The sequence below is a fragment of the Amia ocellicauda genome, chromosome 5 (assembly GCF_036373705.1).
Source record: "Amia ocellicauda isolate fAmiCal2 chromosome 5, fAmiCal2.hap1, whole genome shotgun sequence".
NCBI classification, from domain to species: Eukaryota; Metazoa; Chordata; class Actinopteri; order Amiiformes; family Amiidae; genus Amia; species Amia ocellicauda.
Window position 1 is genome coordinate 23,003,607 of NC_089854.1, and position 60,994 is coordinate 23,064,600.

Consider the following 60,994-nt stretch of genomic DNA (forward strand, 5'->3'; position numbering starts at 1 on the left):
AAGGGATATCAATCTACACCCGACACTCAATGCAAGGGTTATGCAATTTATTGAGGGTGAGAGAGTGACACAATGCAATTAATGCTTATTTTAGTCTGTGCAGTAAAGTAATTTCCTAACCAACTTGTTTTAATACCACTGACTTATTCGGGCTTATTCAGGCTTATTCAGGCTAATGACAGCTCACGGTTAAATACTTTTATACTAATTCTTTTATTCTGTAGTTTTAACGCTAATTCCTACAATCATCTTTTCCTAACCCAACGTGGCTTACCTGAATGAGCGACTGTCTATGCCGTTTGCTTTTAGGATTAATTAGGGGGAAGCATCCTTCAAGATGAACAAACGGTCTCCTTTCAGAAGCCATTCATAATAATTCTCCATATGTCTGTTTGTAAAGGAAGAATCAACTAATCTTCGCTGAAAAATGTTAGCACTGCATTTTTTCACTCGGGCACTCACTAAAGTAATTGTGCAATTAAGGTGATTGATTTATGCTAGGAGTCACATATCTGTCTTGGGAATTGGGGATCCGTACTGTAGCATCGAATTAGTAAGAAAAATGTCCGATTAGCATACGAATACCTTCCAGTGTGAAAGAAGACCTCGGCTACGAAGTTACCGAGCACTTTGCAGTGATAATAAAAGTAATAAGGCCGTGCATTAATAACTTAAGTACACTTGTTGGTAACTGTCAAGAGAAGTAATGTAGAGAGGTGGATAAAATGTAATTAGTTTCCTTATTATAATAAAATGTAATCCAACACGCTTAATATATTCTGCGGGAAAAAAATTGAAAGCATGTTTCAGTCCATCCCCTGGATTAAACATTGCAACCGTGTCAATGCTAGAATCCCTGAAGTAATTAAAAAGTGTCCCTCGATTTCACATTTCATTTATATTAAATTAAAAATGAAGCATAGCACTACTGGTTTCGCATTCAATTTGTGGAATTGAGTCTGTTTACTTATTTATTCAGTCATTTCAACCTTATATTGTTTTATATTTATAACATGCTGCATGTTTCAGGTTTAATATGTCATTTATCTATTTTCTGTCCAGTGTATTTGTTTTATTAATTTTGCTTGGCATCACATATATCCATAATTTTTAAAGATACCAAAAAAAACACGCCAAATTAAATCACATGATAATACAAATAGTAATGGTATCAGTGGTCCTTCAAAGACAAATATATATAGGCCCTAAAAATATTCTACTACAGTAGATCAATTTATATGGTCTGTCACTGTACCGAAATCAATAATAAATGCCCCCCTTTGTTTGCCGTTTTGTCTGCATTACCCCAAATTATCCAACAGGATGTCTTACATTTTCCAAAGGCCAAAGGTCAGTTGGTAATAAATAATCTTGTTGACCTTAAGCTGCTCACAATGGGCCCCCATTTGGGACGACCCTCCATCGCGACTCATTTATTGTCCTCAGCCCCATAGCAGTGCAATTGACCAGTGGAAGACGAGCCCTTAAATGGAAACAATGATTGTCTCCGAGGTTCGGCTGCCCAACCTGCCCATATGGCGCTGGTTCTTTATTGATATATGAATGAGATTAAACATGACACCTGTGTCAAGTGAATCCCCATGATACCGTTTAACCAGCGCTCTCAGCAGCTGCTGTACAGAGATTACCTTGAGGCGAGGGCCACCCAGGCAGAACAATATCTTTACATTACGCGTGTCTTTGGTTGGCCCAAATGAGATTTCTGCATTCACAACGAACGGATAATTAAATAGTGGTTCCACGGGAGGGAGGGCTGAAGATTGCAGCACCCCCAAAGTAAATAAAATGTATTTCGCTCTTTTACTGTCCAAGGTGTGGGATTTTATATCAAGGAAAATATATAAAATGATGGGAACTCCAGGGAGAGCGAGTGAGGGAGAGGGGGATATTGTCTCACTTAATGTTTCTCATTTAATATTTAACTGAGATTATTTAAGCTTTGTGTGACATGGTTTCAGCTCTTCATCAGTAAAATAAAAACCCTGTAGGTGTAGTGTAAGCTATACAACAGAGTACTGGAAGATATACAGCACCGATATGCCCTTTATGCCTCAGGATTTCAGAATACTGTGCCACTGATGCATTTTTATTTCATTCAATCATGTTTTTTCAAGCCAAAATGGTTATCACATGAAGTCAAGAATGTTATGCACAATAAAACACAACCATTGATGACACTGTTAGAGGAATGATCTTGGAACATCATTTAAAAGAGAAAGAAATGACAGATATGAAATTAAATTCTGTGAAAATCAATACATTAAAAACAAACAAAAAACTGCAAAATTATGATACTGACAGATGTTAGGTTTGTGTTTCACCCTTTACAACAAATATGTCAAATTCATAGACATGAGTATAGGGCGGGGGATTGGTGCGTTTACTCTATGACCAAATTGGGCCATTTCTTTCGGGGCAAACTCTCATATTATGAACATTTGGAATGAGCGCCTTAAACAATAACATCCAGCCTTCAAACAAGTGATGACTGACCGACCAGAGGAAGACTGACTCACACTCCAAGATATTGCACAACTACATCACTGACAACAACACCCGCAAGCACATCACTGTTTGGCATCTGCCAAATTAAAGGTTTATTCACGTTTTTTTTCAAAGAAGGGAACGGAAGTTTACCGCAGGTGTGTGATATGGAAACAAAACCAAAATGTTAATAAAAAGGTGTCTGTGATGTGGACAGGACAGCCTGCTCTTTACGAGCTGTCATCAACTCGTATTTAATTTCCTCACTGCCGCGTACAGTATACAGGTCTGACCGGTCTTTGGATCTGATTCAGTAATCAACAAGGGGTGTACAGAACCACCAGAAATGTGTTTGACATGTCAATGTAACCGTCCACAGGTAAGTTATTCATTTGGCAATTAGAAAAATAAACAAAAGAGATCACATGCAAACCGACTGAACGCGAAGCATCGGATCTGTGCAAAAAGCTTGACTTGAATCACAGGGCGCAGTACATGGCTATGCAAATTGTGCATAAACAGAGTGAAATCACCCAAATAGGTTTACATTTAAAAAAGATAACAGTGGAATCAGGTATACATCAGTCCATACAAACCATCACTCTCAGAAACAACCAAAACTTGGTTTACGCAATACATATATAATACAGCAACACCTGCACTCATAGTATACTCAGGTGGCTGGTATGGGTCTAGGCGAGATGTACATGAGACTAACGTGGGACAACGTCAATGACAAATTCCATATTGTAAATAAAGATGGTTGTCGTCCAACTACCACCGAGTTACATATCTTGTGCTCCCACCATTGTTTTCCGGCGGACATAATGTTAAAGGAAAGATAGAGGAGTTTGCAAAGCAGACTGCACTTCAAAAGCACAGGATATTAAACCCAAAAGAGATTCCTCTGCTCTCTTGCCAAAGCTTTTCTTTTCTGTAATAAGCGGTACAACATGACATTAAAAACAAGAGTGATTGCACAGCCTCTCAGAGCCTATATTGGAGATGCTTAGCCATGATCTGCCGCAGACAAACGTGATTTCTTCGGCTGTGAAAGCGGAAGCCGACCATGAAAAGCAATAGCAGATTACTGCTCGGGAATTATTGCATTCGCCGTATGAAAAATGAGGGAGACGCACATCCTGGAACTATATCAGAGAGAGGGGAATATTCTGTCAAACTTTTGTCCCCAGTTTATAAAGGCAGGCTTTCAATATGTCACTTCCAATACTGATGTATTCATGAGCATTAAAACATAAATAATTAACACTCACAGAATCTGTAGAAATTCTCCAGTTTGAATCAGTTGAAGCTTGAATTAAAACCTGTTCCAGAGAAAAATGAAAAGGGTGATTGTTTAGTTGCCAGTTATCTGAAACAACATCCTAAGTATATGCTGTAAAATGATCAATCTGCAACTGCGGTGGAGTTAATGGTTTGGGGTTGGGGATTAGCTTCAGCAATTAAAAAAGGAGTACCTGGCAGATACATGAATAATAACATAAGTAAGTTCATGTTGATGTCATTGGAAAGGTGATGAGAGATTTGACAGTAACTTCTACTGCGTGGGGCACATGACCCCACAGTGCAAAACTCCTCGATAAACCGCAGGGGGGGGGAAGGGGTGGTTTGCAGATATCATGTGGCCCCCGAGCATCCCGAACATGAGTGTTAATTGAGGTTGTTTCAGATGCACTTTCCATGCCTGCTCCTTACCCCCTGCAGTTTATTTCTGATGCCATCGGAAAGCAGACTCTGTAAAGGAATGCTAAGCGGCTGATTACTTATAATGAGAGATATTGCCGAAACATGTTGTGTTTCTATCTTTCCTGGCAGGCAATGGGACAGAACAATTCCACATGCCCGTTGTGACGTTGTGCAGCCTCCCTGCTTGAACCCCATCCAAGCCACTCTTATTAACTTTCGTAATGCTCTTTAATGATGGGAGTTCGTTGGAACGTATTCAAATGCCTGCGGTAATTGTGTTTAATGGGCACCAGCTATATTTGCTAATTAAAATGGTAAAGGGGTTTAAAAGAACAGAAATTCCTCTGTGGGGGGTTCCCCTCTGCTCCCAGTTTTCATCACATCCTTTGCGTCTGCTACTGAAAACCTAAACAGGCTTTTAATCAGCTGGATATAACCGATTTATTTGTATCAAACGCCTTGAGCTTCGTCCGAAGCCCCAGCAGGCATCTGAATGGTCTCCTTACCTGACTGTCAAACACAATTGCAATCATATCACGCAAAGTGGAGAACCAAGGAAAAAAATGTATTATATCAAAATTGGGGAAACTGAGGCATTTTGCATCAAGTCAACATTTCTGTTTGGTTTTAAATGGTCAGACCAGCCAGAAACATTGTTAACGATCGTCACTGAGCCAGAGACAAAGCTGAACCCCTCAAGGAGTGGCAGATCTTTCAAAACCGTACAAGATTGTTAGCTCTATGCAAGAAAATGTTTGACGAAATCCAAAGGTAAAAAGGAGAGCAAGCCCCATCTCGTTCATCCCCCAGAAGAAGAAAAGCTAACGTCTGCAACCTCTAATTCCTGTTGGTTTTGGAGAATGCGTTTCTTTCACTTCACTATTGTTCAATGTGGTGCATTAATGGAATTGCAACTTCTTTCCCAGGGCTAAAGAAAAGAAAAAAACATACTTATACATGTATAAAACCACATTCTCTCAGACAGATAAATCAAACAGAGAGACAGGTAGATGAAAGATTGCTCTCTACTGCTCAGCAAGAGGTTGAGGCCCTGCTTGAAATTATTAACAATTACTTCTGATTTTTTTTTTTTCTCACCTCGCAAATGGCCCTATGGAGCAGATTTTGCTGTAGAATAAAAATTTCATATTTTGCTTACACTGCTCTGCCTTCAGACCACACAAGCAGTGACCACCCCCACCACCGTTATAATCAAACCCCTCTCTCTGTACCTACCTGGTTCAAACCCAGATGTCTGGCTCTAAACACATTAGTAAGCGAAATAATGCTGCTACTATTCCCCTGGTGCATCGGGTTAGTAACAGTGCTCTTAGTGAACTGAGTAGGAGTCGGAGGCAGGTGGTAGTCTAGGTTTGGGTTCTGCTGAGTTGGTGATTTGGTCTTCCAGGATACGAGACCCAGTCTTCCTGTAAATGTTATTCTGTCATTCTTTGCAGCTGCACACAAAAAGTTGAAAGCATGTAATTCCTCTCTAACGTACAGCAAACACTTCTGTAGGAATTATTTTACTTCATTGTGTTGTATCTGATAATGGGCCTGTTTGTATGGATTGGCATTAATTGGTAATGTTTGCCGCTCTGCCCTTAAAAAAACTTTGGTTGCAAATAGGTAAATAACCCAATCTCAATATTAAAAAACGCCCTGAAGAAATAACTTAAGACCTCAACATTACAAACCATAAATAATAATATTTAAAAAAATAGCAGAGGTTGGGAGACAGGTGGTTCAAACCTGCTATCAATTTGTCAGATCCAGAAGAGTTTTTATTTTTTCTTGTGAGTTCAACAGCAAGTGTAACTAAAGCTTGGGACTTTCAAAGATGCATTTTTCCAGCTAAAAGCAAAACAGCTGGGGCAATGGACATTGAAGAGAAGAATGCGGCAAACCTGCCTGCCAGATTGTGAGGCAAACAGCAGTTTGTAATTTATAGGTTACAACATGTTTCCATTTCAATTTAAATCAAATTAACCCCAGGCTATTTATAGGCTCTCTTTGCACCCACATATGAGCCTAAACACCTTCACGTCACCTCATTCTGTCTCAGACATTACTTTGATATGATTTGTGTGGTGCACGGACTCTCCCGAGACAGGCATTCCCACCTGTTCACATGTTTGCAGCCATCGATGCAACACTCTGCGAGTACAGCGCCGGAGCGCAGGCTGAGGAAACGTGAACTACATGGCAAAAAGTTAGAGGTTTTGAAAAGTGAGGTAAACCCCCCAAACTCGCCACCCCTCGTTGACACAGGGGTGGTTGGGAGGAATTCTGACCCAGACAGGTCACAGTCATTACTGATCTATAGCATAAAAAGTGAAGTGCAGTAAAACGTTGCCTGGAACGAGAAATCATAGAAAAAGTACATCACCTTCAAACATGTAGTGGAAAGTCAGCAGGCTCATATTAAGGACTGAAATAGGGACAGGGAAAGCTATGAACTGGAAGGCTGTAAAAGTTGAACACTAAGGTTTTGTCTCTCTTTTGTCTTTGGGTTTTTTTATTTTCCAAAATAGCTATGACTGACTGTAGGTGTCAATTTTACTTTTTTTAAATATAGTATTATTTCAATGACCAAGGAATTAGACTAATGTGGATAAACATAGAAAAAGTGCATACCACAGTGAAACTATTTTCCACTTAAGCCAAAGGCATTTGAGTGACACCTTTATATATATATATCATCATCAACGTGTTGAATTGATACACTGTTACTGAATTATTTGTTTTATACTCTTAAGTGTGGAGAGAGCAGATGGCATAAGGAAGCGGTTCATAATGCTGCAAAAGTCAAACATGATACTGGATGGACAGAAGAAGTGAAAGAGCCCCTTTATGAAAATCCAACCCATGTTGGGATCGCGTTACAAACACCCACTTCCCTTCGGATAAATAACATGAAAGTTAAAGGCTGGACACATGGAGAAGCTGCGAGGCTAACTCCTTATAATCAGGAGAGGAGGAATGTGGGGAAATAAGGTGTAAAAAATGTAGAAGCAGGAAACAGTGGACCACTTTTAGTGCTTTCTCATTAACATCTTCAACACACAATCAAAGGAGTGGCACAGATTGACATTGGAGAGAAAAAATAAAGACAAATAAATATGTATTTAATTCAAGATTGACATTTTCCTCTTAGGTGTTTACAAAGAAACATCAGTATGGAAGTCCCCATCGAAGAGGAATATCGCCCACGTTCAAATAAATACCTAAGTCACCATCATTTGGTCACCAGATGTATTCATTTCTAACAAAACAAACACAGTCTAATTGCTGTTGCTGAAACCGTCACATGCAAAGCAAAGCTCAACTGAAAGAAAACCAGTAACAAGTGATAACAGAAGGTACCTGAACACACCCCAAAACTTTTCACACAAAATGAAGAGCAAAACAACAAAACATCCAGCCCCACTGCGTGCCACACATGATAATTAAAAGGTATTTCTAAAGTGGCTTTGGTAAAAGCCAAAAAACCTATAATTACATGTCCAAAGAGCATTTGTGCCACCAGTATTTATGTAATACAGGTTTAACTATCGTTTGTTTTGTTGTTTTTTTAGGGGGGTGTTCATGGAGGCACCTGCAAGAACGTGGGTCCTTGTGTGTACTTGCACATCTCCTTTGTGTGTGCACTCCAAAATGTAGACCTTTAACCTCATAAAAGATAGCTTCATAATATGAAGTTAATTAACATTGTATGTATGTGTTCCCTTTGATTTTCAAGTTGCAAAGATTACAAAAAATAATAATGTAGTGATAAAATAGTTTCAGAGAATAATTTGGCACCAATAAGGCTCTCCAGTCTCTGTTGAACACTTTATGAAGGTCACTGTGTTAACTATCTGAAAAGAACCTGTTCTATAATGCTTTAAAGTCACAGAAAAACGGTGATATTTTCCCGAACTGAAAAATAAATAAAAAAGATCCCAAAAGCAATTTTTCTGTTGAAGGAAAGATTTAGCTGACTTGTACTTTAACTAAATGATATATGTAATATTATAGAAAGTGTAAGAGTACATTATGAATTATGGAATAACGCGCATATCCACCTTTTCCTCATTACGCGGAACCGTTGGCTGTTAATTAAATTTATGCACTGATAGGATTTGCTAGTTTTCTGCCACCGTGCCTTTTGCGCTCTGTCATCTTGGCACTTTTAAAGGCGGATGAAAAATTGCCGGTGCAGGCGAGCCGGTGCACAGAGGGATAAATAACGCAGGGGAGCCGATTGCACACGTCTGTCAGGGAATTTCATTAAATGCTGATGCCCCTAAATGAGATGAGCAGCGAGGAGGCTGCTTGTTGTTTCTAGCGCACTCCCCTAAGCCATGACCGTTAATTTAGCGCACATGCAACAGCGGATAACGCAGGGTCTCCTCAGCACAGTGCAGCTCCGTGCGACAACTTTTATAAAGCTCTGTAACTCATAGGCAATTTGATTTGGGACACATAACCTGTGAAAGATCCATATAAGACCAAAATGAGCACACTAAAAATGTATTTGAACTCTAATTATTAAAGATGCATTGTGAACATCTTATAAAGGACATTCCAGAGCTCAGAAAATTACTAAAAATAACCAGAATACTAATATATCACGAATGCATCATGTCATTGGCCTATAAACCTATTTAGAAGTAATATGGGTACTGGCAGAAACTACTGCTTTTCCAGTTAATAAGCACAGAGTTTAAAAAGAGGTTCATCATCTCTGGATACTACCAACATATATCAATTAATATTCTGCACTTACATTTAAATTAATCAAATAACTATGTATTTGTATTAAGTGTTTAAAAAGTGTTCTGACCATAAACACATTGGCACAGTAATAAATATGAATTCCCTCCTGGAACTTATGTGCTCATTTTAAAACACCCTATTGCTGAGAAATATATATCCTTTGTGGGTTAAATATTTTATTAAGATTGTGTCACTTCACGTCCGGAATCTTTACAATCTGAAATATTTTACAGCCGTTAATAATTGAAAGATTTTTTTTATTATTATTATTCCGGTAGAAGAAGTTAGGAGAATTACGGAGCTACATTAACCTTTAACAAGAACCCCCAGGTCGCATTAACCTTTCTGCACAAGGTTAAACACTTGGACGTGTCTAACCCTGCTCTTGGAGCTACCTGCTTTGAAGGAACTGTTTTACATTCACTGATTAGAGCCGTTTACAGCATCAATCAAACTGGGACTCAAACACCTTCTTCAGGGGGAAACCTTTCATAGTCTTGGACTGTACCAGATACTGGCGCAAATAAAACCCTTGGTTCAAAGAGTTTACCATTGTGATCGGAGTTAAGATGCTAAATACTGTGCCCCCCCCCCCCCCCCTCCTCTGGGTTCAAGGCTTGTGCTTTAAAAGTCACATTCAACAGAGATTTATGAGCTTTGCTAAGAGGGGGGGGGGGAATGGATCATGCTCTTTAAAATGCTGTTGGCTTCACTTGGAGTTTCATGAGTATCTGAACAGACACTTGTCCAGAACATTTAGCGCTGAACACATGATATGAGTGTGTTGTTTTCAATCCCACCACACCTATCTCTCCCATGATATGGCAATGGAAATACTCTATGCAAAGCAAGTTTAAATCAAGAATTAAACATAAGCGTATGTTTCTAAAATATGAAAAAAATACAACATCATATTAAGTTAAAAGGTTTTTAGTGACACTTTAACAGATAGGAAACTATTATCACTATCTTGCGCCAATAAATGTCAGAAGAACTGGCAAGTGCTCTACAATAAAATCTGCGTTTATGACAGGATCTGTGTTTGTGTGCGTATTTTATGTTTCCCTCTGCCGAGAGGATTTTTAAAATTGCAAATCAGTCTATTTACCCGTTTAATTTTCTCTGGCTGTCTAGACTTAACTATGTGACCAACACGTTTGATACCTTAACAGATTATTTTAAATGGCCCCAGGTGTGAATAGATTACACCTATAGAATGACACCTATAAGGAAATTCAACTTTAAAACCCTGGGTTGGAATAGTTCCTAGCTTGCACACAGGAGACACTTGGCCGACTTTTTGTTCTCAAGTTTCGAGGGAGTGTGCGATTGGCGTGCTGACTGCAGGAATGTGAGATATCAACGGCACGTTTCAGAGTGGCTTTTTATTGTCCCCAGCACAAGGTGCACCTGGGTAATGATCGTGGGATGGATTTTCTTGGAAAGGACAACTGCTCACTAACAGGGATGTAAACAAATTTGTGCACTAAATTTGAGAGAAATAAGCTCTTTGTGCGTATGGAGAATGTTTGGGATCTTTCATTTCAGCTCATGAAACCCTGGACCAACAATTTACATGTGGCATTTATTTTTTTGTTCAGTTTAAGACCATGCTCAGGTTCTATAAATCACTAATCCATCTAGTCCATCAACTAGCTTTTCACACGGCACCTTTCTGTATTGTACTGTAAACCTCCAGGCAGAGGGTGAGTATTCAGGCCTATCTGACAGACCTTTTAGAAATGAACTAATTGCTCTCCCTCAAAGAAAAATAATAATAATAATATTAAAACAAAAATAAATATTGACTCTGGCTAATGATGCAATGCTTAAATGTTGCCATGTTATTCATGTTATTCAAGTGAGTTAGTCCAGATAGGTTTTCCTGGGGGCAGACATGAGGCTTGTCAAAAGGCCGTTCAAATTGTGGACTGGAGTGCCTTCTTCAAGCTGAAGAGCAGAGACGGTTCCCAAACAAAGGGCTGCGCTGTATACCTCGCATCTAAACAAGCTAATGAGTGCACAGAGATCTCTCTATGAAACCATGTCTTTCCACAGCGACAGAATTGGGGTGCAGGATTCAGAGATGCCAAGCGGTTAGGGAAGTTGTGGAAAGTAGCTAACTTCATTTGTGACATTCGTCTGTGTGCAGATGGGACCTGGTTTATAAAATGCTGATTCATAAAACATTACGGTTTTTAAAAAGTTATAAAAAAATTGATATAACTTAAGAAGGTAAATAGAAACAAACACAGATTTGTTTCCTCCGTCACTATTATTGTGATATTCCATCTCCACTTATTCTGCAATTTAAGGAAATATGGCTTATTTAGACTTCCAGTATAAATAAGACAACCAAGACCTGCTTTTGTTTTTTGTCTCTTTTACGAAAGCAAAAACACTTTTCCTAGTTGTTTCAAAATACGTTTTATTTCCAAGAGGAATACAGACATACACCCTCTTCCAAATCAACTCCTTCCAGACCTCATCCTGTGGTCTTCCTATAGGCCTGGTATCCATGTATAAAAATGCAGCACAAACAGATTCTGTTAGATACTCGCAGATTTATGACATGGGAGGCAGCCCGAGTGAAGGGCCGATTCCCATCTGGGCATTGAGCCACCCCCGGCCCGGAGATTTATGACTCAGATGACACTTCTGATTACTTTCGGACACTGAGGAGAATTGGCCACGGCAAGTTTCTACAGAAGGAGCAAACCTCAAGCGTACAGAAATGTCTAGCCCTTCCCCCATGGGATCCCCGGTTCCAAAAACACAGTCCCCCTAATGCTCGAGCCCCTCCCATAGAAGCATCCAGGCCCCAGCTATAGACAAGTGTGGGCCAACTTGACTTCCAAAGGTCAATATATAACAGATGCAGACTGATGGGAAAACCACAAGGAGGAACAAGGTTGGGAATATCTCTGGAAGAGAAGGACATCGCCGCAATCCCCCAAACCACATAAACTACACATTTGCCATCATTTTTATTCCTCTTTAGCTTCACGTTTGTGATATAGACCAATCATGGACGCCTAGAGTTCAGCCAAACCAAACTGACCCAAAACAGTGGTTCCTGAATTATATCAAGCTCAGTTTGGACAGGGTTCGAGATTACTGTGGATTGTGGGATATGTTCAATACAAGACTGAACCTCTGACGTCATTCTGAGCTCCACCACCCTGCAACTCGCTCAATTATCTAAAGAAAATAATGCGTCCATTGGTAATTCAAATATGGAAAGCACGAAGAATATCACTGATCTCTAACAGATCATTTCCATACTGTTAAACATTTATGGTCGAGAAAAATCCAGCTTGGCCTTTGTCCTTTGGATGTGCGCTTTCCCGGCACCATCTCTTTCCTTTCGGATTTCGTGTTTATTTTTCCAGTCTGCGAGGCAGCCTCCAATCCCTCTTACCCTCTCTCTCAGTTTGCAATAGCGCGAGCTGCAGAAGGCCCACGGTTCGGTGGCTTTATAACATCAACTATCTCCGTTGCCTAGAAGTAGAGAAGATCTGGCATTAAGGAGGGATGAAAGAGTGCCACTTATTACATCTTCTGGTTCACATAAAAAGCAAACAAACTAAGAACAGCAGAAAAGAAAAGGTAAGATAAATACCCAAAAGCATAAGATTCTAAACAAATACGATCTCTGGAGACCCAGTCTGGGATGAAGTTCTTTCCCAGTGATAAAGTATCTGTCCAACACCCTTCTGGTTTTGGACAGGGGTGATTTTTTGGTGTGTCTGGAAATGATCTATAGCACCAATAAAAGAGCTCAGATAAACAGCACAGTTGACATCAGCGACACATCCGTGTGGTTTCCCTCTAACCACAATCCAGCTGCTCACTCCACCCATGTCCCGGTCTTACTCACTCAGTAGACGGCGTCCATACAGAGGGTCCCATAACTCCTCTCAGGACTTGGATGAGATTGTAAGTGAAAGGGGTCAGTTAGCAGGATTAATGTTCCATGAGCAGTTATTGGCTAAACGGGAGAAATACAGCTTAAGGAACAAGACGATGCGGGAAATAAAGGGGCAGACAGGCCATACGATTATGAAGTATATGTTTATTCTTCTTTATCATGATTGGAAACACAGTAAAGTGCAGGGTCATCATGCACATATTTGCTACCAGATTTTAAAATTCTTGGCTCTAACCGAAGACCTTCTCAATTTTTTCTCCTTTCTTTTTCCTATAGATGAGGAAAACAAAACCACTTATTCTAAAGAACAAAACTCCCAAACCTAATCCTTTTATTCCATGGTGGTGCCACTGAGGAGCATAGCCATTGCATTTCCCATCCCTGGGTTGACAAGTTCTGAGGCGCCAGGCCACTGGTTGTTAGACAACTTTGACTAAAAAGCTGTTGCTTTTGAAATCAATTATAAACAGCAGAGCATCCCTACAGCTGTTTCTACTTGGTTTTGTGGCAATTTTTTCTTTCCACAGTGCTCCGAACGGCGCAGTACAGCAGACTTAATGATGGCATGTTAGCTTCTTCGACACTGCTCGTAAATCTTGGTGATGCACTAAAGTGATGACAGGTTGTGGGCCCCCTCGTTATTGTGGCAGACACTTTATTAGAGTCAAGGGGCCCTCTTCCATTGTCAGAGCTTTCTCAGTGCTAGGGCTGTGGAAAAAAAATGACTGAAACAAGCAAAAAGGCCATTTCTGGGGTGGTGGGGTGCAATAGGCCCCCTTAATTATGTCTATGAATGGCCCTACAGCATTTTGCTTATATAACCTAAGGCCAAGGTTAGCAGCAATTGATTCAGTGTGTCACCTTTCTCTGGTGGGCAGCATAATATTTGTTTTAAATGCTAGGAAAGCTGGGTAAATTCTCCTGCTTTTAGAGGTGCTATAAAACAAACTTCAGCCGACTTCGATTTACTTTAATTTCGAAGCAGGACAAACAAATGTAGAAAACTGAATACTGTTCTTGTGCATTCATCTTTGTAATTTGTAAATTAAAGTGTTTACTCCTTTGCTAATCTTAACTGCACAGTACATTATACAAAAAAGTTAACAACTGTAATGAAAATGTCTCTGAATGCCAAAATGTTGATTAAATATGCAAGAAAAACATAAATAGTGCACATTTTGGCAGAATAGTACTTACTATTTGTGTATGTATGTGGTAGATGTTTTTAATGATGAAAATAGACACAACTGACCTTCTTTTGAACTAATTTGTTTTGCTATTTAATAGAATATGTGGTTAAAGTAACTGACTCTGCTTGCAGTTATGTTTTAGACATAAAATAAATATTGCTCTTCCTCGAGTGAGGAGGTGGGACTTGGAAAAGGCCTCTCCTGAATCTAGCTATTCAGTCCCTGAACCGTGTTTGTCAATGTCTTCCCAGAAAGGATGAGAGCTCTTCTGTTAGGTGATCATAAACATGATTAATCCAATGCGTTTATCCTTGAAGCAGGTTCATATAAAAACCACACAAGTGCGATTATTTAAAGATCCTATTGAGTTCTTAATTTGTATGAATAATACAAACAGAATAACGGGTGATGTCACCATGCGGACTCGGTCAATATTATTTTCTAAACATGCCACGGACACTTTTGAAAGCTACACTGTTCTGATTTTGTTTGCGCTGCGAATTCCAAGTCACCCCAATTCCCCTCTTGACGTAAACACCTCTGTAACTAAGAGCCCTTCTATCCTTTTAAATGCTGCATGTGTTCGTCATAGTTGATATTTTCCAGCCTACTTATGCTGTGCTACCAACCTCTGACACCAGTAGGTGATCTGGATTCCCTTTCACCCCCCAAAATGATTACTGCTTATTTAAATTATAGCATATGTCAATGAACTGCTGTGATATTTGATTTTTAAAAGCACACTGCTTAGGCCCTGCTTTAACAACCAACTGATGCACTGCCCAGGTCATCTGGGAAAAGACAATCAAGTTGGTCTTCCATTATTGTCTGTGTGGTCTCCATCTGTTGCACATGTTGCACAGACTCTTAACAATGGAGGAGGCAGGAATGCTTCATGTTTATAACCCCTTAGTGTCCAGCCACTTTAGTCTTGGTTTTCTGAAGCCTCTAACTCAGTTTTCTGGCCATTACCACAAATGGCTGTTTGTTACCAGAAAGACTTCCCATCCATCTTCGGTTTCACAAAGTGTACATCTGTAGCTCTTAGTGACCAGTGACACAGACAAAAGCTCTCAGCACTGCAGCACTCAGAGGTGACATTTTGCAGTGTTATTGATTAGGTGAAAATTGAAATCAACAATGTTTCAACATGGGTGTATTCAAGAACTACTGAATTTATATATTATAAGAAAAATAATCTGTGGCATCCGTCCAATTGCATTGTTTTCTGCAAACCTGAATAATTGTTAGAATGGAAGATGCTTTCTCTGAAGAAACTATAAAAGAAAAATCACAAAGATGACACTCAAAGGGGGAAAAGCACTAAGACTTGCACTGAAAATACAGTTCTGTTGATTTAGTTAGAAGTTACCTAATGAACTGCACTGCAGGCCATGGCAGTAAATTAACAGGCCGATAAAAGAAAGTAAAATAACACGGGCACTGAATCCCAGCATTCAACCCAGTCAGAGAACTGTCCATGCTTTTCCATCGGAGTCGGCCAAGGAAAGCCATGTAAACGAGAGTGCGCCGCGGCCAGCGTGCTGAAATATTACATGAAACCTTACTCCAAAACGATATAAATAAATATTGTTCTCTGCTTCAGTTGTGGCTGGAGTCCAGTTTCTGAAAGTTATGAATGAGTTAGTGTTAACAAGCAAGGCCTGACATACTACTGAAGTTGTCAGTGACCTGTAATGCCAGTGCAGATCCCACACACATCAACATCTAGCCCTGAGAGTTATAACATGCTACGCCCTTCGTAACAGAGGCAATTTGTAAATATCATCGAGTACCGCCAGAACTGAAAAGCCTCAAGTAAACACTACTGTACAGAAACCTATGTTTAGTAATAACAATGAGCGATTTCTCGTTCCAAGTAGAATAAAACTCATAGATCAATTAAGGTTTGTTTTTGGAACATAATGGTTGGAATATGAACCACATGATTCAATTGTTTTAGTTCATAAACAGATATTTGTAACGCCATGTTTTTCCTGGCTTCATTTGCATTGTTACAGCTGTTTAAAACCATCATATCCTTGAGAAACTGGAAAAATACAATCAACTTAGTTTAAGAAATAACAAACCTAAATGCATTAGACTAAAATCATTGTATGCGGCTCATAATTGAAAACCTCTTCAATATTCAGCATACACACTAGCTACTTTAATTTAATATGGGGCACTTCCAACTACACTAATATAGTGTGTGATACTAGGCTTTAATAGACACGGAAGTAACATTTATTGTTGTGTCAGTCCTTGGTTATTTAATTATATCACAGAACATTAATCAGAAAAAGGTAAGTCTATTGATGTAGCTATATTTCTTGGGATCAGAGGTGCTCCCCATCATACCTTTGAAAAGTGTTTTTTGATGTAAATAGGGGCATGTTTAATTCCCTCTCCTCACAACAACAGGCCTTTAAAACTGATTAATTTGAGTGGAATCTAAAGGCTTTTTGATTGAGAAATCAAACTGTAATGATTGTCTAGATCTTTTATGAGACGTACTTAAAGTTTACTAGATTAGAGGTAATACAATGTAGGCATAAAACCCACAATGCAATTATCATCTGTTGTAATAAACCCCCACTGATCTTAGGTTTTGATCTTATCGAGTGTCTGACATTCATCTGTCCCATCTCTTGATGGGGTTTGTGATGAGGTGACAAGATGTGGAACAAGGACTGGAGGAAACAATAAATGAACATGAGACGAAGTGAAGTGGAGGACCAGATTTAACTGGCATTGGGCCTGATTAGCCCATTAGAAACTCTGCTGAAGAGACTTGTGAGGCTACATAGTCCTGGTGTGTAACAGGAGTACCAGTAAGCCTGTTGTGTCATTTCAGTCCCTTAAATTATTATAATACAGATCTAAAAACCTTCACCTGGAAACTTGTACATGTGCCATAAAATGTACATGTCGATACCTGTATTAAAGTTCTATCAAATTAAATTAAGGGATGGAAATGTCTTACAGAGGAAACCTACAATGGAGATGTTTGCTGCAAGAATATGCTTTCAAAAGGAAATATTTTAAACTCGTAATAATGGGAATTTCCTTTCATAAGCTGATATTCCTACGTCGTCTTCAAATGCTGAGATTAGTATTAGTATTAGTAGTATTGTTGCTCTTTTATACACAACTGACAAAAGTGATATTCTATTTCCGAGAGCCAGAAAAATCACCAGCCTTGACCTCTGTACTTCTAAGTTTGTTTATCAACACCATATTATTATTATTACTCGATTTCTTAGCAGATACCCTTATCCAGGGTGACTTACAATTGTTACAAGATATCACATTATTTTTTACGTTTACCCATTTATACAGCTGAGCATTTACTGGAGCAATCTAGGTAAAGGACCTTGCTCAAGGGTACAACAGCAGTGCCCCCACTGGAGATTGAACCCAAAACCTTATGCTCCAGAGTCCAGAGCCCTAATTCCACACTGCTCAGAAGACATCTCCATGATGTGCATGCAGAACATATCCCTGTCTGTTTATTTGTTTTTCTTGTTCGGTCTGTGCCAGTGTCTCGACACGACAGTGAGGCCGCAAAGTCAAGGCAGTAGCAAGATTAATCAGCCCAGCCTGCATCGGCAGCTCGGGCCATCAGGATGAGCACAAACATAAATAATGGGCCATGTACCAGGGGTATAGAAAGGACACGCAAGGGCACCAAGGCAAAAGGCCAGACATTGAATTAGAAGGCAATTTAGAGTTAAACGAATCCCAGTCGCATATTTGATTTATTAGCGAGCGACAGGAAAAGTCTGGCAGGCAGCTCCCAAAAGATGAGCCACATAACAATGACATTCTCTGCAAACAACACATAATAATTACAAGCTTGGGAGCACAGTTGCAATTGATTCATGGGGCTTGAAGACAAATATTAGTACTATACTAATAATAATGATGATGATGATGATAATAATAATAATAATAATAATAATAATAATAATGTTTAAGTTGAACAACCAATGCAAATGAGACAAGACCTGAAAATGCATTCTTACATTTTACATCTACATCTAGACACACAATATCCAAGGGTCAAATTAATGTGTGGTATGTTTACAGGTAAACAATATTCCAGTGGGTATAAATAAACAAAAAAAAATTATTTAACCCAAGCTGGTTCAGCAAATGCATAACATTTATTTAAGATCTGCAATATAGAAGCATATGCATAATTATGTCATTGCCATCCCAGGCATCACAGCTTTCATAGGAACAGATCAAATAAATTCAAATTCACCTAAATTAGTGTAACTTATAAATAACACATATAACTGTTTGTATCATTTATATTATAATTGCCAAATTATGCAAACCACAGAAGGGAATGCATCCTTGTTGCGGGTGTGTTTGTTTGGCACTGCACACCACCTGTACAACCACTCCCCCTCCGCTCCGGCTCGCTACTCCGGAAGTGCTGACCCGGAAGTAGTCCTGGTCGGCGCCGGTGAACATGGCGGCGTGCAGCATGTGAAGAGGACAGAGCCGGAGCGGCGCTTTATGCTACGAGAACATGTATAAAACGTCATGTAGCCGGCTGACAGGTACCGAGTTCATTCCGGATAACAGCCAGAGCCTGGGTGTAAACAGCAGAGGCTTTGCCGGCTCGCTGAGGCTATGTAAATTACACATTTCCTGTAGAAAACGATGCCAGTATCGCATCTCTGACCTTCCCAACCTTGACAAGCAGTTCTGTCACATTGCTTTGTTTTTGTATTTAAAGCGGAATGATTAATGAATAATCAATTCATGTGATTATTAAAATTGCAATTCAGTTATCGTTATGTGTGTGCCTAATGTATGTATTGCTTCCTATCGTTAGACTGAGCCTTTCTGATTACATACGGTTTAGGGAATATAAACAACGAATTTAAATGTATTTTAGTTTGATTTTAATTGATCTTATTTAATTTATTTATAATTTGTATAGCGCCAGGCGTTGTTACATTATTGACTTTTATTGACCCACATAGCAACATGCAGTTGATTACACAAGACGTTATATTATTATGGCCATTTCTGTTATTACTGTGTTTGTATATATGTAATTCTTAGCGGAGCCTGTAAAGAATACTAAAAAAACATTCCTAGTCGGGGGTAATTATACTAAAAGAAACACCTGCTTTTTATACTGTGTCATGTGACCTTGGTGTAATTAAATCTTCCCGGAAGTGTACTTAACATTAGCTACAGTATTGACAGTGATAGAATTCCATTGTAATCGATTTGTACACATATACACCTTGAAAATACGATTTTGCTGCAGTCAGGTCTCAATCCCACTGATAATCCAGCTGTCACCCAATCTAGAAAGCTAGATTGTGTTAATGTTTCTTGATACATACAGCTTTTACCAGTAATATAATAATAATAATGCTGCTCTTGTTTGTCTTCCAGGTATAGTACATGTGAGCCTTTTCCACAGAAGCAGCCAGTGCTGTTACAGCATTGTCCAGATGTGCAGGTCCCGAATTTTGGGGAGGATTAACTTAAATCACTTTAGCATCCTAAAGCGTCAGGTAAAGTGCCGCCTCCTTATTTTAACATCAATTATTCGGCTGACTTATTTTTTTGTTTACTCTTCAGCTTTGCAGAAGATTTTATTTGTATTATTTATCTTTGCTTTCCTGCTGGGGAAGGTGTGGTCTAGCAACTAGATCGTCTGTGGTTTGCTTTTGGTATTCTGATGAATGGTGTTCTGAATGTCATATTTATATATGTGCTTTCAGTTTGTATATTACTGTTTCCAAGGCTAGGTTTGTGTGTCGATCGGCAGCGAAGATGGTTTGAATCAGTCCTGCACTTCCATTTCAGATTTCCTTAATGGTATTGTTTTGTTTTGCTTCACCCAGTATGTCACAAAAAACACCAGGGAGCTGCGCCAGCGTGCAAAGCCCAAGCAGGAGCCTCTTGAAGACCTGAAGCCCTTCATGCCAGAAGAAACGGTTATTCGGCAGGTGCAACGGATCCCAACCATAAAGCCACCTCCTTCCATCTTGACGGTTCCCACAGAGATCGGCACACAGAGCGACAAGGAGCCGGGCCCCCCCCAGGACTCCCCAGGACCAACCACTCAGGACAAACACGAGGAGAGACAATGGAAGGAGATCAAAGTGAAACTGGACGACCTTCCCGGGATATACTCGAGGCTTTCGAAGATCAGACTCACAGGTATGGCAGCACCGTTCTCGCCGTTTGTTTCCTGAGGTGATTCAGTTTTGCACCTCTGTAATTGTGTGTCAGTAAGATGTTTTGAGAGTCTGCTGTTAGGTGATCCGTTTTCTGGTCAAATTGATGGTTTTGTGAGGTGAACATGAATGGGTTTCAAATACATAGCTCAATCAGTGCCTGTTTATATCTTCCCTGACATGGTTCCTGTATTTTAAGTCTTATTTAAGCCTCCTAAAGTGCCGCATAGTTGTGCAGGCTGTGATGAATGCCGGATGGCTGGCATATGTTGCTGTTCACCCCCGCGGTAGTGTACAGATATCTCTCTGTGCCTGATGTAATCCATAAGGCTGCTTTTATCTGTCAAATGCATTATTACTTTCCTCACACTCCGTATGAAAACCTATTCATCAGAATTATTATTCTTGTAAGATTTATTGTAGGTTAAGTGTCTGAAGAAACAATGTTATTTTAGCTAAAAACATGTTGATAACTGGAATGAAAAGAGAGCAAAGCAAGTGAACACTAATCAAACACATTACACTCAAATATTTATCTTCCATGGAGAACCAGCAAAAGACAGGCAAGCACTTGTTTCAAGGCTGTGATGATATCTCACTTTCATTTTATCTGTATATTGAGATTAGGGAGATCAATATTTCTTACAACTAACAGTTATTTAGCGTTTACTAGTTTAAGACATAGGCTATACCCCCTGGGTAATGCTGTCTCAGTGTGATCTCTTTTGACTAAATCCGGGACTAGAGAGAGATGGTCTGGGTGTTTATCTGAATCCTCAACCCCTAGTCCTAAACCATGTACAAAGACCATTGAATTATTCAACATGCAAATGGGAGGGTTTTTTGTATAATCTGTGGGAACAGTGTCTTGAGACCAGGGGCCACAGCACTGCTATAAAAAAGTAATTCCCAAGTTGTAGTGAAATGGTGTCTTGCCAATTTGAGTGGATCTACTTGGATTTGTATCCCCAGATGGGATTTGGCAAAACATTTGATGTCTTGCCAGATAAAACAGATTTGTACTTAATCTGTTAGAATCTGTCTGAAAACAGGTTTGTTTATTTATGTATCTATCTGTCTGTCTATCTATCTATCTACTGTGGTACAATTTTGTTATAAAATAAGTAGAAAGACTGACAAAATATAGCATCCAGAGAAAAATGTATTTATTCATTGAGTAAAATTGGCTTGTTTTGTTCCTCTGTTTTCTAGCCCTGGTTGTCACCACGGCATCAGCTGGGTTTGCTTTGGCTCCGGTGCCCTTTGACCTTGGCTGTTTCCTCCTGGCCTCCCTGGGAACCGGCCTTGCTTCCTGTGCTGCCAACTCCATCAACCAGGTCAGTTAGTCAATTTTGCACGCGTGGTGGCAGGCTGGGCGACAGCTGGCATCTGCCATGTTTAAAAGGGGCAGTTAATCATGTTCTCCCGTTCACAAGGGTAGCTTGGTGCACCCATGGCTGGTCTGATCTCCCATCCCTGCCCGGTGATGGGGGGGCTCTTCTGGAGTTTCCAAAGCCAGGTCTAAGTGACACTCCTCAGCCATCCAGATTTGCTGCTACAGCAACACAGTCTGAGTCAAACAACAGGTGATGCCTAACCATAGAAGGGTTTGGAGTTTGCTAGTGAGTAAAACAAATCTTTCCAAGCAATTTAAGCTCATAGTTAGAGGCTGACGGCTAAGCGGAGAGAATTTATTTAGGCCGCAGCCTAAACCCCTGGTGCTTTATTATAATATTTTTTAAGATCAGGTTTTTATTGCCTGTGCAGATGAAGATGAATAGGACTATGTTGAAGTCTTGTGTAGAAGAGAGTTGATTGGTCATGCCGAGTGCTTTTTTACAGCAAACATGGTCGTAACTATTATAAGGAGTTTGTGGACCGATCGTTCTAAAACGAGCGAGAGGAACTGGTTGCGCTGTGCGTCTACGATGCTGCACATCTCCTCCACCGGGTAACGCTGAAAGCAGTAAATCACAGCACACACAACTGTTATTTTCACTCAAAGCTTTTAAAACGCACAATAATAGGACAGCCGCTTGCAAGTTTTAAATATGTAGAATCCCCCCCCCCGTGTTGACATTATACGTAGGAATGCACTCCGTGACTTAACAATATTAGTTTAATGGATGACCTTTCCTGCAGCCCTTCGCTGAACTCCATTTAAAGCGAGTGCAGTCTGTAATTTGGAGAAGGCGCTGATTATACAGCCGGCTCCAGCCCGGGGGCTCACTCTACTGCCCATAGCCTCCATTTACAATCATTTGCGGAGCCTCTCGCCTAATTGGATGTTGAAATGGATGTGAACGACGGCTGCTTGGAAACATCAATTCCTTTTCTGCTCTTCCCTCGTACCTCTGGGTTGAAGATATTTGATTTGTCCGACTGACCCCGAGCTGGCTTCTGTAAGTAGCAGGTATTTAGGCCTTAAGGAAGAACTGGGAGACAGGAATCAGTATTAATACAGTCAGTAATTCTCTTTATCAAGTTAAGTAAACAGATTGAAGCAAATCCCAGAGGATGATGTGGTGCATTTCGGTTTGGTTTTTTCTGTGGTGCCCTTTAGTTTTTCCAGGCAGAGGGAGACCCATCTATTTCTATACATACGCCATGTTACAATAACTAATAGGACAGACCCACACAATTAATGGATGATAAAAAGGGCACCAGTGTGTTTTGTGATCTTTTGTACGACACTGAACTGCCTGCATGGAGGTGCATGTACCTCTATCAATGCCCTACACCTGGCCAGGACAGTAACACAGCAGCTCAATCGAGGAGGGCGTGTTATCATATTTAACAGTCCACACTTCAATGCCACAGATCACACTCTGACACCTCGCACTGCGTTAGAAATCGTCAGAGGAACGGCACAGTATCGTTCTAGCAAATGCATTTAATTTACACCTCTACCCTGATATAACGTGGTCCTCGGGAGCCAAAACTCTTACTGCAGTACATTTGAAACCAGGTTTTATCAAACTTGCTTTGGCCTCAAGCATTTCCGGTATTAATAGTCAGCAAATCACTTCTGTTAGAGCTGACACAGTGTGTGCCGTAAATAAATCTGCTCTATGATGGTTAAATTGTATCTATCTATAATTACATCACTTATTTTATAAGCTTACTTAAAAGATAGTGTTTTAACAACACAGGTACTAAACACTATAAAAGCAACCATGTGAGCTTGGTTTCATCAGACATCAATCGTTTGGTTTGCATGTAATGCTGAGGAAAATGCAAAACTCACTTAAAATATCAGGAAACTCTTTTAATTGCACATCCTTACACATTGTGGTAAAAGGATTTGGGTATTTTAAATAGGAGCAGGGGGCACTTTGTCACTTAGCCAACTATCATATACATGGATTGTGAAGTAATATGAAATGTTAACTATTACATAGTTTGAAAACTTTTTGTGTGAAAGTTAAAAAATGCTGTAAATGTGCTCGTCTCTGTGTTACGACTTTTCGGGATAAAGGTGTAAATACATATTTATAACTACCCTCCTGCACCCACTCTCTGTGGCTGACTGTGACAGGTGTGTCATAGACCGTTAAGGTTGGCCGTTTATGAACTATCCCGGCGAGTGCAGTGTTGACAGTTCAAGAATGAGGAGTGACAGTGAAAATCCTAGGTGTCCCTCTGGGTGCCGATCGTTCTGCTGAAAGGAACATCGCCCCCCCCTTTCTGCGTAAATGCCTTGTTTTGACTGCGGTGGTGGCCTGGGGCAAACACACAGCCCTGCCTTTCATCTGCTCTCTGATCAAACGTTCGCCCACGGTGTGATTAGAGGCTTGGGTGAAGGTTAAGGTGAACTGAGACGAGGTTGGAGTGGCAGTTGGAATTGGGGAGGTGGGACTGGGGGGTAGGGGGCTTATTTACAGGACATGATAGATAGAGGAAAGCCGCAGCCACGGAGAGGCCCATTACTGTACAGGTTCTGTTGATCTTTCCTGTGTTTGATGTACCTTCCCTTTGAAGTGAAGGAAGTGCTTCCTCTGAGGGGTTAATTTGTGAATTTGCCAAGGAGAAGAAAAGGAAAAAGAGCAATATGCCAAATATCTCAGTCTTAGTTTGAATCGGTGCATACAGTACAGTGATATGGGTTCTTGGGATGTAAGCCTGTTATTAAAGCTGGCTGATTCCTTGTGGATGTCCTTTCTAGAAGTTTTTCTTGGCTGCACCCTGCTCAGTGGACATTTAAGAGGATTTAACTTGAGTTCAAGCACAACTTCAATGTTTTTCAATGCCAGCGCAATCGGAAGAGGAATTCGCTCTCCTCTAGCCCAGCTCTGGAGCCGGCACTTTGCCGCCAAAGGAAAAAAAAGCGACCCCATGGTTTCAGTAACTTCACCAGATTCCTTCTGAGTTATGTAATTATTTCGGTAACAAAACTGGGTACATAACGATTCCATATCAAACAAAATGGGGGACTGTTTGTTCTGCACTTTTTAGAAATCCAAGCTCACTCCCTCCTAATTGATTTGTGTGTTTGCTTAGCAATCGCCAAAAATAACTGTTCTGTCTGGTTATAACTTTAAAATGGTTTAAGTTAAAGGTTTAGAATAATATTTCTAAGCAGCCTGGCACACATTTCAGATGAATGAGACACAGCCCCCTAATTTTCATAGCAAAAGCACCACTAACTCTTCATTCTTCTTATATCGTTGTACGTACACTGACATTGCCAAGTAACTATGTGCGAGAAACGTCACACAAAAATGTTTCAGATACCTAGTCTACAGCAGAGTTTTTATGTAGGGGTCTGAAGACCCGGAGACTCCCTCTTTGGTTGCAGATAGATGCTTTTGATGATAATCCGAATCCAGCTCTCTTTGGTAAATATTAAACATTTTTGTTTAAATAATTAAAAGGGATGAAAAGCTTAAGAGAAGGGCTAATTAAACGTTTGTGTCACTTTATTTCAGCGTGCCCCTTCTGCTTTTTTTTTTTTTTTTAATGAAGAATGTAATTTTCCTCTGGGTAATTATACACATAGCAGCTGAAGGATGTTGAGTAACACATAATAATACAGTATATCAGTTCTGCGGCAGTCCTCAGATCAGAGCAACGTCCTGACACTTTCAGCACTTCCTATCATGTTTCTGTCTCTTGTAAAAGGCAGCGTAGGACGTGACACGCCCTTACCTGTGTAATTGATCTGAACACTTTGGTCTTTTTTTAGTTTCTTTCCATACAACAACAAAAAGAAAGCTTCAGATCTTCTGCCAAGTTTTTTTCTTCTTCTGTCTTTCTTTCTTAAATAAATAATGCCACAATGAAAGCATCCATAAAAGGGTACGGGCTGATCAAACGCTTTGTGTAGATTAAGAATGAAACAAAGGCAATAACAATGTGTCGTGCTATCATAGTATATCTGCCATTGTTATCTGTAATGTGAGGCCGGTCTTAGTGTTGTAGCTTCACAGATTCGACTGAATGTGACCATGTTTCCCTACCTGGGAACCTCTGGTGGGATTAACTTGGGTCAGATACTCAGAGCAAGAGGGAAATGTGGTTAATAACTTGTCTTTTGCAGGAGTGGGAAAGCTTTTCAAATATTTCCATCAGTACCTGAATGAGCCGTATACAAAGTACAGTGTTAAAAGAAGATGATACATCTTTAAGATACCACTTTTTTTGGAAGAGTCTTATTCTAAGACTGAAGGAAAACAAGTCCTTAATACAAGACCTGTTTAGAATTTCTGTCGTACTTCCACAGACTGCGTGTTGTGGTGTCTGGAGAAGTTGGTCTGATAAAGTACCAAGAGGTATCTGTTTGACCCTTTTATACATCACCAGTTTTGTCAATGTCAGAACATAATAGTCATTAGTTAAAGGGTGATCAGTTACCTTTACAAATGTGCTTGGATTTAGAGACCTGCACTTTCAATTCCTCAAAATCATGAGGGAGCTGCAGAGTTCGTGACCTCTCTGCACTGAGGGAAGCCATCCTGACATCTACGACCAGGTCAGCTTATGGAGATTAAATGACAGTGGGACAAAGCGGGGGAATGAACTATACAGCTCTGAAAAGGTGCATCAAAATGTGACAATCTGGCAGATGCTTACAATTAATTTAGTGTACTGGAGATTTTATTACTAACCGTGTGTTTCAGTTTAAACACCTTTGGGACATTTGAACATGTCTGTGCTGATTACAGGCACAGCCACCATGCAATTACATTGATGCCTTACTGAATGAAAGAATTGCATCTTCCTGGCCAGAGCTCTCCTTTCCAACTTTTTTGGTCTTGTTTTACCCTCAAACCTCACCAAATTCCTACAGTGGCAGCCCTTAAAAATGACAGGAGATATTGGACAAAGGCTAGACCTTGTGCAGGATACAACGTATATACCAGGAGTTATTTTCTTGAGTGTGTTGAGTTGGAATAAAGCCTATAATTGCCAGCAAGACGGCATAGGGGTTTGTATCTCGATGGTGGTCCGTGCCTTCTCCGGGGTCAGCCGAGGAATGGGTTTCCGGGTGTTCCAGGGCTCAGCTCTTGGCATTAGCTATCAGTCCACACTTCTCTGTAATTCACCTTAATTAGATAATTGGGTTAGAAGACTGTTCCAAGCTGTGGTAAAAATCCTAGGGGCAGTGGAGGTCAACAGCAACTCAAATGGAAGCGGTGGATTTTTCTTCATTGAAGTGAGAGGTTATAATATTTATTTTAATTATCGGTTCCCTCCCATGTCTAAAGCCCCTCCCGCCTCACCTTGACAAATGATCTGATGGTCACTGGACCTCATTCCAGGGGAATACATATTAGACAGTCATTTTATTGCTGAATTTCTAACTCTGAGCCTTTTGTTTCAGAGATGGACTTCCACACGCTTCACTAAGCATCTGTTTTGTGTCTGTCTCTCTTGCAGTTACACAGGTCTGCAGGAGCAGTGAAGGGGATATGTATAGTCCCCTGTTTTTGTCAGCTGCATCTTTCCAGAAGCAAATGTTTCTGTTTTGCTCCTTCATGCACATTGAGCTCTGTGTGGCAGCATGTATTATTTACCACGGAAAGGAGGCTCCTCTCTGTCACTTCCTTATGGACTACCTCGGAGAGGCTACATGTTTTTGTTTTTCTTGCTCACATTATTAAAAAAAAAACATCTTGTTCATCCAAGCAGTGAAAATATAAGCGAACTGAAGGAGGCTATATCTGTCAATAATAGATTAAGAACTCTACACTTGGCAAGGAAGAGAGACACAGCCAAATTGCATTGTCTGCTTTTTTCGACCGAGAGCTCCCTGCTGGCCACAGCAAGGAAACACATTGGGTTTAGCTGTGGTCAGTGGTAGGTTCTTATAATTGTACATCTTCGGGGCAACATATTTGTCACTAACCGAAGTGTTTAGAAAATGTCGCTCCCCTGTGTTGTTTTTAACTTTGTGGTTCTTTTAGAGGTAACAACATTGTTTTCACTTCTCTTTCACGAAAGCTGACTCACGGAAGCCATTTCAATAATTCAGGGTCAATCTGCACATTGAGTCCAGAATCATTGCCTCTTGTCTCCAGCTTGTGCTCAGTCACGACTACAGAGTGGTTTGATGTTTTATGATCATCTCAAGATGACGTGCAAGCTCAAGTGCCAAGCCACTCGATTTCAAATATGAGGTTTATATTTAATGCATTGAAAAAATGTATACGGTATGTCAACTTCGTGTACCAGCTAGGCCCTAGATTTTTCTTGACCCGATTTGACCCATCGTTTCAACAGTTTCTGTGATTATTAATTTGTTAATAATATTCCTACCTGTCAGGTTGATAGTAATGCTGGTTGAAGCTAAGGCTGTGGCTAACCCTAAATTGGACTCAGGTTTCCCATGAGAAGGAGAAATCTTGACATACCTGAAGTCTTGCACAAGCCACCCCACTGTTCGAGACGGCCAATAGCAGAGCACTTCTAAACAAAGAACATTACTGCAATTTGGCATACAGAAAAAACATGAAAAAGTATATCTTGCTAATTACTATAATTAGAAGCACTTATATTTTTATTATTTCTTGGGGCTGTTCCTGTAGGCTTGTTTTTGTTTTCTTCCCCCCTCCAATTTTTTTTTTTTTTCACCACGCAGTCTGTTTTAATTTTACTCTGGCAATGCAGCGTATAATCGGGCTACTGAACCAAATATCAAGACACATAAAGATGTAAGGTATAAAATTTTAATAGGCCTTTTCAAGATGTTACTTGATCTTCCCCGCATAACACAGCAGGCTCTCGCTGCGATGGAAGCTTTTATTAGTCTAGCAAGGGCTGCTGCTCTCCGATTGGCTGCTGTTGAGACCAGGTGACAGTAGCACGCCTGCCTGGCTGGCACTGCATGCAGTTGGAGACATCAGAGAAATATTTATTTTTCTTAATTGACTAAGAATGCAACAAAATAATTAATGCGGTTGGGGCGGGGGAGGTTTGGAACATGACTAACTTTATTTTATCTTGCTTTACATTTTGGCTTACAGGTCTAATTGCTTGCTCTCACTCTGAAACAAGTGGTAGCATAGATATCAGTGTATAGAGTGTCACCTTGTGTTTTGTATTGTTTCTGTTTGGCCAAGGATGTGAAATAAAGGAAGTTTTAACTGGACGCTTATGTTCACAAATAACAGCAATGAAAGGCACTTTTATTTCAGAGCAAGAGCGAGTAATTAGAACTTTCAGCCAAACTTTAAAGGGTTAAAGTTTTGTTTAAAGTACAAAAATGAACACCCCCTAAAGTACTTATTTTTATAGGTGACTTTTTAAAAATTATTGAATTATAGAATAACCCAGTAGCAGGAAATACACCAACACAATGTGTCCCTTCGCTGTCAGAGGTAGTCTTCAGCTGTTTGTATACTTTTCTGCGTATTAACCTTGCACTGAAGAGAAAATTGCGGTTACTGAACACAGGAGTTACAAAGAAAAAAATGTCTTAGGTTGGGCACCAAGTTTTATTGTTTGTCTGTGATACAGCTGTGAAGTACAGGATGTTGCATCTCAAGTGTCACGTGAAGGACACAACCACGGTGGTCACTGACTGGAACTTCATAATAGGCCCTTTCTAACTCTCCTCGATGTGGATTTCCATTAAAGAGAGAGAATCTGCCCTGGCAGGTGGAGAAACGATGGCTTTTTTGTATTGTAACGGCAGTAGAAGGTCTATATTCATCCTGAGATTTAAGGTCCTCTTTTGAATGATTGATTTATCCCCGAAAGTCTATTGAGGAAATTAAGTATGGAAAAAAACCCTCTTAAATAGCATTATACAGCTTGAAAGGAAAGGGGATCTACCAAATAAAAAAACTAGTGCTGTGATTATTGCTCTCTGTTATAATAGTCATCAAAGTGTTCTGTCTGATTGCAGTTCACTCTTCTGTTTTCCGTGGTCTCTGATGCCAAATTTAAAATGCTCGCTTCCAAAGCTTATTTTACTGTAACTCCCTAATTTCTGTAGCTGTATTTATTCCTTAAAATGGATGGAGAGGAAATAGCTCTCAAGCCATGTTTTTTGTTTTGTTTTACAAGCGTTGCAGCTTTGTAGATGCAGTGTTCTCCCTCAGATGAGTAATACAAAATCGAATCTTTGTGTTAATGCGTCATTCACATCATATCATATCATATCATAACTTGGCTGGCGATAAATTGCCCCTTCTCTTTTGTGCAAAGTACAAGGTGTCTTCTCTCTGTCAAACCCATGCCAGGGAGAGGAAGGACTGTGCCTTCCCTTGATTGCTACCAACTCGGATTAGATTTAGATTACTCCCCCCCATCCCGTGCGTCTCTCCCTTCACTGTACCTCTGGAAGTGCCATTAGCTGAAACAGTATCTCACATAACACCAGCACTCTTAAACCATCTTCAAAGACAATCAAAATGTTCAGTCTGCGTTTATCTGCTCCCCAGTGAGAGGTATCGGCAGGGTATACGGTTTCAAACAGTATAAAAATTCTTGCTCTATGACATCACCTCACTTGTCTCTCTCTGTCTCAGTTTCTGAGAGCCATCAGTGGTAAACCATGTTTGGGAATTATATGTTTGCTGCCACTAGTGTATTTTAGTTTTAGACGTTTCCACTGAAGTAGACTGTTTTTTGGGTTTTGTTTTCGGAGGAAGGGTGGAAATCCAGGAGTGTTTTATCGTAGTTGGAGAGATCCTTGTGCCCTGACGTGTTGGCTGTGTCGTCAAGAAGTACGGACGTAATATTTCATGGTTGACCACGTTTGAGTTTGGCCTTTAAATTTAGATCCTCCATGGGATATGGAAATAATAGTCTCCTAGGATGAATCTCAGGTCTCTGTGTTGCCCCCCATCCCTCTTTCATCAGATCTGCTGATATGAAAGCTGATTCATATGTCCACCACGTTTGCAGGCCTAAATCTTGGGTGTACTTGGGTTGAAGATCCTCTTTTGGCAGGAGTGATTGTTCCTTTACATTATTTTCCTTAATGTCTCTCACCGTGATAAATATAAGGAGAAATATAGGCTCTCCTCAATCACGTTGCCTTCATCGCCTGCCTACCATGGTCAAGATGAGATCAACAAATAAAAAGTATATTCAAAGCAACCCCCCCCTCCAACACATGATACATATCATCCCAACAACACTTTGATTATTATAGGTTAATGTTTTCTGCTTTGTGCTCTAATTGTCTGCTTTGGATAGTCGTCTCTCTTCCTTTCTTCCAAAACACACCGTTCAGATTAAAGACGGGCTAATTACATTGAAACGGCCCGCTTTTCATGTCCTATTCGAACTGAAGGCTGGGCTCCTCCAAGTACTTTGAAGGCCAAGATGCATTGATTAACATGCCAGCCAGGGCCTCAGGGAGGTATTAAACACCGATGAACCCTTATCTCTGCCGAAGCCTTTAAAATACTATCTGAGATCTTATTTTCCTACACCTATAAAAACTAAAGAACAATGTGACCTTCACTGCTGCCTGCTGAGATTTATATTTTGACATGGAGCTTGAAATGCACCTTAACAATCTGTCACATGCTGGAATTAAGTATTATTTCACAGTAGAGTAAAAGATAAGTTTAATACTTTAATACTGGTGACTACACTGCAACATACCAGAGAGAGATGCTATTCAGTTTGATCCTCGAATATAAACGCCCAAACAATCTGAGAAGCTTGTATCGGAGTCTTTTCTTGTGTGACAAAACTACAATTTTATAGAAACTCTATTTCTTAAACAGAAATACAGGAATTAATGTCAGACATGAAAACAACAGAACTGGACTTGGCAACCAAACCAAAAACAACAGATTTGTCAAAGTATGTACTATAAATATATATTCCTAATGTGCACAGAAATACCTATAACTGCTTAGCTTTCCATCTGCACATTGAAATTGATTCCGGCATAATTATAATTATAACAAAGTCTGGGCTGTTTCACTGGGAACGCAAAGTCGTGTGTCATGTGTCCTGTACATTGAAAGCTTTTTGATTAAATCATTATATATTCATTAGAGACTTGGTTGGTCAGTAATATATAGAAAATGCAAAGTCGCAGCAGCCAGTTTCTTGTTTTTCTTTTGTTGAGGAAAAAATGCACAGCAATTATGTTGTGTGATTCATGTTTTTCCCACTATCAACGTTAAGCATAAAATGTTATGGTTGTTGCTGTAGATTTAAAAAAGATTGTGTTGTGTTTTTTCTAAATAAAGCACATGCCTGTCTGTAATTCTCATTGTGTTGCACTTGTACTTAACTTAGTGGGATCTTGCAGTCATGAGATAGAAATACTGAGAGGAAAAAAGGAAAAAAAATAACTTGATCTTGTCTTTAAACCTCTCTGGGTGGAATTCAACACATTACTTATAAAATAAATTGCTTATCGAGGCAGGATTTGGACATCTTTCTGAGATACAGGGTCCTCTTTTGTTTAAATCATGCTGATGCATCTACACACAGTTGTTAAAAACACACAACCTCCGAATCGTACTAAATGCCCAAGTTTGACAAACCACTACAGAAGGAGATACAATTATAGGCTTCGGTGATCAACAAGCCATGCAGGCTCTGGAAATTACTTGGTAGGCATCTTTGGCTTACTAAATTACTGCCACCAGATAGGTAGTCAATGCGCTTAGTCTTCTTCGGTGGAAATTATAACACTGGAGGTGGTATTTACATGTTAATTTGAACTTGTATGAGTTATAGTTGTTTGCCACATTGCCAATTATTTTTACGTTTTTTTTTACGAAAGAGATCGTCACCGTTTTCTGAAGAGCAATAATGAAGTGTACATGGAAAACCAACTGTGGTAATATAGTTTTATTATTATAATTCAGAGTACGTATTGCCGCAATTTCAAGCAGTGTGACATTTTACTTCCTCATACTTTCAGGAGCAAGACTGGCGATTGATGTTCACCACAAAAAGGAAGTCTTTTTTGCTAAATTTTCCTAGAGTATCTTTTCTTGTATCAGGGTTGCCAACATGAAATATTTGTCAAACCATCTCTAGTATTTCAGTTCTGATGAATCACCATGCACAGAAACGGACATTCATTTTATTAAAAATAGGCCTGTGAGGAATGAAAGGTTGCTCTTAGTGTAAACACCAGCCCTGCCCAACATGGCTGAGCTGGGAGTCAATCCCAGTAATTCCCCTGTCTGGTCTGAGACGATAATTTGGCTCCCTGAGAGTTTTCAAAAGCAGACAGGGTCTCCTTTCTCCATCTCACGTGCGGTAAGTCTCTCCTGTCGGCAGGTCAGCTCCACACGACCCCCCGGGAGGATGAAGCATGTCACACACCTATAACCAACCTTCTCCTCACACCTATAGCTCGGGTTGAAAATAAAAGCCACGGGACTCATAGAGTGGAAGCAGGGCACCGTTGTGTTGACGGTTGGAGCTCACTGGAATGTAACCTGTCAGCTCCAGGCATGCTTTTCCACATCTGTAAAGTGCCAGCTGGGGATGCACCAGATCTCTGCTTTTAACACAAGTGAGCTCTGGATTTGCTGCCATTGTTCCTAATGTGAAACTTAAGATCGCAGTGGCGCATAATGACAAGTCTTAAGACGCGCTGGAGGTAATGGCATCACTTACAGCCCATTCTGCCGCATTAGCACCCCAAAGCCATAGGTTCAGATGCTTGGTGTGTGTGTAATGGAAAGGCTTTTAGCAGGCCTTTGTACTTTCAAACTGAGACCTTTCTGAAACTCATTTTTGTATGTGTTTGTCATTAACAAAGGATTGTATGGTTTCTAAAGGAGTCAGACCTAAGCTTTTGTTTGTCAGGAGTGTATTTCTTAGTTTTATGCTACTCAAATACTTCGAACAACTAATTAGCCACTCAGTGTAAAATACACACTTCACACATTGGAACTAAAAGTATTGTTTTACGTAAAGCATACATCTTTTTATAAGGAGAATTTAAACCGTATCTACCTATGGGAAATCCTTTATAAGGAGAATTTAATCCGTATCTACCTATGGGAAATCCTTAAAAAAAGCACATTGCTGCTTAAGCAGGTACGGTTCGTATCTGTACCTCCCAAAATGCGTTAGCTGAGTGTTGACTTTGATGACTGAGGACAGGCTGGTGAAGGGCAGGCTTGATTAAAGTGTGTGTGGGGGGGGGGCAAGGCCAGCGCGCCGTGTGGTCCTTCAGATCAGTAGCCAAGTCTTTGTTCTGTGGCTTGTACCGCCTCTGAGTACAGCAGGCTTTCGCGGGAGGTTTCTGGGGAAGTCGCTTTTGCCATAAATAGGTGCTAATGAGATGGAAATCAGCCAAAACGCTGCATTGTAATTGCCTGTGATAGTTAATAAACCCACTGATCACTATGTAATAAATCAGGCCTAGTCAAGCAGTATTGGCATAACAAGTCATTGCAAATGTTTGTTTTTAGTCAAATAGACATAAATTGTCCAACGCTAAAATGACTGTGAGAAAAAACTGAGTAACATATCATTTTGGACTCATTTAAATCAGTGAGATTAAATTTGTTCATGAGATGCAAGGTATCATTAGCAAACTGATGCATTTCACTCAGGCAAACCTTAATAACTGTGACTGGAGACAAATTGTTTTCTGCCTGGCTCTTGTGGCCGAGCTGTGCCACACTAGTATGTGGGCAAATTCAAGGCAGGTGGTGCTGTTTGAGCATGACTTGCAAATCTCATTTCTCCTAATTGTTTCCTGGGCTTTCTGACCGTAGTTGGTTGGGAGACAGGCTGAAATAATCTCTATGAACATGCGTCCTGCGGCACAAATGACGTATCTGTAAACCGTGTGAATTCTTTCAGGGCTTCTTCTTTCCTCTGTTTCCTGCCCCCGATGAAAAACCTTAAAAGTAATTGTTTACAGGCTTGTGTGGAAATGATTTGCCTTTCTTTATCTCTGTGCTCTGTGGATCTATTTAAATCCATTGTGAAAAGATGGAAGTGGCGCAGGTGTACCTCTTGTCAGGGGAGACTTTCTTTCTCCTCAACTCTTCACTGAAACTCGGAGCTGTCACCAATCATATTAATCCATAAAATATTCACTTGTGTAAAAGCATTAATCTACTTAATGAAACCTAACTTAACAATTAGCCTGTAAACCTCCCTATGATTTAAACTTGCCTATTTAACCCAGCCAGACTGTAGCTCTTTTAAGGACCAGGGTTGGCCACTCAACTTGTTCCAGGAACCAAGTATGCAGAACGCGAGAGTAATATTTCAGAGCATCCAGATGACTTTCAAAATTCAGTGGCAAGGCTTGGCAACAGGGTCCAATACAATCCTCAAGCCCCTCTGTGTGTATTTGCAGTGCGATTTTTGTCTCGTGTTTAGAGTATAGGAGTGTGGCGGTCTCTATTTGTGCATTTCGAGTGGATGTTCAGAGAAGCTGATTCATTATCAAAAGATTTGTTTGTGTCGACGGAAAACATCAGAACCCATGCAACGTTTTTAAAGGCCTAGAAATTAGATGATCACCCCCATCGATCGAGTCATGACAGTGTACTGAAAGCTTGCTGTCAGGATGACATTTTTCAGTAAACGTTTCTCAGTTTGACCGTGCTGTAGTTATATTAGATAGGTACTTTACTGAAGCCAGTTCAGAGGTAGATTGCCCAGACGAAGACACAGACTCTTTCACCAAGAAATAGTGGGTTGACATCATGTTAGAATCACTTAACAAATCATCAAAGACCTCCTAAATTGTTGCCATGAATAATATCTAAAGCAGGACCCAGATTAATACACCGGCGAACACAAACGGTAGGCCCAACACTAACGTGACCATGGAAAGGGAACTGATTGCTGGTAATCGAAACATTGTGTGAAACCTGAGCATTTTAAATTCAGTGTGGGCAATTCGTGTGCTTCCAAAATACATATCTCTCCATAGCCTGAGAGCGCTCAATAATAAAATGTTCAGTAACGCTAAACGAATCCGAGCCGTGTAGCAAATGGTTCGACATCTGTCTTCATCACTTATAGTTTACCTTGACAGTTAAAAAGAAAGGGTGGTGAATGGCAATCTGAAAAGCACACAGCAGGCAGTTACAGGGACTGGCGGTGCCATGCCAAGTCTCCAAAGGCCCTTCTCTTTAGCCGTCCGGCGGTAATTAAGTGTGCTACTTCTGACACAAGGGTTTCGGCGGGGGGGGTCCGGGCGTTGAATGCTGGCCTTTGGCAAGGTGGGACGGCTGCCTAAAATAACTGGAAACGGCCCTGTAGGAGTACGTGACTCTGGTGGACGTCTCGGGGGAGCGCCGGATTAAGGCAATGGGCGGTAAGTGAATGATTGATGAAACGCGCCCAGCGCCCGCCTTTGGGGGTGATTGCCATGGCGGGTCCAGGCCGTGGCGGCGTCGTCACAGGTGGAACCCTGTACGTCTTTAAGTAATCCACTGTGGCAGAACTGGAGGGGTGTTTGTAACCCCCCCGACCCACCAGTTACACTTTTCCATCCCTGTGGAGGTTGTTAATGTAGAGTAAGGGACCTGGAGTGCCATGCGTTATATTTATATCGTTGACTGGGCAGGAGAGTCGCCTGTAAAACATGGCGTTGCTTGATGGGTAATGAAATAAAATAAAAATAATGAATGTTATAGAAGTTGTGAACTTCGGTCGAAGGAAACTGCAGAACAACTGGCTTAAAAGTTCAACACAGCCTTTGATTAATGTTGTAAAGAGCCAGTAACCTCCTTTAAGTATTTAAAATGTTCAAACTTAAGACGGCTAGTCGGTTTAGATTACTGGCATATTTATTGTTGTTATGATTACAATTATTTTAAATGAGAGAGTCTTGGCTTTAAACGTTTTCCATGTTTGCAGTCACTTTTTTTTTTTTTTTTTTTTGTCTTACCTCAAAACTTGGCTCCTGAACCAGGTTCTAATTTAGGAGCAGAAAAGCATTTATTTTGCAAACACAGCAAGATTAATAACTGCTATAACCTGTCTTCAAATACATTTAATTGATTAAGCTGAATGGTTTGGAACTGAATGCTCTCCACATTAACTGGAGGCATTTCTGGACTTTATTGTTCTCCACCGACAGAACTCATTATGCTCCAGACTGGAAGGACTGTCTTTAATGCACGGCTGGCTTTATCTCACTGCCCGTTGTTTAAAGTCGTTGTGGGGTGCTTGGTTTGGTACCATCTCTGAATCTTTCAGTTTGGGAGCCAAGTAAGAAATTACAGACTACGATGTCAGTCAAGCTCGAAATGAATCCTCCCAAATGTTTCTGCACAGCTTGGAACAATGTACTTCACATACCAAACTGACTCGTTCTCTTTCTGTCTAAAAGCTAGAATTAGACATTCCTGCTCTTAACTCTTTATATCTCGTTGCCAGCATAGTGTTGATTTTTATTCACAAAAAATTACCGAAAACTACATTAAGGACGTTGGATCATACACTGTTAGTTTTCCCTCTCAGCTGTCTGCTCTTGATGGTTTTAATTATGCCTCTTATTTTAGGAGAGCCATACAATATGAGTTTAACAATCAGTGTCTTGCATTACCGCTGTTGTCATGTTGCCTGTCCAGTACGAAAGATAAAATGTTAGGATGTGGTGCAGTTTCAAAACTGGATCCTTTCCTGAATACTGGGTTTGGTTTAACAGGGATATTGTCATTGCACAACACAGTTTAGATATCTAAGTGTGTAGACGACGCCCGTTTGATTCAAGAAGAAAACGATCTGATTTCCTAAATGACAAGTCAATCTAAACCTTTAAGACAGGGCATAATTTAATCAAAGTGTTTGTCTTATTATGAACTCTACTAGTAAGTCACTCTCTGAACTTTGTGAATTGCAGTGTTAAAGCAAACTGTCAACAGTAGGGGTGTCAACAGGTGTGTCATAGATATTTTTGAGTGTTGTGTGAGAAAATCAACAAGAACAAACTTCCCTTTTATTTAAAGTGAATACTTTCCTGACAAAATGGAAAGACAATTCATGTTGTTACATCAGAAGGTTCCCTGCCTACCTTCAACATCCAAGTCAGGCATGAAAATGAATTAATCACAAATTCATTATTTAATTATATTTTTATTTGTTTATACTGCCTGAAATCTAACACCAATATTTCAAGCTAAGTCCTTTATATTTCCCTAATATAAGTTTAGCTTAGTCAGATTTTCTAATACCCTAAAACACCTAAAAATAATCTTTCGTCTGAACTTTGAAACAGCATTTCAGCATCAAAGGGGTTAACCCTATACTGTACAGACTTATGTCACATCACTTTCCACAGTAAAATATCCTTTGTCAATTTGTTTGCAACAGACTTTTGAAAAAACTCAAAATCTAAAATCTAAAATATTAAATAATTCTGAAAAGATTTACCCAACTCTGTACATTTTAGTTTGTCACTGAAAGTCCCCTTCCCCTTCTTCATCTTATTGGGGGGGGCGGAATGAAATGTAATCTTAAGTAGGTAAGACTTGGACTGGTAGAGAAGGTTGCACAGCCCTGCACTGTACAGTGTCCTGCCTTTGATGCCGATAAAGCCGGGCAAATTGGAGATTGTTTAGCTTAGTGTAGTGCTTTAATTTCTCTTCACAGAAATAAACCGGGCTTTGCCTGGACGTGACCGCGGCTCCTGGGTTCATGGGTGGCTCTTATCACCGTAGGAAGCTGCAGCGATGATGTCAGTGCAGGGCCAGGGGATCAGGCCCCTAATGGATCCGCCTGAGGAGTCTGCAGAGCCACAGCTATTCCTGAAACACAAACAATACCAATACACTCACGCATTAGCCGTCAAGGGAGATTTTCTTTTCCTTTAATATATAAATATTTACTTAGGTCTTAGCCTGATTGAAAGAGTTTGAATGGAGACATAAGTAGAAATGGCAGCCGTGGTTAATTCTCATGTCACTCTCGCTGTACACTTTGATAGCTATTTTTATGTCATTTATTTCTTCATTTTATAATGTTTTGTAGGAGGTCAGCGTAGTCCAGTCTTTTTCTATAAATAACTCTCGTTAAAGTGTTTATTTTCCCTCCCATTAGGAGTTAAATAGTGAATTAATTAAACAACAAAAATATGCAGAAGAATCTATAAATGTGTGTTAGAATAAGTTATGTAGCGTTACATTCAATTACAATTTCCTGGGATGTGCCTGGATAGTTTTATTTTCTTGTTGGTTTGGTTTAATGCATCATTATTGGTGTTTTAGTTTTTTTCATCCCATGATATGATAAAATACCACAAATTGATTAAAACATCTTTAACTTTATCACCGGTTTTAGAAAATGCTCTGACATTCCTCAGCTTGTAATCAGACCTGGGAGATTGACGTCCCAAGACTAATGTTTTAATGTTTAAAGATAAACAGTAAACTCCACATGTTTTTTACTGACAGTTTGACTGTGGTGTTTGACGAAAGCTATAGCTTACCTCTCTTGCCTCGGGGCAGGACCCTCAGATCGGCCACGTTCAGAGTCCCCGCCCCAACAGGCGTGGCTGAGGTCTCCGCAGCACAGGTGGTCCACAGGAATGTCGCTGTTCTGTCCACAGCTGCGTGCCGTTCTGACAGTGTGTGTCAGGTCTGTCACTCAGTCATTGCAGCCTGTGTGACGTGCTGAAGGGCTGGAGGAAGCCAGAGCTAAGTGGGGCCACAGAGGGGCCCTGTACAGCATTGCGACATGTCAGTCTCCCTCCCTGCTACTCATAGTGTCCCGTCAAGCTTCGTGTCTAAACACGGTTATGGGGGACTTTTTCCCTGCAAACTCAAGGGCTGGGTTTCCCCCTCCACACCTCCATACACACCCATTGCATCGCATTTCACCGCACGCCATGAATGACTGAGGGAAAAATGCTGTTTTTTTAGAATTCTTCTTTAAAATGACAGCAGATGTGTATTTTACTTCAATTTTCAATTTAATATTTTTTATTTGTATAGCGCCCTTCGCAGGCTAGCCACAGAGCGCTTTACAGACTGGTAAACATTCAGCAAATGTACAGCAAAATAAAATGCATAAATACAATCAAGTAAAATAAAAATAGACCTTTAAACAGTTTACATGATCTAAAGTGAAGTAAATGAACATTTAAATAAATAAACCATTTAGGCACGGAGGAGAGAAAAACAAAAAAACTCCTATGGATGGCATGTAGGAGAAAATGAATCTCTGGGGGTCCACGGCTTAGGGCCCAGGCCTAATGGTTGCCTCCCCTCCAGGCAGTATAGTTGTTACAGCAGCAAGGCGATCAGAAAGTTCTTGATCAGTGCTGCTGGCTGTGGTCTTCCCTCTGGAGGAGGCCTCTCGCCGGCCATCAGGGGTGGGGGGGTTGGACCTCATCAGCCTTTGGGTGGCAGTGGCTCGTCAGACCTTGGGTGTGGATGCCTCGTTGGCCTTCCGTGGTGGGGTGCCTTGGAGGGAGGATGTGCCTCGTTAGACTCCCACGGTGGGGGACGAGGTGCTTCGTCGGACCCTCAGAAGGGGCCATTGCTGGAAGACAAAAGGACAGTTGTGCTCCAGATACTGGTCATGTAATGCAGGACATTTCCAAAGATAGTTGTGCATTGCGTGTCCATGGCACAGCAGCGGCACTATGGGCTAGAAAAACAGGGACTGAACAGATGAGTCTTCAGCCGTGATTTAAAGGCTAAGATAGCAGCATTTTGGACTAACTGAATTGCAGAAATAGCTCTGTTTGTGCTGCCTGACAGAATGGTATTACAGTAATCCAATCTAGATGCAAAATGCATGTATCAATTTCTCAGTGTCATGTAACGAGAGTCTCAGTCTAGCAATGTTTCTAAGCTGGAGGAAGGAAGATCTCAAAGGATAGATTTAGATCACAGATGACACCCAGGTTTCATGCCATCTCCTTAGGGGAGAAATTAAAGTTATCATTACTCAGTTTTGTCAATGTATGATGAACAGTTAGATTTTTGTCCCCTAAAATTAGGACTTCTGTTTTGTCAGAATTAAGCATAAGAAAATTACTTGTCATCCATGTTTTAATCTCAGACAAGCAGCAGATTCATTTTTCTAGGTCTATGGTATTGTTAGGATTTACTGACTGATTTAATTGTTTGTCGTCTGCGTAACTGTGAAAGTTAATATTATGTTATCGAGTGATATCACCTAAAGGGAGCATGTACAGTGAAAAAAGTACAGGTCTGAGGACTGAGCCCTGTTGGACTCCGTACTTAACCTCAGTTACATTTGAGTGGTTCTTATCTGTACATATTGGAGTCTGTTTGACAGATATGATTTAAACCATGATAGAACATTGTGGAACAGGCCAACACGGTTTTCTAAACACTGTATCAAGAGTTGGTGGTCAGTCGTGTCAAAAGCCACACTTAAGTCTAATAAAATAATGACAGTGGTGTGCCTTGAGTTGGAGGACTGAAACATTTGCGCTTTAAGTGGACTTTGGTGGGGATGAAATGTACAGAATCCAGATGTTGATGCTACACAAAACACAAACCATAATAATAATAAAAATAATAATACCAAACCTATAAATCCACCCCCCAAAACATGTATGAAGACGTCTGGCTTGAGTTCAAGGTTTTAGCAGATCCACCCCCCACCCGAGTCTGAGCTCCTGTCCCCTGGCAACACATTAGACCCCTGATTTGAGAAGCAATACACAAGCTGGCCTATGTAATTGATTTGTTTATGCGGTGCGTTTCTGGTGCCCCGGCGGTCCTGTTGTCTCCTCATGAGAAAGGGAAGCTGGTTCTAAAACTCCAGGGGTTACTTTGTAAAAGCTGTTTACCGAACTCGGAGGATGAGGAAATGATATACAGCTGAATTGTCCACTCTCTTCTATTAAAGTCTGTAATTTTACATCTTTCGGGGATTTGCCAGGAAGTCGTTACCGAGACTGAATATTTTCTCATTGTTAGAAATCGCCGGGTGGTTGATGCTGGCCCATATGCAGTTACTGCCATGCTAGGCTGTTACATGCATCAAATCGCCGGTTTTGACATTCCTGGAGAGAAGAGAGTCCGTATGATGGCAGATGTTAGTAAGGTAAAATTTGAAATGTAAACAGGACGCTTTGGGAAATTAGAACATGACATTAAGTGACACTTTCTTACATCTTGCACTCTTACTATCCACAAGTTACACGGCGAGGCAACTATAGCTCTCAGAAGTGAGATAACAGGAAGTGAGCACTTTGCCGCAAACGGTCAAGTCAATACACAGATGACACAGTTGAGAAAACAGGCCTGTGTTGGTTTTGATCAGAAGTGACAGGGCTCTGTGGTAAACTGCGATCGCTCATTGTAATTGACAGTGTGTTACTGTCCAGCAGGGAGAGGACAGCATGATCTCTGAGGCACGAGAGGATACAGGGTTTGGTTAAGGTACAGGCCCTTTACGAGTAAATTAAAGCCTTCTTTGCCTTTAAATATGTAACATGGGAAAGTTAAAAGCCAATTGCATTTCAGATGGTGAAAAGGTGAAGGTAATTTGTACCAACCGTCTTTTTCTCCACGGCACCCTGCCCCCACATTCCTGGGAATGAGTAACATTTTCACACAGCCCAGCTGGGAGTCCTACTTTTTAAGTGAGTAAGACATTGTTATACATGCAGCCTGAAAAATTGGGTGTTAGTAAAACAGTGATGCCGATAGGTCGTTTTGTTTTCCATCTTTCTTTTGTAACCGAGGTGTAGTGAGGGTGAACATTGCTAGGAGTAGTTTAACCACTGTGTAATCTTCATTATTATTATAACAACCAACAACAAATACAGGAGTAATAATCAGTCCTTATCAGGAGAAAATAATGTTTAATTAAATGTAAAATCCGTTTTTTCTTCCCCCTATGAATTGCTGGTTTAGTGCACCATGCATTGTGGTATTGTTCCCAGCAACTGTGTAAAAATGTTAAGTGATGTCTCGTAGTAAATACATGTGTGAAAAAAACACACAAAAAATGCAGACCTTGGATTGCGCAGCTGTTTGCCATTGAAACCCATCAAAGAGCCAGTGGACCGTTAAAAACAGCACCGAAATCAGATCTGTTGTAGCAGGTTGCTCGCCGCGGTGGTGTTGTCTTTCGCCATTTGACAGGCTGAGGGATGAGATGGAAATGTTAATTGTTTCAAGGTAATTTCCTCATTTGGCATCTGATTAAAGAGACGGCCCACAGAACAGAGGATAGCGGCCCTGTTGTGGCTTTCCATCTCGTCTGCTTTGTTCGTCGGCCTACCTGCATGCTTGAACTGAGCTGCTCTGTAGAAAAGGCCATTCATCTTTAGTGCTGTGAGGCCCTGATTGAAAACACAGTGTCTTTTGAAAGCTGGGAAGAAAGACAACAAGCCGCTTGTACAAAAGGTGTCCCATATGTGCTTTCGGGGAGGAGGCACGCTCCGGCCTGCAGCCTCTCTCGACCCACGCACCGATCAGGGGCAGCCGCACGCCGGTGATAGCATCGGCAGGTGTCGAGGGGAGGGTGTGGCCCTGCCTGTTGGCACACTGCCCGCCTGATGCCCACAAGGGATATTATATCACCGTCTCTTCATGCGAGATCTGTGTGGCTCTGAGAGGACTGAGAAAAATCATTTCAGGTCTCAAAGGCAAATCCTTCGGGATTAGGTGCATTTCTGTTCTCTCCAGGTTGGGGCTCCAGGCATTGTATTTTGTTTCTTGTAATGTCTGCACTCTGGTCTATTGCCATGTTTGTTTGGATATCCCAGTATGTTGCTTTTTGTAGAGACCACCATATGTGATAATGTCCTGTGATAAATGCTGTGTTATCTGTGTCACTGTTTTCCACTATAGAAGTTGGTCTAGCAAAACATTTGTTTTATTTTACTTATGTTAATTACATCATTTAACTATTACTCTTCCAAAAAAGACTAGAAGGGAAATATTGATTGACTACAAGACTAACTACAAGGCATTGGTATGTGGCTTCATGTCTCTGAAATATGTCTCGTTCTCTCTCATTCTCTCTCTCTGTGTCTAGGAGGTAGCACTAGATCTTGCATATTTTCCGGGTTGGATTTGCAGATCCATTGTAATAATGGTGAGGAATGGGTTACAGCCCCCACCAGACCCTTTGCAGGTCTGCTCTTTGCAGCTCCCCTGGCATCTCCCTGCTTTGTGTTGCTTCTGGATGTTCCCCAAAGCCTCGACAAGAAGCATTTGTTCCTGTAAAAGGACTAGCTGTTGACAACTCACAATCTGAGAAAGCTGGCTGCAATCTCGTCTGGCACCGAGATCTGACAGGATCTGAGAGGAGGAAGGGCCCCAGTGGCCTCTGGTTACAAACAGATAGGAAGAAGCGATGCCCCCTTGTTCATGTCAGCAGGCCGTTCAAAGATGGCAGAGAGAGCAGTACTTTCTCCTTATTTCGTTGCTTGGAGGCTTTGTTTTGTATATGTTTACTTTCAACATTCAGGGCATCTTATTAACATCTGCTCACTGTTCGAAAGCTGGGCTGTAACAAGTTAAATGCTCAGAATATGATGCTTGATGGTTTGAAATCAAACACATGCACTTTGTAGACTATTGGTCTGGGAATTTTATACCTGTATACATACAGGTGGGTTTCTGGACTAAGCTGGATAACAATTTGAGATGCAAGTACAAAAATACAGATTTCGATCGCTCGGTATTGGATACCTTTGAGAAGCACAGAGAGGCCGTGTGAGAGAATAAGAGAAGTAGCCCGCTGTTACAAGGCACATTTTTTGTTTGAATGTGGTGCTTGTGTCTGTTGTCATGAGCGGCTGTCTAGTTTACAGGACCGGCAGGCCCCCGAGAGAAAGACGTCTAATTGTGGAATGCAAAACACACTTTGGCTTCATTGTCGCATCAGCGAAACAGTTCAGTTAGCAAGCTTTTAATCAAGAACAGACGGCAGTGGGGAGCTGCGACCCATGTCTTAGCATGTTAAAGTGCCATCCATGCTTGTTCTGATAACACTGTTACGAGAAAGGAGAAAACACAACACGCTACTTGATGTTTTTTTCTCTTCACAACAGGGACAGAGAAATCAGGTGATTTAAAAAATGGAAAGATCAGTCTACAAGATGAATTGCTTAAGAGCATTTAGTCAGGAGACTTTAAAATATATATTCCATGTAAATTGGCATCTGGCTTCCCTGCCTTCATCCCAGAGTGCTCTGTCTATAAACCACGTATGAAAATCCATTGAAATCAAATACCCAAACCTGTTAACGTGTTCTCTAAAATGTACACAAACTCTGGTGGATGAAAGTGTTAAAGCCCCCAATTGACTTTATTACATAGTTGTGAAGTATGTTGACCTCGGGCTGTTTTAAGACCGGAGTCATAAAAAAATGTGTGAATGTATTTAAATGTAGATAGAGACGTTACAAAAAAGAAGGAAAAGCTATGAACTTGTAATGGGACTTTTTATATATCGGTCAGAGCCCGTGAAAAGAAATACCACAACAGAATATGTGAGTATTTAAATTTGTAAATGGATAACACTTGCGTTTTAGAGTCACTGTCTGGACTTAGCTGGGCGTCTCAACTGAATCTTTAACTTCATCTTCAGGTGCACTTTTCATTTATGAAGCAACTCGAAACAGTACAGATGTCGGTGATAGGAATTAGAGAAGAGGCGAACGGAAGCATCTGAAAACGGTGCAGCTAATAGAAACATATTACCACTAGTTTGTAGAGCCCAGAGCGCCTTGATGAATGACCCTGTTGGACAAATTAGTCCATTTGGTCACAGCCTGATAAGTCTGTGGGTTAACACAAACTTGTAATGACTGATGAGAGATCTCATCTTGTTTGTAAGTTGGGAGTAATGGAACGTGGAGTCCTGACAGATAGCGTCAATTTATGCCGGAGCTTTTTAAACTCACCTTTGACCTCGCCAAGGGGATGCAGGGGCTTCTTATCAGAGCTTTATCTTGCAGGCTTGATGAAAACGAGTTGAACTCCGCCAGAAAACACTTTCCAGCAGATGGTGAAGGATTGATGGTGATCTCAGCCTAAACACCCTGTCAAACCCAGTGTATTTTATTCAGCGGCCCTTTGCAGTATCATTTCTTACACCTGGGCCCAAATGCGTCGCCTGTCTCCTGTTATGAGAAAGCTAAAGCAATGCAGTTGGTCATCAGAACAGAAATGAAGGTCATTTGTTTCTGTCTTCATTCCAGGTCTATCGGTCATTCTGTCATGGTTTGGACTTCCCTGAGGTTTAGGAAGCCATGCCGTACTCTGTGGTAAGGAGAGTTAGGAGGTGGGTAGGCATCCGAGTAGTTTGGGTTCAGCCGTTTGATGTGAGGGATCCTTAATCCTGGGGGGCAAACAAAATTCTGTCGACGATCCGTCATCGCCAGCTGTTGGTTGGGCTGCTGGTCTGAAGTACGTTCCTCTGGCCAAGTGTCACCAGGGAGAGGAGACGTAATCTAAGCTGCCTCGCCCAGTAGGGGGCGCTATGTTGCACGGATAGGGTGTCCGGAAAGCGGGAATGGAGTTCATGAAACAATGAAATAAGTAACTCAAAATGACAAGTTGAACTGAGATGATTAAATAGCTCCCCTTTCCTTCGGATGTAGGATCCATCCGTCTCCTGTAAAAAAAAAAAAAAAAAAAAAAAAAAGCTGTTGCAAGGAGCAAGTTTTCTGAAAATGTCACAGATCATCCATCTTAAGTTACGACTTGGTCCAAGAAAGCAACTCCTTTCATTGTGTGTCTGCAGTGAAACTGAGAGCTCAGTCCAAGCAGGCAAACTGTTGTGCTGTTGCAACCTGGAGGCCCCACTCCTTTTGGTGAGTGAAGGCCCACATTTTCCGTATTCACATCATCCCAAATCAGTGATATTAAATGATGGCCTTTGAGAGATGGCATTGTAGTGTTTTTGCACAGAGAAGTGGAACTGAGCTGCAAAGTATTAATTGGCTGATTAACATGAGGACAGTTTAGCACTTCGTTATTCAGCACAGAGTCCATTAATCAGCTGAAGGCCTTGCCAACTGACACGCTGCCAGCAGAAAAAGCCCTCTTCCAGGGGGACGCCGAGCTACACTTAATTGGAGAGCCTCTGAGAGCTTCCAGCCCAAGACTCTGTTTCGATCATGGCAGCATTTCTGCAAATGTCTGTGTACCTTTTTAAGACTCAGTGATTCACCAGCTTTTCTTGCTTTTCTAACACTTTCTCGCAGGCGGTATTGGGTGAGAAAAAGGTGTCCCCACAGTTAAGGAGTGCTGGTCTATAAAATGATCCTGTCCTGGTTGGGTTTTATATCTGTCTCGGGAAAAACAGCTGCACCCTGCATATACGGTGCGTTAAAGTGCAGCTGTCTCTGTTGAAGCCCGTCCTGTAATAATATTTTTACACACTCGAGCGGTAATATAAAGCGTGTACACTTCCCCGGTGTGAGTTCATTTTTATTTTTTCTCTGGTCGTGATGACGTCATAATTACGAAGAATGTCTTGATTTATGGTACAAATAGAACCCATGAATATTTTTTATAGATGGTTTTTTTTCCCCTCTCTTTAAATAATAAGAATTCTTACACTTATAAAAGACGTCTCCGATGCAGATGTGGTTTCGAGCAAAGCATCAAAGTCAGCCAGGTCAAGAGACTACCACGTCCCTGTTTATGATCTTGGCGGTTGCAATCAGTGGCTGTTTGCAGGATGCTGCTTGTTCAAACGGTTGCCAGCTTCAGCAAGGGCTGGAACATTTGGACTGCTTCAGATGTAATTCAAGCGCGTTGGGGGAGATGGGGCTTGGTTGGGGATTTGGAGAAACAACCCGTGGAGCAGGATTAATGATAACGGAGGGAATGCCCCGAGCTGGGCCTGGACAGCACAGCCATGTGGCCCGGGCAGCGAGCTGGCGGATTATTAATCACATTGTGTGTGTGTTGGCTCGTGTCACTTCCTCTGCTCGAGATGCATGTTTAGCATCCACACAAACAGGACTTGGTCATTAACCCCTTCCCACTCGCTGCCGATTACATAAGACAGCTGAAAAAAGTCTGAGCTTTTGAGTCCACGTGATCTGTACTCTAGACAACGTGAAGATCCCTCCTTCTCCAAAGGAATAGACCGACATTACATTGTGAATTATTGTTCCTCAACAAAATAATTGCTCTTTGTTGTTTCGGGTCTTGTGAAGCCCAATATCAAGTATTTTGTTGTGACGCAATGGATGGGAGGGACTGTGTGATTTTATTTTTATAACAACAACCCAGCTATGATGTTGGAATTCCTTCCTACAAAAACAAAAAATTATCTGCCGCAATTTACAATCCACGGTTTTGTTTTCTCTTGTTGTTCTTTCTTTCAGTCGTGTTGTGTTAAACATGCTCCCTCGTGTACTTTTCACATGCAATTTCTAACATTCACGTAGTGTGACTCGTTGGGATCAAGGGCAGGCCGCCTGATTAATGTTTAGTTGGCCACTCATTCTTTTTCCTTTAAGATCTAAAACTTTCCCTTGCGCTTCAGAAAAAGTGTGCATTCCTGAACGTGGAACTGAAGAAACAGATCTCAGAGCTTTTGTCATTCACTAACGAAGGATCTCACATTAAACCTGTCAACCGCTCAAATTAAAACTGAATTAAAATGAAATGAAGAGTTTGGTAGTTAGCAGCAGTATTTGAGGCAAAAAAAGGAAATTCTTTCATGACTGTAAAGCATCAACCATAATAACAGTATCCAAGCTGAAGGGTTTATCTTTATTGGTTGTCTTATACACCTCCATGTGCCTTTCAATAATCAAGACCACGGGCCATTCAATATAAACAGCCTGAGGTCAATTTGGAACAAATGCTGCACAGCACAGCTTTGAAAAAGTGTTTTAAAATAATTTAGACTCTAGTAAAGGCACGTCAGCTGTCACTGTGGAGTAAATAATTATTCTTTTTTCTTTAACCAAACGATAACATTTCTCGTCTGAAGTCACGCTCGCCCCCCATTCCTTTAAAGTGGCGGCTCGATGGATCCCAGTGTGCGGTGCGTCTGGAGGGAGACCAGGTGGAACGCACTGCTAAGTCCCAGGGCTGTGACACGCTGGTGCTGAGGGGCAATGGCAGCGTTCGCAAACTGGAAAGACTTCTAGAGAATCGGAGGGGAAGTTCTGTGCTGCGTAGTCTTCAGCGTGGAACAGCAATAGAAACAAAACACACACAGAGACACAAAAAGGCAACATAGTGTTTATGTAGGTGCCTGACTATGATACAGTCACCCATTTTTAATTGTGTTTTCTGTTGATTCCAGTGAACTGAATCTGTGAATCCGTACAATAGCGCACCTCCTGAAACCAGGTACGAGGTTACTGTTCAAATAAAGGAACGTTTTTCCCCCCCAAGGCTGGTTGTTTTTCTATTCTCTTTTGATGATGTGTTATTGTCTATATAGAGATATAAACACTTTTTATATCAACATGTTTTAAAAAATGACAGCAACGATACAAAAAATACAGGATCTTGATCTTGTCACAGAATTTGGCAGGAAGAGGACGAGAACGAGAAGTCCAGAGTGTCGTAGGAAATCACACATTTGTACGAATTGGCGTTTTTTCCTGCCTTCCATCCGCGCCAAGCCTAATTGGCCGTTCCATCACTTTTATTGGAGTCCATCGGAACCCCAGCCCCACGCCACGGCAGACTGTAATTGTATAAACCGGCAGAGCCCATTGTAATAACAGATGGGTCCAGCGATGGGATGTGCCGAAGAGAACTGATGCGAAACAGATGATTACTTGAAAAAGAGGGGGAGGAAAAATGAAATTAGCAAATACGCAACAACGTGACACTTCGCTAGATGCATATCGGATCTGTGAACTGTGATCGCAGGGCACTGTGTATGAGGGCGTTAAACTGGAAAAATATTTGTCACCCACAAATGCAAAACAGCTGCCCTGCTATGGGTGTTATCCAATAAACATTGTAGAGTTTTCAGCCCAATGTAGCAGTAAATGATACTTTTGACATGTGCGAAGAGAAGCCCAAATGCATTGTAAAGCCTCCCTGGAGCGAGGTCAAGTGAAGAAAAGCCGGTACGTGCAAGACCGTTGGCTTATTGCTCCATAAGTCAGCCCTGCAGTCGGGCCTCCGAAGCCTCTTTAACTTCTCTGTGTGTTTCTTGACCCAGGAAACAGAATTAACACTTTGCCCTAAGACTGATTTGCTCACAACAGCTGTACTCTGCATAAGCATCACAATATTGCAAGCTGTAAAACGAAATATATATTTATATACGCAGGGAGCGCCGCTGTAGACATTTTACGGTGAAATCCGGGGAAGGTTTATGGTGGCCATCTGTGGAGCTTGTTCGGAGTTATGTGTTCCTTGGGGGTTACCTTTCTGGTGTCGGTGCTGGCCAGGTCTCTGTTCTTAGTGACCGATTAGTGGAGGAGATGATCGAGAAGGAAGATGTAAAAATATATCCCTTTTTTCCCTGTTTTTACCATTTGAAGATGTAAATCGTAAGGTGGGGAATAAATAAATTGTGAAATTGAAAAGAGAGCTGAAGATGGAGCGAACGAGAGCAGCAGTATGTTACCCTGGTGGAGCTGAAATCAAAGATAGCCGTCTCCCGTAGTGACATCATCCTAGCAGTCAGTCTGACGGTCACAGATAATGAAAAGATGCTCAGTCTTAGTCTTGTGGTTTGGCTACTTCTTCTCGGAGGTAAACGCAGGATATATGAAGTTTGCCTAGACTCAAAGAAAGGGTTATAAATCTGGAAGCTTTCCTATGTCAAACTGATGTAGTAAATAGAAGAAAAAAAAGTGGATTATCTGTTTATTAGGTATTTTATATCTTCCATACATCGTGTCTAATGGGTCCAGATATTCCTCGGGTCACATCGTGTGTCTGTTTTCTGCATTAGGTGCACACACGCACACAGCACTAGTTTTTGCTTCAGAGGAGCTGTCTTTAATAGTCCCATGTGTTTGTGTTTTAGTTGAACTGCAAACCCCTCAGGAGCAGTCAGGCCGTTTCCCCAGAGCAGATCATAAAATGAGAAATAAGCGACGCAGCCCAGTGTGTGCAAGTGAGAATTTAGTTTGTATCCTGTTTCGCTACTTTTTTTTTTTGTACGTTGTTTTACAGCAGATGTTTCAAGAAGTTTACTGTCTAATATAACAGTTCTGCAGTCTAAGATACTTTTGATCTCTATCCCTATGTCTCTAATCTTTTATATCTCTTTTAAAAGAAGGATAAAAAAGACCCACTTCAGACTTGAGACGATTTAGGATGTGAGATCTAATAAGATGCAATGGATTCTTTTTGATCTATACAGCGCATCACACATGTTCTTTTGTGTTGCCGTAACAAAATGTGTTTATATTTATTTAGCTTGTGAGATGGGGGTAGGGGGGTTCATCAATGTAAGTTTGCAGAAGAGACTTAAAAAGGCAGTCGTTTTAACTGCACCCCCTCAAAGGAAAGTGTTGTATTGTTTTGTGCGCTCTTTTGTCCGCTGCCTTTCAATCTAACCCCTTTGTCTTCCCCTCCCTGTTTTTGTGTCTCCCTGCAGTACTTTGAGGTCCCGTTTGACTCCAACATGAACCGGACGAAGAACAGGCCGCTGGTGAGGGGCCAGATCAGGTAAAATGCCCGCTCTCTCGCACACACCTGCCAGGTGTAACTCCAGACACATCGAGACCTGCTCTCGCCGTCCTCCGGGCCGTGTGGGGCAGATACCTCTGCAGAAATGTCTTTGTCCGTTCACACCTCGAGCTTCACACACACTGCTTCATATTTGTGCAGCCCATACAGAGCAGTTCTTCTGGATATATAAATGTTTGTTTGTTTGTCGTTGTTTAATTGCAGTTTGATTATGGAAGGTTAACTGTCCAGAGTATGCAGTCACAACACTTGTATAGGAGTGAGTTTGGACAGTGAGTTTGGACAGAGCTCCTATTAAACACCGTCTCAGTTCATTGATACAGTTACCTGTCTTGTGAGTGTCTTTAAAATGAAATGGAGCCGAGAAAAAAAGTGGAAATAGATCATATGTATCTTCATCGTGTGATTCTGTGTTTGTATCATTTCAAACGATGCCAAAGTGACATTATTGTGGTGCAAACTCTGAACTCAAGAGTATCTTTCAGGGTCACGGAAGGGTTATTGTATGGTTAACATTCTTAATAAATTATAAATTAAGCCTATTTTTTTAATCTCTGTCCTGACAGGGCCCAATCTGGAGTGCAGTAACAGCTGGAAGTCTTCGTTTATTTATCTATTTATTCATTAGGCCGAAGTTGTGAAGTTTCTTTAAGACGGACAAATCTTATTTCATTTTGAAATTCACTCGATATTTATCAAATAGACTTAAGCTGATGTTAATACAGCACAAACTGTTTTAAAGGTTCTTACATTTGATTTATTGCCATAACCTGGATATGAGCTGCAATAATAATTGAACTGGGTGATAAAGACATTACTTGAGGAATCTTAAATAAATTGAGGGTTGAAGATGTTTAGCTTGATCGCCAGCACAGCAATGTGTTGTGTGACGTTAAGCAGATCTCCCGGCCTCACCTGGTTATTCTGTATTATGGATTTCAGTTCTGCGCTGTTATAGATGCGTCCAAACATCTCGTCTTGAAACTTTGTTTACTCTCCTTAGAAAACAGGCTTGAAGGGGTGTAACACACTGCCATAGCTGACCCCTGTTGTCCGGGTGTGAATGCCTATCGCATTTCAATAGAGAAATTCCTTTGTGTCGGGCACTTCATTTGTTTAATGGAAAATCCTGCACATGTGACTACGCAGGGAGCCCTCGACCGCCCCCTGCTCACAGATGCATCGTGGGTACGCCTCGGCAGGGCTGCTGTTCCCCTCTCTCTCTCTGTTTTCTAAATGTTTTAATCAGCCCATTTTATTTATCAACATGTTTAATTATTGTGGAGAGGGGGTTGATATGTTTGCCGGCATTGTACCCCACCCCCCACTGTGTCAGGATGCCGCACAGATGCCGCAGTGTGACCGCGGCGTCACGGTGTATTTGATTCAATGGCGGCTCCATCTGGTTTCATATGGTGAGGCGGGGGGGGGTGTTGGCTGAAAGCTGGGAGGGCCGGCGTGAGCTTGGGTCCCAGCACAGTGCCGCAGAGCCCACTTTTTTGGCGGCCAGCCCGTCGGTGTTGATCTCCGACCTCTGACCTCCCCCCCACCAGCGCTGACATGAGTTAATATTCATATTTTCTTTCATGTGGCTGGGTGTTTCATCGGGGGTCTTTGTCCCTGAAAACCTCAAAGTGGGGCTTTCAATTCAGGAGAAGAATTCTCCTCATGTCATTGACAGATAGGATACTATATTAGTAATAAGAAAATATATATTGGGTTCAACTAATTGTTGGTTTACTGTTAAATTGGCATAAAATCAATATTGGAACTGTATTGTTTTTAAAACATGATCCTTTATTTTTATTTTTGTATTTTACTGTTGCTTAATAGTTTATGAACTATGGGCTGTCTCTGGCAGTGTGTCATGTCCATTTCTTTTACATTTCTCTCCTCAAAAACCTGAATGTTCATATTTAGTCTACACTGTAATGGTTTCTAACTAAAACATCAGTCCTAATTGTTATTCTTCCTGTGGCAGGCTGATGTTGGGCCGGCCGTGTGTCCGGCAGGTCTGTAAACGAGCAACATGGTCCCTGCACTTTATCAAAAGGATACTGATAGTAGCCGCTCAATCACCACCTTTTTTGTAGCGCTTAATTCCCCGGGCTTAGGGTTGTGCCTGCAGTGTTGCGCCGGCTTTGAAGATAACCGATCTCATCCCACAGACGACAGTGTCTTCAGTCACTTAGAAGCAAATGAAAATAGTTTAAAGCACTTTAAGGAATTTAACTTTAAAGCTCAGTCCACGATTCCACAAATGCATTTATTCTCAGAGTCAGAGGATGCAAAATGGAAAACAGACATTAATTTAAAGAAACTGCTTTAGAGTGAAATCTGTTTACTGATGAAAATTATAATCTTGGCTAAAAGATGGGATAAATATACTTTTGTGGGGGGATTATTATAATTGTTTTGTTTTATCGCACTCTTCGGTTGAAATCATTGGATTCCTATCGCTGTCAAGGTCAAAGGTTTATGTAGTGCTACATGGGGGGTATATTTATTTGTTCAACAGTATCACAGTCAGACAGTATCTGTACTCTGGGAGCATCTACAGTGTGACGCTGAGAGGTGAGAGAGGAAACGGACATTCCTTCCCGATGCTGTCATTCAGATTTGTTTTAAACTTGTCGTGTACATTATACTCAATTCAATTACATTTGAAACTGTGCCTGGGGCATCTGGACAAATAAAAATAAAATCCCTAAGAGCTCACATCGACTTTGTTAACTTTACGTTGACATGTGTTGTTGAGTCTCGAACTTGATTTGAAAAGTTTGTCTCCTATGAAGATGTGGGCAGGTTTAGTCATTTGGTTTTGTGAGAACAGCTTTAAAAATAGAAATACACACTGCCAGGGTGACAGCTTTTAGTCTGATTTCATCTTTAAGGGGCTTTTTTTTCTTTCCCCCCCCCCCCAACAGGAACAAACATGCAGTTGTGTACTTTATTTAAACGTCGAAGCTATTGAAGTGATTGAAGACAAATTAACGTATCAAATTGGCTTGGCATTTCAGCATCTTCCCCAGGTGTCAGTCACCCCGGGGGCGTCTCTAGCAGAATGATTGTTGACATCGACAAAGTGGAGTGATTGACAGGTTTAGACTGGGAATTACACGGGCTCCTTGTGTGTCCGTTTGTTACTCGACGGGTGTAAACATGGGCTTGATTTTCTTGAAGGAGTAACGACTGTCTGCCGTGGAGTGTATTTAAATCACCGCCCACCCTGCTTATTGAGAAGTATGGTTCTTTCAATTTACACAGACTACGATTTTTCTTTTTACTTTGATCTTTTTTTCGTTCTTTTTCTAAAACTAAGCAGATTTGGGTTTCTTTTTTAAAGGACTGATTACAAAACACAAGTGGCACGCACACTGTTTCCTAGTCTCCCCATGAGCACATTTAGTGCGTGCCGACTGATTCCACTTGAGCTACACAGCTTGGCACCCCATCCCTCCGCGCTGAGAGATGGACCAGCAATTTTAAGTGTGTGTGGGGGGGGAGCGTGGGGGTCCCTCAGCACCCAAGCAGATCTGGAAGAAGAGTAGATACCCATCTGCCCCAGCTGAACCCCAACGTGACTGTCAACAGAAACTCCGCAGGACGTGGAAAGCTGTGTTAATTATTAATCGCCTGTCCGCACACTCCAGCTTTCTGGGTCGGTTTTCAAAGTGTTTGTTTGTGTGCTTGTCAGTGGGGAGGCTGTGCTTTGCCAAATGTGTGTCTGTGTCCCATGTATGAGAGGCTGGCACTATATAATTTATTCCCAAAAAACCACAGCTGAAAACAAACTACAATTTTTTCCCCCTCTACTTCCTGGGAAATAAGTGTAAAATCCTTAAAGTGATTCACTGGAATCGTGTTTGCCACATTTTTCTTTCTCAGAAGGAATCAAACCTATGAATTAGATCCTGCTGGTTCAATTTATCTTTGTTAAACCTCTCTCTCTCTGTCTCTCTCTCTCCAGTCCTCTCCACGCAGTGACCTTCGCCGCAGCCTGCGCAGTGCCTGGCATCGCCTTGCTCACCCTGGCGGTCAACCCCCTGACCGGCGCATTGGGGGCCTTTAACATCTTCCTGTACACCTGCTGCTACACCCCCCTGAAGAGGCTGAGCATCTCCAACACCTGGGTGGGTGCCGTGGTGGGAGCCATACCACCCATCATGGGCTGGACTGCGGCCACGGGGTCCCTAGGCCTGGGTGAGAGCAATAGATTCATATTTAAAGATCTAGAGAGAGACGCATTATAGTTCAAGCCTTTACTAGAAGCCTAAACCACCCATATGGAATAATTTCAGTAACATAAGATGGTCCTCAGGAGCAGGGCAGGGTAGGCATCTGTACCGATCCCCCCCCCCCATTGATGGCAACATTCTCAGTTGATCCTTGAGGGTCTCGGGCCATAGATGGCTTGGCCTTGGAGGCAAAGAGCAAGGCAAGCGAATCCATGGGAAAGTGTGGCGTCGCAGGCCTGGTGTTCGTGCTCTCTGCAGGTGCACAGGTTTGTGTGTGACGATGGGGACTGGTTTTGGAAACACACATCTATTTAAGTGATGGATTCCTCTTTCCCAGCAATACCCTTGACGTTAGTCACGGCTGTAGGAAAATCTCGAATGGACGCCCTGGGAATCGCCCTGATTGCAGTGCTTTATTTTGTCTACTAAAACAGTGTAAAGCGAGAAACTCCAGAGTCCGACAACCTGCTGGTCGCTGCGTAGGGCGTTGTTGAAGGGTTTCTTAATTGATTATCTTTGCTTGAGCAGATCTGACGTTTAATTCATGGCCTTCAGTAGCTCAAAAAATAAAAATGTTGTCTGGGAAACTGCAGGGAAAGTTCAGATTGTTCTCTTGCAAAACATTGAGGTTGCTGTTTGGCATCTGGCCACTCGGCATTGTGTTGTTACCAGACTTACCTTGAATCTTAAATTCAAGCAGACGCAGGTTTATCCAACTGATAAGCATCTCGAATGGTTCTATTTGTGGGAACATAAACAGAGGAAGATAAGGGTGTAGTGTTGCATGAGATATCTGTTATTCCCAGTAAATATAATCCTGCAATTATCTTGTGGCATAAACAACGGAAACTGTAAAACGATTGTACGTTAGGAGCTTCCAGAAACATGCCTTGTTGTTTTCTCCTAGGTTTTTTTATTGGCATGTCAGGTACTGAATCCATGACTGTCATCACAGCACAAACATCTCTCTCGATAACTGCACAGAAGTGTCCGTCAGAGAGGGGGAAATCATCCACAATAACACAAAGTTATTAACATCAGTAATTATGCAGCATTTGTCGCCAGATTTTGTAGCCTCCTGCTGTCTTTTTCTGGTGCTGTGGTCTCTTACCGGGAATGTAATACCAGATCTTACTTCCAAAATCTTAAGCCTTTCATTCTGTAGTTGATAAGTGTCTGTCTTTGAGCTGGAGAGCCTTTTACTGCCAGGGAATTTCCTGAAGTGTTGCCGTTGCTCCACGGATACTGAAGGTCTGGTGACATTTTAAAAGGGATTTGCGTTATTTGCAAAGCAGAGGCTGAACAAAAAAAGATACTTCCTACTGTCAGTCAAACTCATACCTGTGGATTTCTGCTGCATCTTCGTTCAGCCCTCTCTATCCCTCTTGCCCTCTGTGTTTGTTTTATACACACAGTGTGAAACACGAGATGTTTTGCACCTTTTATTGCTCTTCCGCTCTGGTTAGAGAAACGAGGGATTCGTGGGCACTTTGCCACAGTTTTGTAATTCTCACACCAGGCTTGACTGCAGGATATTGTTTTTGTTTAGATTTTTCACTTTTTGTAGGTTCAGTAGGTTTTCACTCGAACCCCGATGCTGTACCATAATGTACAAGTCAAATATCATCAGGAAAAACCAGCTTCACAAAAACTGTCCAGGAGGGCAAGGGTTAAGCCAGAGATCTGCTAAAGATATTACATCGCACACATCTGTTGGGTACTGGTGGATTACCAATTGGAAATTCAACATCACGTGCTGTTTTCTCTTTCAATTGAAATTCCAAAGTTGTTAATGCACCCCCGAAAATGCAAAGTTTCTTTTTTTTTTTCATGGTGGGGGGGGTTTGCATGTGGAAAATACTTCTACTCTCTATGACACTAGTATTTAGTGATTTTAACCATTTTGTGTCCAGTCGTTTATACGAAATACAATACAAATCTGCAGTTCCCAACTTTTAAGATATGAACGTTTCATCAACACTTTGTATTTTGTTTTTGAATACTGGAATCTGTTCATAGCATTTCTGTCATTTAGAATTCATGCTTACATTGTCTTTAAATAATATATGTGACTTAAATCTCTCTGAAAATACTCTGGCGAACTCACCCAACTCCCTTCTGTCATGCCGCTCTCTCTCTGACCTCTGAACCGTTTTGTCCGCAGGGGCGTTGCTCATGGGAGGCATCCTCTACTCCTGGCAGTTTCCGCACTTCAACGCGCTCAGCTGGAACCTGCGGGAGGACTACTCCCGGGGCGGCTACCGCATGATGTCCGTCACCCACCCCACGCTGTGCAGGAAGGTGGCGCTGCGACACAGCCTGGCGCTCGGCGGCCTGTCCACCCTGGCACCCGTCGTCGGTGTCACCACCTGGACCTTCCCTCTCATCTCGCTGCCCATCAATCTCTACATCAGCTACCTGGGCTTCCGCTTCTACCAGGACGCCGACCGTGGCAGTGCCCGGAGACTCTTCTTCTGCAGCCTGTGGCACCTGCCCACCCTGCTGCTCCTCATGCTCACCTGCAAGAAGTCGCTCGGGGACAGAGACGGCGAGGCGGCCACGGCGCAGAGTTAGTGTCGGCAGAGATGGGACGGATGTTTTTATTTAGTTTCAGTTCTCTCTCAACCCAAGCCGGCCCCTCTGCCATCCAGGGGGCTGCCGGGCCTGTCTGTGGACCCTCAGTTTTGCGGCGCTGTCTCTCGGGGGGACGGAGGGATGAAAATCGGCCATCCCGTTTGAAACCAAATAAAGTGTCTGTAAATCATTTAGGGAAACAATCCATTTGTATTGATGCTTTTGTCTGTACTTTGTTTGTTGACGGGTAATGTTTTAAATGACAAAACATGCACACTTTCGATATGTTTAAAGTAAACCCCACCCACCCATGTGTCACTGTAGTTTTAACTTCATTGGAGATGTTAAATTGTCCGCTTATGCAAGTTTTCCAGTCTGTCTTCAAGGCTAAAGTTTGTGGTGTGGGGGGTGGATAGATCAGTGGCAAGTAATAAAATATATACTGACACAATTCCACATAAACATTTGTCCGATCAAGGATTCACAGGGGTTTTGTTCACATTTTATCTCAACGTTGCTGTAATAGACCAGTGCAAGACTATCTGCCAGTTGTATTTTACATGTAACACTGAAAGCCATGATCGCTCCATGAGAATAGGATCACACAACATCCATGTGGAAGAACACAGCCGAAAATGCTGCTTTACAATACTGTAATTGTCACCTGATGATGAACATTTGTCAATCCAGTGACCTGAACTTTGAATGAATTAAAGAGCTATTGTTCTTTGGGAAAACACCTCTGAGAACCCCCTTATTGTGTCCTTTTGTTCTGTGTTCACTAGTGACTCCAGATCATGGCTGTGACCTTTCCTGTCGGGGTATTTATTTATTTTTAACATTCTAGGTCCATATCCACTGCAGCTCACAATTAGCCCAACATCTGTCCATATTTCCAAGTGAGTCTGTTCAGTTGTTTATCCCCATCGAGTCCCTGTTCAAATTTCCCCTCACTTATGACATTCCCAGCCCCAGATTTAAGCAGTGCACTAGTTAGGATTAGTCCCCGACATAATATGGGACCGAGTAATTTTCTCATAAACTCTTCGTCCGGAATAGATTGCCCTCCTCTGTTCATATCTCTGAGGAAACGGAGTAAAACTGCCAGCTGTTCCATCGTGAAGTGCTCAACCTGTCTGCAGATTGAATATCAATACCCCCACATGAATTGGATCACTGCATTTGCGGCTCATAAGGGTTTCTCCCGAGCCACTGTAGTCCACAATGTGGGATTTCTGTTGTCGGCATCCTTTAAATATTGAGTGTGTTTGTGGCAGGACAAGAGCTAATATGTCCAGATCCTGTAGTAGAGAGACTCAAGCTCAGCCATCGTGTGAGTCCTACCTCCTGAAGTCTTAGATTACAGATCCAGGTTTGTCTGGAGGGGACTGGGACACATCGCAGTTATACTGGGACCTGAAGACATTCTCCTTTCTACTGGTAAGCTTTTGCGCAAACTACAGGTGAATCTGTTTCTCTTGCCAACGTGTGTAAAATAATTTAATTACCAAGCAAAAATGCATTGCTTATATTGTATATTTAATATAAAAGTTAAAAGTTGAATCCATGAATGCATTGTATACAATTCGGTAACGTTTGATTGGATTTTTTTTTTTAATTGATTAACCAATCACAACGTGTAGCTGCTTTGCATTAAAGAAATGCAACAGATCTGCGTCATACTATAATAGAGTTGCGTCTGAATTATATATTTCCGATTCTAATTGCAAAAAAGTCGCATTTTATAACCAACCTTGAGGTGTATGCTCCCCCCTTCCAATAAGACTAAACGTGAAATCGCAAATATTTAGTTTGAATCACTAATCAGGCGTTTGTAGATTATGGGGGGTCTAAAATACTGATTTATATTTGAAGTCTGTGTCGGGTGAAACTTCATCAAACTCTCCTTTTCAAAACAGCCTGCGAGTTGGTGCATCAATCTTCTCTACAAACCTGCGAGCCTCGCCGTCTGCAAACTGTCCTGTATGGACGCTATATACACCCGCCACTGGCCACAACACCGACGTGAGGTATGCTTTATGTCATTGAAACACTTTAAATCCCCTCTGAAATCCAACCCAGAGAGCTGGCCTTCATGCCCGAGCTGCCGGGGCTTCAGGCGCACAGGTTTCTGCTGCAGAGGCGCTGGATGCTGCAAATCTGTCCTGCAAGGAAAGTGATCAACACAGACAGCTGCAGGTTTTCATTTAAATTTAAAATGAACTTAATACGCATTCACTCCCACTTAGTAGGCGTCATATGGTATTATTATAACCATTGCAACAATAACTGAATTATAGCATAGAAGCAATGTTATGAAATTGTTCACAGATTATTTTTGTTTTAATGAATTCCTCCTGTCTAATGAAGGAGTGAGTAATATTAGACTAATGCTATAGAAGTCATCTCGATTTCATGCATCACATTATGCCATTTGAATTAAAGTCACCAATACAAATATGAATGCACGCTTTCTCGCTCGTGGTTTGAAATGTGGGTTGAAATAAATCAACTACAAAGAAAATATGAAATAATGAACAATGGGTTTAAATTGATATTTCAAGGGAAGAACCGGGTCAGGTGACGTGCGCGATTTATGATTTTGCTCTTCAGGCCTTCAAAACGCAAAGTGAAGGACTGGGCTCAATGTCAGCAATTACAACTAGATGAAGGCTTGTCCAGCATGCTGTCCTCTCCTCGCCTGTCCCCGCGTCCAGGCAGGTTTGGCCGGTGTGGTGTGTCTCCTGGAAGGTCCTTGGTGGTGGAGCTGCGGGAGATGTCAGCACATCTGGCGGGACCAGGCTGGACTCTCTCTTGTCCCTGTCCCTTCATGTAGAAAAGGGACTCTCACATTGTCATGCTAACGTGCAGGAGACTGGAG

At 41.4% G+C, this 60,994-nt stretch overlaps 1 protein-coding gene across 1 annotated transcript; it reads left to right on the top strand.

The window, feature by feature from the left end:
* The first annotated feature begins 18,541 nt into the window (after positions 1–18,541).
* cox10 (cytochrome c oxidase assembly factor heme A:farnesyltransferase COX10) lies at positions 18,542–58,852 on the top strand. The gene is made up of 7 exons (XM_066704379.1): positions 18,542–18,668; positions 19,522–19,643; positions 19,977–20,295; positions 21,525–21,649; positions 51,210–51,280; positions 55,272–55,504; positions 57,704–58,852. Exons 1-7 carry the CDS (start codon positions 18,638–18,640, stop codon positions 58,111–58,113), a joined length of 1,311 nt encoding a protein of 436 aa, XP_066560476.1. The 5' UTR covers positions 18,542–18,637; the 3' UTR covers positions 58,114–58,852.
* Positions 58,853–60,994: the final 2,142 nt, after the last annotated feature.

Excerpts from the sequence above, each read along its gene's own strand:
- cox10 (XM_066704379.1), top strand. The coding sequence starts at position 18,638 with ATGTATAAAACGTCATGTAGCCGGCTGACAG. Across the intron at positions 21,650-51,209 it reads CTGCCAACTCCATCAACCAG|TACTTTGAGGTCCCGTTTGA; the intron begins GTCAGTTAGTCA and ends GTCTCCCTGCAG. Across the intron at positions 51,281-55,271 it reads CTGGTGAGGGGCCAGATCAG|TCCTCTCCACGCAGTGACCT; the intron begins GTAAAATGCCCG and ends CTCTCTCTCCAG.